At 33.4% G+C, this 72089-nt stretch overlaps 1 long non-coding RNA gene, 1 other non-coding gene and 1 pseudogene across 3 annotated transcripts; 1 reads left to right on the top strand and 2 right to left on the bottom strand.

Moving 5' to 3' along the window:
* Nucleotides 1-35950: 35950 nt before the first annotated feature.
* LOC149541858 (uncharacterized) lies at nucleotides 35951-48196 on the bottom strand. 2 transcript variants are annotated; one of them, XR_016355386.1, is made up of 2 exons: nucleotides 47839-48196; nucleotides 35951-47708 (listed from the first exon to the last, which is right to left on the bottom strand). It is a non-coding gene; the product is annotated as an uncharacterized LOC149541858 (long non-coding RNA). The 2 variants fall into 2 exon arrangements; XR_016355387.1 differs by having other exon boundaries at nucleotides 35951-47505.
* Nucleotides 48197-54578: 6382 nt separating this feature from the next.
* LOC149541857 (U6atac minor spliceosomal RNA) lies at nucleotides 54579-54702 on the bottom strand. The gene has a single exon (XR_016355827.1). It is a non-coding gene; the product is annotated as a U6atac minor spliceosomal RNA (small nuclear RNA).
* Nucleotides 54703-61627: 6925 nt separating this feature from the next.
* On the top strand, nucleotides 61628-62798 carry LOC149541856 (purine permease 1 pseudogene; annotated as a pseudogene).
* The last annotated feature ends 9291 nt before the right edge of the window (nucleotides 62799-72089 follow it).

Raw genomic sequence — 72089 nt, 5'->3', positions numbered from 1 at the left:
GGTATCATCTCCATCTCCTCCTTGGTCTATACAAGCACTCAAGGCATGGACGAGGAAAAATCTCTAACTTATCTCAAGGAAAAGGGCTAGACAAGATATTTTAATTACTATGTTATCACTTGTTACACAACTTACAATGAGTTACCTAGCAGCCACTTTGGGTCTCAGGCCCCCACTACAAGCCACTCCCATAGACATACACCTAGACTACCTTCCCAAAAATTGCAAACCACAATAATGTCCCATACCACAAAAGGTAATATTGATCGAATTTGGTTTCTTAACAGGCAACCCAAAAAATAACATTGGGTCTCAAAACTCAAGTTCTCATAATTGCTCAATAGCATAAACTCATAAAACATAAATCTCAATTCAAATAATAAACTTCATCATGACATTCAGTCAAATAATCATAAAAAAAACTTCAAAAACCGCCTCTAGTTCACATCCTAACTTAGCCAACTAAACAACCCACAAAGAAAAACAATCATAAAAATAAACATCACAAAACTATAAATAGAATATTAGAAAACACATAGTTTTCAACCACATGATTTAATTCCACCAATTTCTCTTATTTAGTTTGGGTCATAAGGATATGTTTAGAAATAAAGTAAGAATATATATGTTAATATAAATTGTTATGCGGATATACTTATTTAAAATAATAAGTATTTAAATATCCAATCTTATTGTGCACATAAAATATCATACAATATTATCATGTTATTAATTTAAATGATCTTAAATCATAAATGATTTAATTAATAACATAAATGTATATTATTATATTTAAATATTGATATTTGTTGATAAACATATTTGTCACTGTAGAATTTGCCCAACGGAGTGTGTGGCAAACCATTCACAACAGTTGGATAGGCCATTGGTATGTGGCCTTCCTCTACGTTTAGAGGGGCAAATCCCTTGTATGATATAATTTTTAAAAGAGTTTTCAAATAAAGAATCTAAAACTTCAAAAATCAAGAGAAAGTTGTTCAGGACAAATGCACCACACGACCTCACAACTTTCTTGGGTAAACAAGAATGATAACAAAGGTGATCAAGAACTACACTTGAAAATAACAAATATTACCATACAAATTCATGATTCATAAACACTCACACAATATCATGAGAATGCTTACTACGACTGTAACAATTTTGATTTTAGAACAAGAAATCAAAAGCACATCTCATTTCATTTCCTTGCACCAAGAACATAATAGAGATTTTTTATTTCAAAGATTAAAATTGTACATACTTTCCAAAATTTATCTCTTGATCAAAATTTCAGCATAGTGTTCCCTTATTTTAAAACCAAAAAGTTCCCTTACAAAGCCAAAAGGAGTCCTTATATAGACATAGAGGTTAATAACTACCTCTTCGTGGTTAATAACTACCTCTTCGTGGTTAATAACCACCTCCAAAATACGTGATTTTGGATAGGTTAATTAACCTCAATAAAATTAACCTATACAAGGAAGACTTTCAAAAACAAAACTAGCTAGAATTCCTAAGGATGTGTACATATCCAATCACTGATCTTCTAGCTACTAACTCTATCTATTCGAACACAATTGATCTATCTCGAAAAGCCCTGTAAGCATCTAGGATGATCATCATTGATTCATAGTTCGGAATGAACACATTTTCCATCCTAAGTTTGGTTGTGAAGTATCTATGCTGAATTTCTTCTGACTCTTGTTGATAGGCTAAAATGTTACAATCTCCCAGAGTGACTGCAACGAGGCTGAGCTTCATCATAGTTTCAGCATCTGATACACGATTCTCTATTTCTAAATGAATCTGGACACTAAATGAATCAAGGAGAAACTAGCAATCAATATGTTGAAGGTCACCTATTGTCGCCCCACCTATGATAGTAGAGACTAGTTCATCTGTAACTTTTGTTTTTAGCTGCCCCCAAGAAGCTATTAGCTTTTCAAACTCAGTGATCCCTTTGCTAATGTTTATCATTTTTCAACCAACACTTTTACTCCAGATACGTGTTTGGTTTTCACTTGGATCAAAAAATAATCTTCTCAAGAAGTAGGATGCTTGTATCTAACTTGGCGATTTCTTTTAATTCATCAGCTACTTTTTGCTAGGTGGATTTCTATTCTTTGCTATTTTCCAACTCTTTAGAAATTTCATGTATCTTTTCGATGGCTTTTCCATATATCTCCTTCACTCTGGTTATAAGTTTTGAAGCATCTTCTATCATTTGGTTTATCCAAGCTTCAATCATCATACTATGTGACTTGTGTTTGTCTATTTTTTCAACAACAGTATGATCTAAAATACCATTAGGGCTTGTTAAAACTGGTGAAGTAACCACTACTTTGTCATTAGAGGAATTTTTGATTGAACTAATATAAGATACCAACATCTGAACTTGTTTCTTGAGTTGCTCCTTGCTTCTTTTCTCTTTCTTCGCCCTTTGTAACATCTGGGCAGCAGTTACTTCAAAATTTTAAAAATCTCTTTCCACAGTAGATGGACCAAGATCAACCTTATCTAGAATGAAGTTTTCCTTAGATGCTTCATCAACATTCTTTTCAATTACGGGCTTGGCTATTTCTATGCATAGGTTGCCTGAAGTTTTATCAACAGTTAACCTGAACATCACTTTGGTCATTTTCACCTTAGGAGGCTTCTGAAGTAAACTAGAGATCACATCAAATGGAGGCAGGATCATTTGGATGACTTTCTTCTTCTTCTGGAGGCTGTTCTGGAACCATGAATGTGTAGTATTTGAAACTTGCACATCATCTGTTATATTTTTAGCAATTATCGTTAAATCTTCTGAATTAGATAATTGATTGTCCAACTACATGATGTCTATTAATGGCATCTTAAGAGGAGAGAGACTCAAATGAGGAACTACCACATTGTGAGGGGATGTAACAGGGATATGTGGTTCAATAGTTTGAGAAATTCTTTTATCCTCTTCATTGGATTCCTTTCTTTCCTGATTCATTCTACCTTTCATTTTTGTTCTTCTTCTTTTGACTGTAAACTTATCCAGCTGACTTAGATTTTCATCTTGATCTTGAGCACCTGTATCCAATTGTTGTATTTTCTCACTAGAAGTTGCCTCTACCACCATCTGAGATGATTCCCCTTCATTATCTTTTCTCTCCTTACTTTGAAATTTACCAGTTACCTTTTTTGCACTGATTTTACTAATCCAGTCTCTTGTTCTTTTAAGAACAAAGGTAGTCCTTTCCTTCAAGCTTTTTAACTCTAGAATTGACAAATCAATAGGAGGGAGATCTAGCAATTTGATTTTCTCATAGTAGTAAGGATCAACCAAAGAAACCTCATCATCATCAACACCTGTTACATCGATATCTAGCTTGAAGTCTATCACCTGTCATACTGTAAGCCACATCCAATCTCTCTTCCTGACTTCAAAATCATTTTCACAATCCTCCCAAAAGTCCTCTAGACCCAAAAAGTGACCAAGACTGGGATTTAACTTTAACTCATTCATTGCATAGCCCTTACTGTCATAAGGGAAACGCATCGTATAAGGATTCAAATTGATTGTGGCAATAGATCTTTCTATCTTCCTGTCATCTGATGCAGTATCACAACTATAATATCTGATGCCGATAGGAAAAGGTATTTCATCTATCCTCTTGTTCCTGCAAAGTTTATTGATTTGACTAATTTTCCTGCACATTTCAATCAAGACCAATTTATCATCAACAAATCTAGGTAACATCAATGGATATCCATCATAGGCAACTAACCTGATATAAGTAAACTTCAGGAACTGTATTAAAATAATTCCATATTTTTGTACTTTCATTGCTACTTCTGGTGAAATTTTCAGTCCAATATTCCCTTGAATTTCTCTTATAATCAGCATGGTGAATGCATCATTCACTCTTCTAAAATGGTGCCGGCTATTATCATACTGAATCTAAGGAAGATGATTGTAAATGAGAGTCGCATCATCATAAACCCTCTGCCGATTAAGTCCTGGCCAACTTTTGGTACTTGCAATAGCATAGAAAAGGTATGAAGTCATGTAGAAGTAATCATTTTCTTGAAGTCCCATGAGCTGTCTATGCAATGAGTCGTTGATGATTTCAGCCCAATCAATATGTTGCTTTCCTTCATAGACCATGTTGACAAACAGAAACATCCAACCTTCAAACTCGTGAGAATCTCGAAGACCATCCTGCTTAATAGAGTTACCATGTTTGCCACATCTTCCTTTAACAATGATCTATAAATGGATTTGGCCAGTTGGGATTTCTCTTTCCTTGGTTGCAAGAGCCATGACCTAGCAATAGTGTTTAAACATTGAGTTTGATTTGCGATAAAATATTCCTTGGCAGTTCTTAGATTGATGCTAGTATATTGCATCCTGGTAGGCAGTTGGAAAGTAATAGCAATAGAGACAAGATCTAGATGGACAATTACTTTATTTTTTGATGAAATGACTTCTTGGGTATTTGGATGCTAGGCTTTCATACATTCCAATACCAGATCAGGACACTGTACTAAAATTGGGTGCCCTCCTGCTCAAGCCAAACCGCTTTCCAAGATCTTTCCAGCTAATGGAGTCCTGTCTTCACTCTCAAAGGATGACCAAAAATCATGAAGGTAAAAACTTTCTAAAATGGTATCACTAATGTCTAGAAGTGTATTTTTTAAAACAGGAGCTAATCCAACCTCTAATATTTATACTTCATGGTTTGATTATCAATCTTTATCTATCAAATATGTTGGATGCCTTCAACCCCACACTACACTCTTTATTTCTGGCTTCAAAGTAACAAACCAACCATTCAACCAAAAAGATCTATCAACATTACATTGGACTGAAGATTACCATGTTTTGTATTAAACATTCACAAGAATTTGATCATGCCTAGACTATAATTTACTCACAAATCTGCATAACATTAATGATGCTCCAGCCTATATGTAGATTACTGATTGTCAAAGAAAATAAGGATGCTGATCTGAATTTGAATGACTTAATGAGTGAAGCTTTCAGAGCTACAGGTCAGGAATGAGCATTTCATTTCATCTTGTATTTCGCTAACACTCTACATGCCTTGTCTATGTTCTCCACTTTTCTATTTAGGCATTATGTTAAACAAATCAAGCGTAGTCTCATGTATGCTTATATCCTCCATAACATGTCCAAGGATTTGAAAATGAACCATTTAAATTCTCTTCTATCCGGGGTTGTCACTATCTTGCATCAATCGGGTTCCTTTTCCATTTAAAATTTAATGCATTAATTCAACAACAATTATACTGGTAGTTCACGAACAAACTATAAAGATATTAACCCATGCTACATTCCAAATCTTTATCCTCATTTAAAATACTCCTTAGATGAAATGATGGCAGTGACAATGAAAACTATGCATCAACCTGTGAGCAAAAGGCATAACTCAGCTTCACCCAGTTTATTTCTACATCGTTTTGGATAGAAGAAATTTGAGAGAATGACCACCTCAACAGGTCCTATATATGTTGTTGTTTATCCATGCATATATTATAATAGATTTATATATGCATGCCACTGCCGCTGTAATAGTAATTCCAATAACTGTCGTCGTTATAGATTTATTTAGATTATTCACAGGCCTATTACCTTGGTATTTCCAAATCTTAGATAGAATGGTGCAAATGATTGGCTTCCATAATACACAGATCCATTTATGTTTGTAGATTGCCCCTGTTTGTAGTCCTGTATTTTAATTGACTAAGTGCATCTGCGAAAGTATTGCAGACGTGTCAATGCTTTATATCTTTGGCGTGAGGCTGGTAACGTGGATTAGTAATGGGTTATCTAAGGTGGCGCGGGACCATAAGCTACAGGTTTATGCATTTCTTAAGCCATTCTTTACCTTGCTCACGTGGGGGACAATGTATGTCGTGACATTAAAAACAAAACAACCAACTGCGTCTCTATTAGCATCTGATCTAGTTATCAAATAAACGGGACAAGGCTCTGGTTATTATGTTGATGACGATAGTCAAATGAAAAGTAGAAGACATTATCTTCACCCCGGATGACATACGTGGTTGGCTATTGCTGTATCCTCAAGTTGGCGTGATCATATCAATTTCCCTCGTGGAGAGAATAGCATGGTAAGGTTGGCATTCTTGTATATTGTAGCCCCCATGTGTTTAGCATTATTTTCCCCTCCCTGCGCATGGAGCTAAAAAGACTGGGGGTTTTGGAAGTTACTTTCCAAAATGTTTATTCTTTTACTCTTCCCTTCCATTCAAACCCAGGGTGCAGGTGCTTTGAGAATGTAAAATTTGAACTTGATCACACACATCTTGTTGATTCCTTAACCTTCTAAAAAGGTTAATTTTTTGAACATATCTTAACCTTTTTTTGTTTTGGCAGGTTAATGGTTACGATCGTGAGCTCATCTTAACCTTTTCGTATTTGAAGATGGGTTAATGGTTAAGATTATGAGCTCATCTTAACCTCTTTTTAGAGGTTAATCTTAGAGGCTTATATTAACCTTTTTTAAAAGGTTAACTTTTGAAGCTTATATTAACCACTTTTTAGAAAGTTAATGGTTAAGATTGTATTGCGAGTACTATTATGGGTCTCTTATTAACCTGCAGCAACTCTTGACTCAAGAATCCATTTTTGAAAATTTGAAATGCTGAGCGAAGATGAAAATCAACCAGAGATATGGAAGAAAGGATCTTTCAAAAACTCATAAATGAAAAGGCCAATTAAAAGCTTAAAAGAGACAAAAAAAAAAATTAAAATGGCCAAAAAATTAAATAGAACCAAAATTGAGAGATTTTGATAACCGGGTAACAATATTAATTTCAATTTCTAAAATATTAATGAGTTTTATTTAAGTCTAATATTAATATTTATTTTTCTTTAATTCATAATGCAACTAAAGATAAAATTATAAATTTAATTAGGCAAGAGCCTACAACACATCAGTATATTGTGAGCCTCTCATCGGAGAGGTCTTGTGTTCGAATCTTCTTGAGATTAACACATAATAATAAATACTCTAACAACAATAATAAAATAAATAATAAATAATCTAGGCTTCAATCAATTACCTATCAAAAAAAAATTATAAATTTAATTTAATTATTTATAATTTCTCTCATCAAGTCAAATAGTTATTAACTAAATGATTACAAAGTGAACTTTACCACAACTTCTCTTAAAATATAATAAAATTATAAATATGTATTTATTAACTTCCCTCTTGCATTAATCAATATTAAATTATTAAAATGCAACTAAGCGTTTAATTAGACTTTAAAAATCAATCATGATAACATCCACTTAAACTAAATGAATAATATTTATTTAATTTTTTGAAATTAACAAATTATTTATTTATTTATTTTTAAATAAATAAATCTGAACTTTAAATTATATTTTTATAAAATTAAAATAAACATGCAATTAATATTTTTGCATGTATTTGATCTCTCAAATCATGCAAGCATCCTTATTTGCATGTAACCTTATTATACTTAGTTTTCTATTTTTAGCATAGTTGTTTTCACATGCATGTAACCTTAGTATACTTAGTTTTCTATTTTTAGCTTATTTATTTTCACATGCATGCATAGATTTAGTTACAACATGTTTTCCTCTCAATTAATCTTTTTTTTTTTCCAATTAATTTTGTAATTAAATTATTTTAGATATAAGAATAATACTTATATGTATTTATAAAATTCATGATAATCACAGAGTTCTAATAACAAATTTAAAGTTGAAACGCTAACTGTTCAATTTATTATTTTCTTCCAATTTTCAATAATCAAAATTTTTGTTATGTTATAAAGAGGTTTATAAGAATACAGTCACAATAATTTTCTACAAGTTTTTCTATAATCTTCCGCAGTCAAGTTTTTTTTATTAATAAATTTTGTTTTTCAAAATCTACAATATAATTATTTATTCAACAATTAGTACAGTAAATTAATAAGCAATATGCAAACACCCATGAAGACATGAAGTAGACAGATCTTTCAATAAGATTCTACAATAGGTTTTCAAACCCTACCTCAAAACCATAACTAAAATCTAAGACACTCTATGAATGCATGCAAATCCAAACCCTTTGAAACTTTCAACAGTTCTTTTGATTCAATTCTCAATTTTTGGTCCCCAAAACCTATGTATTTAGAAATAAGCTCTAATTTTTTTAATAATGAGTTTTTTTTCTCCCAAATCAAAGCATTGATCATGCAATCATGCGAAAATCCTTTGTCTTTAATTACTATATTTTAATTTTCATGCACACACTTTATGCGATTTAATTAAAATAAACTTTATTAAATTAAAGCTTTTTTTCCCTTATTAAATCATGCGACATTTTTTTAATATAATATTTATTAATTTAACTAATAATATTATTTAGAGTTTATTAAAAATAAAACTCTTAAATAAATTATTAATAAATTAAATAAATATAAATACACTTAAATTATAACTTTAATCAAATCTTTTAAATTTAATTGTTTCATGTACATTTAAAGAACTTTTAATTAAAATATTCTTTTATATTTTATTTTTCTCTAGTTTATTAATTAGTGCAAGTAATAATTAAAGCATAATTTATTATTTAAATTAATAATAATAATCAAAGATGATTGTTTAAAATCAACTCTAATTTAAATATTATTAAATAAATAATAATTATAATAAAGCAATATTAAATCTTTATTATTTTAATATTTAATTATCTTTTTGTCCAACTTCTTAAATTATATCTTTTAAACTAAAGTACATATTTAATTAATTTATAATTAATTAAATATCATCATATTTTAATTTCATTTTAACCAATTTTCTAAATTAAGACTTCTAAGTTAAGACTCTTAAATTAAAGCACATATTTAATTAATTTTTTTATTAATTAAATATTTGTGTGCTTTAATATTTTTTTTTTAACCAAATAATATTTAATTATATGATTAACTCAAATATTATAATTAAATTATTTACCAAATAAATCACATAGCGAAATCCACATAAAAGCAACATTACCAAAATAGACTGAAACTCAAAATCAAACAACACAGACAAAGATAAACTCGTAGGTTTTAACAATGATGGAAAGTTAGTTACTGTATATGAGCAATGTTAGTATGCTAATAGAAACCAAATTTAAATAAAGCTTCTACAAACTAAACAAAATTCATAAACTTCAAGATAGACTAAGATGAGCTCTCAATTGAGAATATGAGCCATTAATGGACTCTCTCAATAAGAAGCTCTCTTGTTGAGTGGCTTTGTCTAAATAGATAGGATGTATGCTCAAGCTTATGCTTCAAAAAAGGCTTCAAATAGAGTTGGAATTTGGGTGTGAGTGTATGGTTTTGATGTAAAATGACATTATGACTTTACTTCATGGATTGTGTTATTTTGCAAAGGGGAAGGATCCAATTTATAGGCAAGAGGCTTGAGGGATTGAGGGCTAAGATGCAAGGATGGGAAAAAGCTCATGGAGGGCTCAGATTGCATGAGAGGAGAGCACATGGATTGTGCTTTCTTACAGCCAATCAGAGAGTGACACATGTCACAGGGTGAGAGGATGGAAGAAAGAGGAAGGATGAGTCAACAAAGGAGGCTCAAGGGATAAAATTTTTATAAAGACCCTCATAATGGCTTGTAAGAGCAATAAAAGGGCTTGGAAGAGTCATTTATGGCCTGGTGGGCTTCATAAAATTTTATGGTTGAGATATTTTGAGGGAGATGAGAGCAATTTCGACTTGGGCTTGATTAGGAAGGTTTTAAGCTTGCTTAGGATTGTGCAAATGATTAGAGGATGGATTAAGATGGTTTAGGATTAGCTTAGGGATAGGCAAGTGGATGGCATTTAATGAGGGTGGGTGAAGGAGGAGATATTTGTTAACTTTGGCTTGGGTTAGTAAGTTTTAACCCATGTTTAGAGAATGTGACAAGGTTAGGAGGGGATTAGGATTAGGTTTAAAGACATCTTCTAGAAGAGTCTAGACTTTGGATGAGGATAAAGACTTTCTAGAATAGTCTAGAATTTTCTAGGATGAGGATGAAGACTTTCTAGAAGAGTCTAGAACTTCTTAGGATGAGGATAAATTAGATTTTTAAGAAATAAATAAAGTTTTATTTATTTCAAGGGTTTGGATTGAGGAGATATTTATTAAAAAAAATTTAATTAACATGAGGATTAATATTTAATCTTAATTAAATATTTTGAGTTGGGATTAGGGGTAGGAAATGATGGGATTAGCCTTTAATCAAAATTAAAGAAGGATTAGAAGATTTTGGAAGAGGTTAGTGGTCTTAAGGAAATTGGTCAAGTTTTGGGCAAAAAATAATTTTTTTATTTATTTTGGGTTTTTTGGTCAATTTATTAATTAAATAATTAATAAATAAAGAAATAATGTTTAAATAAGATTTAAACATTTTTGGAAGGGATTCCTTAATTAAATATTTTTAATTAAGATAAAGGGATTTAATGGCATAAAAATAAATTAATTAATTAATAAATGATGATGTCATCAGGGACTTTTCAGAAAATAAAAATACTTTATTTTCTAAAGGTTTTTAGGTGTCTACAGTTACGAGTCCTCCTTACAAGACAATTATTTTGGCTATGGTTGGGATTGGACCTGAACATTGTCTCCTCATTCTTACCATTGAGTTATTGTGATAGGGCACGCTCATCTTGGCGATTCAGAGAAGTCGATACTCGGTACCTGCAATCCTGCATAAAATATGAACATGTGTGTGTGTGTGTGTGTGTGTGTGGGCACGCGCATACATGCATACATACATACATACATACATACATATAAACATATATATAAACTAAACAAGAAATGTCAGGGAGTGGTACATTGTGTAGATCCCAACTAGTAGATGATTATGACTCCCTCCCTTAACCACATCAACCACAACAAACAAAAGATAAAATAGACACATGCACCATACACATGCAAGTATGGGGTAAGTACCACAATAATTATAAATCAAACATCAAATGCTCACATAAAATAATGCATCATCTGACATTACTATGAAAGGAATCACATTTAATATATAAACTAAACAAGAAATGTCAAGGAGTGGTACATCGTGTAGATCCCAACTAGCAAGTGATTACGACTCCCTCCCTTAACCACATCAACCACAACAAACAAAAAGATAAAACAAACACATACACCATACACATGCAAGTATGGGGTAAGTACCACAATAATTATAAGTCGAACATCAAATGCTCAGATAAAATAATGTATCGTTACGAATATGAAGTAATCATCATTAAATCATCATCTGACATTGCTATGAAAGGAATCACATTTATTAACTACGAATCATTAAAGAATCATTAATGCACAACCAACCATAATCATTAAATAACACATGAAATATAGTCAACTAAGTAATCATCATTGATATATTTGTAATTCAAGTTATGAAATAATATCCTTGAAACTAACACATCCATGAAATAGGCATAAAAAAGTTTGGTAAATATAATGGAAAAGAAAACTATAGGTGGGCACTACACATTTGTGATTTTTTTCATAGCAATGTTAGATGATGCTTTGATGATGATTACTTCATATTCGTAACAATACATTATTTTATTTGAGCATTTGATGTTCGACTTATAATTATTGTATTACTTACCCCATACTTGCATGTGTATGGTGCATGTGTTTGTTTTATCTCTTTGTTTGTTGTGGTTGATGTGGTTAAGGGAGGGAGCCATAATCACCTACTAGTCGAGATCTACATGATGTACCACTCCCTGACATTTTTTGTTTAGTTTATATAGACATATGTGTGTGTATATATATTTACATGATGTACCACTCCCTAGCACTTCTTGTTTAGTTTATATATACGTGTGTGTGTGTGTGTGTGTGTGTGTGTGTGTGTGTGTGTGTACACATGGCATTTCTTGTTTAGTTTATATATACATGGTATTTCTTGTTTAGTTTATAAATACATATGTGTATGTATATACATATATATGTATATATACAAATATGTATATATAAACTAAACAAAAAATGTCAAGGAGTGGTACATTGTGTAAATCTACATATATGTATGTATGTATGTATGTATATATACACATATATAAAAACTAAACAAGAAATGTTAGGGAGTGGTACATCATGTAGATCCTGACTAGCAGGTGATTACAACTCCCTCCCTTAACCACATCAACCATAACAAACAAAAAGATACACATGCACCATATACATGCAAGTATGGGGTAAGTACCACAATAATTATAAGTCAAACATCAAATGCTTAGATAAAATAATGCATCGTTATGAATATGAAGTAATTGTCATTAAAGCATCATCTGACATTGCTATGAAAGGAATCACATTTATTAACTATGAATCATTAAAGAATCATTAATCCATGATCAACCATAATCATTAAATAACACATAAAATATAGTCAACTATGTAATCATAATTGATATATCTGTAGTCCAAGTTATGAAATAATCTCCTTGAAACTAACACATCCATGAAATAGGCATAAAAGAGTTTGGTAAATATAATGGAAAAGAAAATTATAGGTGGACACTACACATTTTCAACCCTAATCCAAAATCACTTTTCTTTGATATGAGATTGCTTATGTATGCAGCAAATCATGTGGAAAATTTAGTTTTTTTTATGTCATTAGTTTTTTGCTACTTTAGTAACCAATGAGTGGCGCTCATATTAATTTAGTTTCCATTGCTATTTGATTCAAGGAAAAACTTCAATGCATGATTGGATGCATCAATGTCATTGTAAATTTTGACTAATTTTTCTTTGTCATGCATTCCATCCAATATTTTCCATAGTGTCTCTATTACATTTTTTCTAATATGCATAGCATCAAACAAATGCACGATTGGAAGGTGCTCGTAGTACGAAAACCCACTAAATTGTCTAGGATAGCTTTTAAGTCATTTTATAAGTTTCTCATTGATGCCTTGACGACCTTCACGAACATCAATTATATCATTAGTAAAAAAAAGACTATCCAAATTTAAATTTCATTAAAAATTTCGCATCAAATGGAATGACATTACCTTGATGATTCATTCTATTGTATTCCAACTTTCACATGTGAGGTGTCATTCTTTGTGGCTTTGATATTGTCTCTTCTTTCCCATTGATTAAGTATTTTTCAGCAATTTGATACTTGTTCTTTTTTATGGAGAAAGTGTTTATGCTTATGAAACACCTACTTTCCTAAACTTTTTGAATGACAAGATTTCATCTTTGGACCACAAATTGGATAGGTAAATTTTTCCTTTGTCTGAAGATGTACAAGATTGTGTATAATTGGATGACATGTGTACTATAAGATTCATATTTATAAATATGACGCACAACTTAAACATACAATGAAAATGCATTAGCACTATTACATACCAAAAATATGTGTTGTCAATTTTACATACCACAAAAATGTGTTAGTCCAGGATCATCATGTATTGTCCATACAAGAATTACACATAATTAAAATTGTCTTTCACTAATTGGTCTAGAGATGTCGTACATAGTGACCCCATTCCATAACTCCAACAACTCACCAATCAAGGGCTCAATATATACAATCATATCTTGCACTTGGCACTTACCTAGTTGAATGAACATAAACAAAAAATAATTAAATTACAGTCATTTTGATACTGTGTCTATTAATTAATTTAGAGGACTATTAAATAGAAAAATCCCTGGTACAATCATTGCTAACATAATGTGCTCCCTCTTTACGGACATCCAAGTAGGAATGTTATTTTTAATAACAAAAATAGGCCAGATCAAGTAAAAAAATCTCATCTCTCCAAATGAATTGACATTGTCTGCTACCAATGAAAGCTTCAAATTACGAGGTTCTTCTTTAAATATAAGTCACCTATCTTTTATGTCCTTAAATGCAAAACCATCCGCAGGCACTCGAATAATTTTATCTTGACATCTATTGCATGCATGGTAATCAATAAATTGTGCCAAATTAGTACACTTGAATAATTGTTACAGATGTGGAATAATGAGAATGTATAGAAGAACCTTGCAATGCACCTTTTTCATTATTTGATCTCATTGATATCTACTAATGTGACAATCAGGACATTTTGTTGCAAATTCATGTTGTTTATGATATATAATATGATCATTGGGACATGCATGTATTATTTGATACTACATTCCAATATCTTTCATAATGGTTGATTATTATTGGTAAGAGTGAGGTAAAATGTTTTATGGTGGTAACAAACACTCACCTATCAACCTATGGAAAAATATTATTAATATAAATAATATTAATGGTACACTAACATAGAAGATGACAAAAATGGCACTATACCTTAGCATACATGAGATTGTTACATTGGATATACCATTCATAACCTTGAAGTTTACCAACAACAATACAACGAAAAGAAGTGTTGTTTGGGAGCCTTGGTACAGGGGCTCATATGCCTTTTCAATTATAGGTATATCAAGGTTCTCTTCATCATCATCATTAGATGCACGACTATCATCATCTTCATTAGTTGCGCTAGTAACATCTTTAATCTTGTTCTCTGGCACATTAGCAACTACACCAATACCAACATCTTCAATTGTGTTCTCTGACTCAGGATCATCTTCTTTCATGGAAGCATTACCTTCTGCTTCGATATTCACACCTCCATGTTCCACCAGTTCAAACTCCATATTCACCAAAGGATGAAAATCTTTACCCCCTTCAATGTGATCATGTTGCCTACAATGTCTCTGAGTTGTTGTAATTAGAATTCTTCAATTACTTAAGCCCTTGTGTTTTTTGTAAGGACAATAACATTTTTCATCACCATTTCTTTTGAATTGAGACCACAATCTAGCAATTTTCACCTTATTTTGTTCTGGGTTCATATTGTTAGGGTGGACTTTCTTCACAAGCAAATATTCGAGCTATAAAATTACATCAAATATGATAGAGGGCCACTCTGCAACCACTAATGAAGTATTGCTCTGATACCACTGACAAAGGGCCAACACCACCCTTAAAAAACTCACAACCAAGATCACACAAATATGGAGACCAAGAGAAAATAAAATGCTTCCCATAGAACACTTTTATTATACTTGAAAATCCAATACCAATTACATTAACATTTCTGCAAGATCTCTTAAGATCTAATCCAAACCCAAGCTAGTCCAGATCCACACTCTGGTAGAAACCTCCAAGATCTCAACTTGTGCTCGCAAGCCACCAAGCAACCTCCTTGTTTCTAAACCACAGTCACTAGCTCTTCTCCAACCTTATCCAAGATCCAAGTGTAAACTGCCTCACATTCAGCGCTCTGTCTACAATCACAACTCCATCACAATCCTGATATAAACTGCCTCACATTCGGCGCTCTGTCTACACTCACAACTCCATCACAATCCTGTTGTAAACTGCCTCACATTCGGCGCTCTGTCCACAGACTCAGGAAAACTCACTCTTCACTTCCTCCTTCTCTCTCACAACTTCCAAGCTTTCCAAGCTTCCACTACTCAAGTTTCTTCTTCTCAAGCTTCTCCTTGAGCTTCTACTCCTCAAGCTTCCCCTTGAGCTTCTACTCCTCAAGCTTCCCCTTAAGCTTGATTAGAAATGCTCATATGCTTTGCTTAAATAGGCACTTACCACCCAATACATGACTTATCCACAACCCTCTAGAATTCCTCCACAACCTTCTACAACTTCCATAACCTTCTACAATATCCACAACTTTCTACAATATTCATAACTTTCTAGAATTCTTCCCACACACCTCGATAAATGGAATGACAACTATTTATTTTTTATTTTTTTCTATTATGCCACCTATGCACCTCGAAAATAGAAATCCTCTTTTTCTTTCTTTTCTCCTTTTTTCCCCTTTTTTATTTTTTTATTATTTCACCTCTAATTTTCGTCACTTTCTCTCTCCTCCACAAAAAAATTTTATTTTTTTTCAAAAAAAAAAATTTCAATTTTTTTTTTTCCCAATAATTTTTCCATGCAAGATGCTCCTGCATCAGACTCCCCCGGTAGATAGAAAAGTGTGTCCCACACTTTGACGCCAAAAAGAAAGAAGATCTACCACCATCTTCATCTTCACCAAAGGCTTCCACCTCAATGGGGACAAGAAAACCAACATGCAAATCTTCCACATCTGCATCACTCTATCAAACATGAGAACCTCAACCATCCAATCAGCATGCTCACTCCCAAGAACAAACTGCACATAATGCTTAATCAACAAAATTTCATTCACATCAAAAACTAGTGAATCCACACCAGTAGCAACAAACCCCGCATCAACAACAAACTCCATATCAGCACCAACATGTAGATCTCCATCAATACATGCCAAACTCTCAACACCAGCAACCTCATTTCTCACAACAAGATGCTCTGCAATACATAACTCACCTCCAACAACCAGATCATCCATGACCAAGTGCTCTGCAACATTCAAGTCACCACCAACATCAACTAGATCATCCATGACCAAATGCTCTACAGTCTCCATGTCAGACTCAACCAACTGATCATGAAAACCAACCTCTTCCACCTCAACCTTGCGATGCCATCTTCTCTCACAAACCTCCTTAACTTGATCATCCAATCTATCATCCAACCGAGAAATTATCTTAGAAAAATTCCTCTCCACTATATCATGGATTTTCGCAATCATCTTAAGGTCCAATCCTCTTGGAGCCATCTTCCAAGATCTTCGTAAACCCTCTACAACAAATCCTTCCCACGCTCCTTGTGACAACCTCAAATTGTTTGCAAGTCAGATCACAACCTCCCACCTTGCACGAACAATTAGGAACCACATCACAAGTCTAGGACAACAGATCTGCAATCCACAAGCTCTGATAAACTTTGCCCAACCATTCCTGGTACAAACTGCCTCACACTTCGGCGATCTGCTTGTACACTCAGGATCTCCTGCTCTGATACCACTGATAGAGGGTCACTCTGCAACCACTAATGAAGTACTGCTCTGATACCACTGACAAAGGGCCAACACCACCCTTAAAAAACTCACAACCAAGATCACACAAATATGGAGACCAAGAGAAAATAAAATGCTTCCCAAAGAACACTATTATTATACTTAAAAATCCAATACCAATTACATTAACATTTCTGCAAGATCTCTTAAGATCTAATCCAAACCCAAGCTAGTCCAGATCCACACTCTGGTAGAAACCTCCAAGATCTCAACTTGTGCTCGCAAGCCACCAAGCAACCTCCTTGTTTCTAAACCACAGTCACTAGCTCTTCTCCAACCTTATCCAAGATCCAAGTGTAAACTGCCTCACATTCGGCGCTCTGTCTACACTCACAACTCCATCACAATCCTATTGTAAACTGCCTCACATTTGGCGCTCTATCTACACTCACAACTCCATCACAATCCTGTTGTAAACTGCCTCACATTCGGCGCTCTGTCCACAGACTCAGGAAAACTCACTCTTCACTTCCTCCTTCTCTCTCACAACTTCCAAGCTTTCCAAGCTTCCACTACTCAAATTTCTTCTTCTCAAGCTTCTCCTTGAGCTTCTACTCCTCAAGCTTCCCCTTGAGCTTCTACTCCTCAAGCTTCCCCTTGAGCTTGATTAGAAATGCTCATATGCTTTGCTTAAATAGGCACTTACCACCCAATACATGACTTATCCACAACCCTCTAGAATTCCTCCACAACCTTCTACAACTTCCATAACCTTCTACAATATCCACAACTTTCTACAATATTCATAACTTTCTAGAATTCTTCCCACACACATCGATAAATGGAATGACAACTATTTATTTTTTATTTTTTTCTATTATGCCACCTATGCACCTCGAAAATAGAAATCCTCTTTTTCTTTCTTTTCTCCTTTTTTCCCCTTTTTTATTTTTTTATTATTTCACCTCTAATTTTCGTCACTTTCTCTCTCCTCCACAAATTTTTTTTTTTTTTTTTTTCAAAATTTTTTTTTTCAATTTTTTTTTTTTCCCAATAATTTTTCCATGCAAGATGCTCCTGCATCAAAATATAAACATACAAGCATTAGTAGTATCTTGTATATAATCAATAATAATTAAATATTATTATCTCTTTAGTAAAGATGGCATCTGAACAAATCAAATGAATTATACAATATAAATATTGGCATTGATTTTGAACAATATTATATATTGAAATTGATTTTCAACAAAAACTATTCATTTATGTATGTTGCCACTCAAAATATGTTGCTAGAACAAATGTGAATGACTACAACCCTCCAAAAACCATGCAAATTATACACAAGCCTCTATCACATTTCTTGAGTGTTGATCCCTTGTATTCTTCATGCAGTAGCAGTTGTCTTATAGATTCTCGGCCAACTCCATTATAAGGACTAGGGGTATGGTGTCAACCTACAAGATGGAAATCTAAAACAACCAAGAAAACCTCTAAATCTTCCCTAACTCCAAAAATGAGAACATGCAACCAGTGTTATACTTCACCCCAAAAATACATTCAGTTCATTGTCCAACTAGTGGGTAAAGAGAACTTAGACAAATAATCACTGAAGTTAGGCACAAATGTGGCATTATCATTGATTCTAGACTTCATTTAACTTATATAAAGCTTTTGAACTATTACATCCACGAGGTAAGGGAGAAAGTACCAAGACTACATTCAAATACCAAATATGTCAACAGATTTGAAGAAAAAAACTGATTATATTACCACACCATATTGTTCCTCTTTCATCTCTACATTTCATCCCCATCTACATGAGATTGCCTTCTTTATGTAGTAGAATGATATTTTAACTCCCCAAAGAGTTCATACATGATGGTTGACCTTCCATCTTCAAAAAACTATCATTTTGCAAAAATATGTTGACAGCAACATTTTTTGACAACTTTACATTTTTTTACACATTTTTGAAAATATGCCTCTTTTGCTAACTCATGCCTATTTAGCACCATGTATAGGTCCAAAAGGCTTACAAATTATATGTTTATTTCATTTGTGACCTTGGATGACATTTTAATACCCCTCAAGGTCTTTGACTAGCATTGACCAACTTTGATTGATTTTTGACCTTGGTCTACATGACCTTGATTGAACACCTAATTACGTAAATTGAAATAACTATTGCACTAACCTATCATAACTAAGAACATAAATACAATACTTTAACTGTTCAACAAACCAATTGCCAAAAATGATGGCCTCATCCAATTCAACAACTTTAACCTTATTGTTTTCACTTTATTTTTCTACACTTCAATTGTGTTTATTGTCCAGGGATAACTCATTGCCTCTCCATTAAGAGACTCCAATTCTATATTGTTTGTGGTCTTGGATTGACCCATCACCATCTTCTTGTCATCTTGAACCTCTTCTTGCATGGGGTTAACTCTGCAACTTCATTCCTTTGATTGCATTCTGTCTAATTCCAATATTTTTTTCCAATAATAGAAAAATATTTAGCATCACATTTTGCATACATAGTTACAAGAGTACTTTCTAAAAGAATATTTGATTCATAGTCCATTTTAATGATGTAAGAGTGGACTTACTTTGCTTATCAGATTCAACCCCTTCCAATTGCATTTGTGAGAAGAGATTTTGTGCTTCAGTTCCATGCCCATTCTAACCATACCCTACAATCAATGCTAACCACAAAACTTTATCTGATTTAGACATTTCATCAAAAAAGTTGAGGGCATTCTCCATATTTCCACATTTTGAATACATGGCGACAAGTGCATATTGCATTATGACGATCCATGAAAAACCAAGATTAATGGCATCAATATGGACCTTCTTCCCATGTTTTGATGCCAAATTTGCACAAGCATCCTATAAAGTTCAATGGTTTCCTCCCCATACAAATTTTGAGCATATCCTAAAGTTATTGCTGTCCACGAGACAACATTTCATTCATATATCGGTGAAACACCTAATATGTGTAATCAACAAACCCACATTTCACATAGATGTCTGTTTGTGTGTTTTCTATAGATATGTCCATTGGAAAACTAGTTTTGATGCTAGGAAGGTGCGTCTAGAAAGCATCTTTATAATGCTTGATTAAAGTGCAATTGGTTTTCCGTCAATAGAAAGAATTAGTTTGTCAAGTGATCTCACTGTTAAGTAGAGAATAGTTACATACATACATACATAAATGTGTTGGAAATATAGATGGAGTAAATGAGAGGGGGGGTGAATCAATTACCATAAAAACAAATCCACATATCCCTTAGATGTCTTATAAACTAGTTACTGCTATCACTTGGTAAACATACAGAAAAATGATGGAACTTTGTAGATGCAGTGTATGTTAACTTATTACTGATCTTTAAACATTCACAAAGATTAGCATGCAACCATAAAAGAAATAACATGAACACAAGAGACACCATATTTAACATGGAAACCTAATATGGAAAAAACCACCAAGTAACTAGCTACTGATTTTCACTCTTCTGAAGTGAGCCCTATTAGGAGCCAACCATGTTAAAGGTTACAAAACACACTATTAGGTGTAACCTTGTTAAAGGATTTAATCACCATGTTAGAAGTGGCCTTACTAGAGGACTTTAGAACAATTCAATAGAACTATCACCTTGTTAGAGGGTTTAAAAAATCACTGTCAAACCTATGTTAAGAGATTTAGAAATCATTGCTAGAATGGTGAGAAAGTAACAATGACTTGACCTGAATGAGATGCAACTAAATTGCTGATACAAATCTCTATTCTACTTCACTAGATCCTCTCTGATCGAATACAACTTTGCTGCTCCTCAAGGATATCGGATCCTTATTCAAAATTTGCTCACACTTTCCTCTTCACATAATCAACACACTTGCATGCTCGCTCATTACACTTTAGAATTCACGACTTGACCTTTTATTTATACCTTACAAATTGTCAAGTCGGCTCATTTACAAGTTACATTTATCAGTAATCATTACCTCAGTCGGCTACAATTATTACATAAAATAATTAAACTTTATTTCCCAAAACAATGGAATCCTTTATTGGTCGACCCTGCTCAGTAAACATTGTTCCAAAATTGATTTCTAGTGTTAACCAACTGAAGCTCAGTGAACACTACGAACTCTATAAAATCTTTTGGAGACCGAGTGAACTCGATAAACATTGTCTTTCCTTTGCTAACCTTTTGAGCTCAGTCACCACTGACTTCTCCCACAGAATCCTTTGACACCTGAGTGAGCTCGGTAGACATTGTTTCCAGAGAGTATTTTTAGGAACGCTCGATTGACTCTAGAATTTTCTTTGCTAACCAACTGAGCTCCGTAGACTTTGTCTACTGACTAATATGACATTTATGTAACATCAAAGACATCACAGAATTGAACAATTGTATCTAACAATCTCCCTCTTTGGCATTGACAACAACACGTCATAACACAATGAAATTTGAAAACAAGTCTTTTTCTGACAAAACATTTCTCCCTCTTAGATTTGATGCCACAAACTTTTCTAATGTAGTATTCTCCCTCTATGAAGGAATTACATAGCTTCTTTTTCAAATAGCAAACTCTCCACAAACAAATTCAAATTTCAAAAAGATATGAGAGTTCACTCTCCCTCTTTGACAACATATGTCAAAGACAACACATACCGAATGAGTAACAATATACCTTGAGTATTAATTCATATGCAATGTTTCCATGACTATGATGCATCAACTGATAGATCTTCAAATTGGTTCTTGTTGATGCATTACTAAAACTTTATTTTAGTGAGTTTCAAATAGGGGAATGACCCCTAACTTACCTCTTAGATACAAGAATGCATCTTTAGGTAATGGTTTGGTGAATATGTTAGCAATTTATTTTTTTGTATGGACATATTCCAATCTGGTCTCCTTGTCCTGCACTAATTCTCTGACAAAGTGATATTTTATTACAATATATTTGGTTTTGGAATACATCACTAGATTCTTTGATATGTTAATTGCACTTGTATTGTCACAAAACATAACAAGTGGTTCTTTGATCTCAACCTTCATGCCTTCCAATAATTATTTAAACCAAACGATATTAGAACAATTTACTGCTATTGCAACATACTCTATATTTGTTGTAGATTGGGATGTACAATTTTTCTTTTTACTTGTCCAAGAAACCAACCTCTTTCCAAAAAAATGCTCCACCACTTGTACTTTTTCTGTCATCAATGTTTCCTACCCAATTAACATCGGCAAACACTTTCAAATCCAGATTTTCTCCAAATTTATACCACAATCCATAATCTTCAGTGCCTTTCAAGTATCTCAAGATCCTCTTGATTGTCATCATGTGATTTTCTTTGGGTTTTGTTGAAAATCTTGCTACTATACTAACTGCAAGAGCAATATTAAGTCTTGTATGAACTACATATTGCAACTTTCCAATCATTGATCTATATAAGGTCTGATCTACCTCTTTTGATTCATCATCCTTGGTAAGCTTTAGTCCAGTACACATGGGAGTTTCAACTGGTTTACAATCTTCAATATCAATTTTTTTGGATATCTCCTTGGTTTATTTAGACTAAGTAATGTAAATATCATTCTTGCTCTACTAAATTTGAAGACCAACAAAGAATTTAATCTTACCAAAAATAAACATCTCAAATTTTGTGTTAATTTGTTTTGAAAAGTCTTTGCATAGATCATCATTTCCTGTAAACAAAGTATCATCCACAAATATTACTACCAAAACAATCTTATTATTTGGTCCTTCCTTGATATACAAGCTATTGTTATCATTAGTTCTCTAAAAACCAATATGAATAAGATAGTTATGCAATCTTTCATACCATGCTCTAGGGGCTTGTTTTAGACCATACAATGCTTTGTGTAATTTGCAGACCATGTTCTTTCTGTCTAGATCAGAAAAACCTTCAAGTTGCTCAATGTAGACTACTTCATCCAAAATACCATTGAGAAATGTTGATTTGACATCCATCTGATATATCTTAAAACATTTGTATGTAGCATATACAAGTAGGGTCCTGACACCTTCCAGTCTTGCAACAGGAGCAAAAATCTCTCCATAATCAATCCCTTCTTCTTGAGAGTAGCCTTTACATATGAGTCTAACTTTGTTCCTTGATACCTTACCATCTTCATTCAACTTATTCCTGAATGCCCACTTTGTTCCAATCACATTTTTGTCTTTAGGCCTAGGTACAAGAGTCTATGTTTTGTTCTTCTCTATTTGCTATATCTCTTCATTCATAGTCTCAATCCAACTTTCATTTTCCAATGCGTCTTTAACATTTCAAGATTCAAAATCAGCAAGTAAACAAGTATCTTTTAGCTTACTTCTTGTCATAGTGCCTTCAAATTTGTCTCCAATAATCTGGTCTGGTGTATGGTGTCTCCTAACATACTTGACCAATACAAGTTCCTTGCCTTTTGAATGAATTGCATTTTCATCCTCTTGAACTTCAACTTTAGGTTCTAGCTATTCTAGCTCGATAGGCATTAGCTCAGTAGCGTTTGAATGTGACTCAGGTTCTTACAACTTGGTTTGAACTTCTTGCAACTCGATGACTGAAGACTCTAAAGTAAAAGTTTCCTAATTGACAAATGTATTTGGCACTGTATTAGGTTCAATGAAAACAAATCTCTTGTAATCTTCTAATTCCTTTTTGCTTTCTTCTTCAGTCCTTTTTGCAAACTCGTCAACTTTCACATGTGCACTTTCTATGATTTTGTGAATAGACAAATTCAAACATCTATATGCCTTACTCTTACAAGAGTATCTCAAAAATATGCCTTCATCACCCTTCACATCAAATTTGTCTTTTTTAGATTCTTTCAAAATATAACATTTACTTCCAAATACTTTTAGGTAATTTACATTGGGTTTATAGTCATACCATAACTCATAGGGAGTTTTGAATGAGTCCTCCTTCAACTGTACTTGGTTCAAGGTATGAACTGCAGTGATGATAGCTTCCTTCCAATATTTGATAGCAATGTTATTTTCAATTATTAGAGTTCTTGCACAATCCATGATAGATCTATTCCTCCTTTTAGCTATTCCATTCTTCTTAGGAGTTCCAGGGGCTGATACCTATCTTTTGATTCCTCTTTCAATGCAAAAGTTATTGAATTCATGGGAGATGAATTCACCACCTGTTTTTGACCTCAAGCATTTTAGTTTTTTCCCTGTTTCCTTTTCTACCCTGGCCAAATACCATTTGAACTTCTCAAATTCTTCTGATTTCTCTCTCAGATACATGATAGTCATCATTCTAGACTAATCATCAACAAAAAGAATGAAGAATTTTACTTACAAATTTCTATTATGTTTGACTAGATCCTCTCTGATCGAATACAACTTTGCTGCTCCTCAAGGATATCTGATCCTTCTTCAAAATTTGATCACATTTTCCTCTTCACATAATCAACACACTTGCATGCTCGCTTATTACACTTTAGAATTCACAACTTGACCTTTTATTTATACCTTACAAATTGTCAAGTCCGCTCATTTACACGTTACATTTATCAATAATCATTACCTCAATCGGCTATAATTATTACATAAAACAATTAAACTTTATATTCTAAAACAATGAAATCCTTCATTGGTCGACCATTCTCGGTAAACACTGTTACAGAACTGATTTCCAATGTTAACCAACTAAAGCTTGGTGAACACTACAAACTCTATAAAATCTTTTGGAGATCGAGTGAACTCAGTAAACACTGCATTTCCTTTGCTAACCTTGTGAGCTCAGTCACCACTGACTTCTGCCACAGAATCCTTCGACGCCCGAGTGAGCTCGGTAGACATTGTTTCCACAAAGTATTTTTCAGGAACACTCATTTGACTCTAAAATTTTCTTTGCTAACCAAGTTTGGTAGACTTTGTTTGCTTACTGATATGACATTTGTGTAACATCAAAGACAACACACAATTGAACAATTGTATCTAACAAAATGGTTAAGTGCTACGTAACTATGTCCAAGGCTACCTAACTGTGTCCAAGGCGTCTGCACACTGGAGGCATACTCCGCCTACTAGGCTACCTACATACCCATATACACAGGATCAAGACCCTTGAACTACTCACTCTAACGAATATGTGGTTCTGGTTTCTAATTGATTTGATATAGTTGTATTCCTATAACCACTAGTGAGCTTTACTCACCTAATACAACTCTTCGTCATCATACACCCACTAGGGTGAATCAGGTTGTTTTCTATAATTACAATAATGTAATACCCTAGTGCAACTTTTGTGTTGTAATTTACAGTTAATGTAAGGTTAACCTATATACGTCCTAACTCGCTCTTTATATAGTTATGTCTAAAAGCTTGTGACAATAAACAATGGGTCTAAATAGACCAGTCAAGTTAATGCTAGTTGAGAACAACTGATTTTTCATTTTATTGTACCTAATTCAATGACAATTCTACAAGAATTTGTAATCAACCCAACTAATCAATAACTAAACCAATTGAACTAGGTTCTGGCTTGTCACTTAGCATGGGTTGAGTGAGTTCTATCATTTTATTATTTGGATTAGAGGTAATGTCATTGTTTTAGCATGGGTTGAGTGAGTTTTATTGTTTTATTATTTGGATTAGAGGTAATGCAAGGGAATGAGCCTCGTTAGTTAACATATAATATCTTAAAATAGTTAAGTGCTACCTAACTATGTCCAAGGCATCTACACACTGGAGGCGTGTAATACCCAAGTGAAACCTTTATGTTATAGTTTACAGTAAATGTAAGATTAACCTATATACGTCTTAACTCACTCCTTATGTTTAAAAGCTTGTGACAATACTCATGGCCATGCTACCTATTGAGTGAGTTTTATTATTTTTATGTTGTGCCAAGATATCTCTGTTTACACACACACACACACACACACACACACACACACACACACATATATGTATATACATACATACATATACAAAGATCACAAGGGAACGGCAATGAAATCTTAGATCTTCACTTATCTCCACAATCCACAAGAGCTCTCTACACACACACATACATACATTTGCATATGCAATTTTATCACCTTGGAAGGCATTGGAAAGCATCAAAAGGCATTGGATTAAAAATATGGAAAAGTTGTGAAAATTGACAAAAAGTTGGCATGCAATGTTTTTGGTTAAGGAAAACATGTTTTGAAGGGTGCTTGAAACCCTTTTCACAACAAAAAAATTTCAATGGAGCCCGAACAAAAGATACAACAGACCAAAGGTGAAATAGGTCACCAACCAAAATGAGGTGACCACGACGGCCTCACAATTAACCCAACCAAAGAACCAGGCAAGATCACACCCAAAACTTTGTCCACTAGAACCCGACCCATAGAGGGAGGGGCAACCATATCCAACAATGAATCAATATTTGGTTTAGACAGTGTAGAGCTAATGGCACCATTAGCAACCACACATAGGGGGAATCATTAAAAGTAGTGTCTTTAAGGATAAAGTAATGCTAAACCAAATCTCCAAACCACCGAGGTGGTCTTTTCTTTGATTTTTGTACTTTCGTAAGACAGTGCACAAAATTATGTCCAATCCCAAAGCAGACCCTACAACAGAAAGGAATTCCTTCATAATCTAGTCTGAATCCAAGAACTATTAGGGACCTCAATTTTGATCTTCCCAGGTACGCCCTTCAACGTATCAACCACCACAAGGATGCGAACGTAAGTAGTATGAAAGATATCAAATGATTTAGAATCCACCATTTGGAAGTTACCAATGGCATCTCCCACAGCTTCAAGGACTGAATCTAGCCACAGGTGAAGGGGCAGATTCGGGAGCCTAACCCAATTGAACTAGGTTATGGCTTGTCACTTTGCATGGGTTGAGTGAGTTTTATCGTTTTATTATTTGGATTAGAGGTAATGTCATTGTTTTAGCATGGGTTGAGTGAGTTTTATTGTTTTATTATTTGGATTAGAGGTAATGCAAGGGAATGAGCCTTGTTAGTTAACATATAATGTCTTAAAATAGTTGAGTGCTACCTAACTATGTCCAAAGCATCTACACACTAGAGGCATGTAATACCCAAGTGAAACCTTTATGTTATAGTTTACAGTAAATGTAAGATTAACCTATATACATTTTAACTCACTCCTTATATAATTATGTTTAAAAGCTTGTGACAATACTCATGGCCATGCTACCTATTGAGTGAGTTTTATTATTTTTATGTTGTGCCAAGATATCTCTGTTTATATACATATATACATACATACATAAACACACACACACACATATGTATATACATACATACATATACAACGATCACAAGGGAACGACAATGAAATCTTAGATCTTCACTGATCTCCACAATCCACAAGAGCTCTCTACACACACACATACATCTGCATATGCAATTTTATCACCTTGGAAGGCATTGGAAAGCATTAGAATGCATTGGATTAGAAATATGAAAAAGTTGTGAAAATTGACAAAAAGTCGTCATGCAACAAATATTGTTTTTGGCTAAGGAAAACATGTTTTGAAAGGTGCCTGAAACCCTTTTCACAACAAAAAAATTTCAATGGAGCCCGAACAAAAGATACAACAGACCAAAGGTGAAATAGGTCACCAACCAAAATGAGGTGACCACGACGGCCTCACAAATAACACAGTACACTTCTGCCACCAAATAAAACTCAAAAACTCCATTTAAGACCCCCTACTCCCAAAAGAGTGAGATCTAAGAAGACGATCAAGGGATTGTTGAAAATGTTTCTATTTTTTATCTTTGACCTTTGTCCAACCTTCCTCCACCCGAGAAGCCTCCTTCTCCCAAACCGAAGCTTCACCAACCTAACCAAAGAACCAGGCAAGATCGCACCCAAAACTTTGTCCACTAGAACCCGACCCATAAAGGGAGGGGCAACTGTAGCAACCATATCCAACAATGAATCAATATCTGGTTCAGACGGTGCAGAGCTATTGGCACCATTAGCAACCACACATAGGGGAAATCATTAAAAGTAGCATCTTTAAGGATAAAGTAATGCTAAACCAAATCTCCAGACCACAAAGGTGGTCTTTTCTTTGATTTTTGTACTTCCGCAGGACAATGCACAGCAATATGTCCAATCCCAGAGTGGACCCTACAATAGAAAGGAATTCCTTCATAATCTAGTCTAAATCCAAGAACTATTAGGGACCTCAATTTTGATCTTCTCAGGTACGCCCTTCAACATATCAACCACCACAAGGATGAGAACGTAAGTAGTATGAAAGATATCAAATGATTTAGAATCCACCATTTGGAAGTTACCAATGGCATCTCCCATAGCTTCAAGGACTAAATCTAGCCACAGTTGAAGAGGCAGATTCGGGAACCTAACCCAAAGAGGCAAATGAGAAAAAGATTCTGATGCAGGATCAAAACCCTCGTGCTAGGATTTGGCCAACAAAGGGTAATGATCCTCCCAGTTAAGTGGCTACACAAAATAGCCCTCCTGTCATTAGCAGCATTAAATTTTACTATGAAAAAACCCCTAGCCACAAGGTAAATCTAGACAAATTCGTAAATCAACAGGTCCTAGTGCTTAAATATCCAAGCATGAAGAGCCTGTAAAGAAGGCCAGAAGCCTCGAAATTTGAAATTAGTTGCCCTCTCAGGGAAGTCCTCAATCATATGAGCAATTTCTTCGGCTATAATGTCTTCCAAAACCAACCAGATAGGACTACTAACTGAGAGAAGAGTCCAATCCATAGATGAAACCCCCAATCCATTGACATCAACTTCAAAAGTTGCCACATCCACAAAAGAGGTAGCATTGTCGCTAGTAGCAGAAGCAAAAAACCTAAACCCTAAACTACTACTAAAAGAAACAGGTCAAGCAGACGTGGTCCCAACAACCACAAGGTCCATTGAGGAAGCATTGTGGGGTGGAGCCATCTAAAATATTGTTGCTAAGCAACTTGTTTTGCAAATTTGGAAGGTCAATAGTCAAAGTTTTGTTTTGATTGAACAAGTAGGAATGAATATGAAAGATCAAGAGATATAGCCTATAAATGAATGTTCTTCAACCTAGGAAAGGGTTGGAGTTGATATGTCAGGAGTCGAATCAATAAGAAAGCAATTTTGGTGGTAAATTATGTGCAAATAGAAAGTACAATTTTAAGATCTCCTTGCAGTTTTATAGTAGGTGCATGCTTATATTATGAAAAGTCGTGTTTTTGCTTCCTAGAAAAGGTGCTAAAATTTGTGTGAATGAAAGCATGTCTTATATCTTGTAAGGGAGTGATACTTATCATAACTAGCCACAAAGAATACATTTAAATCTTCCCTAACTCCATACATTGAGAACATGCAACCATTGTGATACTGCACCCCGAAAATACATATAGTTTATTGTCCAACCAGTGGGTAAAGAGAACTTGGACAAATAACCAATTAAGTTAGGCACACATGTAGCATTAGCATTGATTCTAAACTTCATTCAACTTGGTAGAAAGCTTTTGAACTATTACATCCACGAGGAAAGGGAGAAAGTACCAAGATTGCATTCAAATATCAAATACACTAGCATATTTGACAAAAGAAACTGAATATATTACCACACCATACTCTTCATATCTCCTCTCTACATTCCATCCCCATCTACATGAGATTGTCTTCTTTATGTAGTAGAATGACCTTTTAACTCCCCAAAGAGTTCATACAAGATGGTTGACCTTCAATCTTCAAAAAACTGTCATTTTGCAAAAAAATGTTGATAGCAACATTTTTTGACAGCTTTACATTTTTTACACACTTTTCACAATTTGCCTCTTTTGCTAACGCATGCCTATTTGGCACCACATATAGGTCCAAAAGGCTTATAAATTACATGTTTAATTCATTTGTGACCTTGCATGACATTTTAATACCCCTTAGGACCTTTGATCTCCACAATCCACTGATCTCCATAATCCACAAGATCTCTATATATATTCATACATACATACATAGATGCATACATCTGCATATGCAATTTGATCACCTTGGAAAGCATTTGATTAGAAATATGAAAAAGTTGCAAAATTTGACAAAATGTTGTCATGCAACAAATATTGTTGCTAAGCAACTTTTTATGCAAATTTGGAAGGTCAACAATCAGAGTTTTGTTTTGACCGAACAAGTAGGAATGAATATGTAAGGTCAAGAAATATAGCCTATAAATGAATGTTCTCCGACCTAAGAAAGGGTTGGAGTTTATATGTACAGATTTGAATAAATAGGAAAATATGTGTAGATAGCAAGTACAATTTTAAGATCTCCTTGCAATTTTACAGTAGGTACATGCTTATAATATGAAAAGTTGTATTTTTTGCTTCCTAGAAAAGGTGCTAATAATCGTGTGAACGAAAGCATGTCTCGTATCTTGTGAGGAAAGGAGTGATACTTATCATAACCAACCACAATTTCTTCATTTGTTAGTAAGGCTACGAGAATTAGCTATTTTTGTAGATGGAGATGAAGTATTAGTGTGACTAATTTTCCTTTTAGGGTTTTACTGTCTATTATCTTATATTTACTAGAAGATATAACATTATAAACCATTTTAAATTTTTGGCTCATAACATCAAATTATCATGCTTCGGTACTATTTTGTGGTTGAATTTGTTTATTCAGTGCATACTATGATTAATTTTGTTTACATGGCTAGAATCTTTATAAATATTTGTACAATCATGACCAAGTCCTATGGAACATGGGACAAAACCATTAGCGATCCACCATACAAGTAAGATGGAGCTATGGCATGTTAAGCCCCAGAGAAATAGCTAAAGAGCTTCATGGCCTTAACAATGTTCTAAGCTTGCTATTGCACTTCCAATGGCTAGGGCTTTAGCAATATATTCAATTTTATTGTTTAAAATTTTGAGGATGGAAAGGTTTACTTAATATTAATTTAATAGTGTGTGTTACTTGTTACTAACCATTAAACAATTGCGGTTAAAAGCTTTTATTAGCTTAATAGATAGTTGTGAAAGGGGATTAATCGACTTGTCGATTCATTGAGGGTGTGCAATTATATCAAGTTACTAAATTTATCACCAAAACATAACAAGTAAGAGCCATGCAAATAAGTCAAGAATGCCAACAAAGCATGCAATCAACACATGTTGTCAACTATGCAAAGAGCAGGTGGAATGCATGCATTTTCAAGTTAAATTTTATGACAACATAATGAAAAGACTACAAGAAAAATCATGGCAACCAATAAAAATGGACTAAAAATTAGAGGTATGGAGTAAGTGGACTTTTGTGGGCTTGCTTTAACATTTTTCCTTAGTCCCAAGGCAACCACTAATAGAGGAATGTAGTGAAAACATTAGTCCCAACTCCTCGCCTATAGGTGGTAGGGACTAACAAATGGGTGCTCTGAGAGAATTGACATATCAAGAGGTTGTTCTATTGAAGGATGTAGCTAAAGGATATAACTAAAATGGCTCATGTTTGATAAATATTTAGCAACACATATTTTAAAGTCCTACTCATAAGCTCATTTTATTTTTTATTTTTATTTTTTAATATTTTATATTTGTAACTGTATTTTAAATCTTAGTCAATTAAAAGTTAATTGCTATATCTATTTAGCGACTGTTAATTAATGGTTTTGATTTTTTTTGGTATACCACATAGGTTTCAGAAGAAAATTGGGGACTACAACTTTAGATTCATTGAGGGTTTTTAACGCCCATTAAAAATCTATCCGGCTCTATGACAAAATTTGACGAATAATGAACACCCACATCATCTCTTGCCTATCCAAAATACTTGCCGAGAAAATCAAAGAGGTTTTTTTTCAATATGGACTGAGGCAAGGCTAAGAAAGCATGTGTAACAATAGACAAATTATAGCAAAGAGGCAAACCGACATAGAGCTTTGGGTCAAAACCAGAGAACCCTAATGTTTGCAATGCAGATTGGTGCAATTGTTGTAAAAAAGACAACAAAGCAAAGGAATTTACCACTAGGCCATTTTTAGTCGGACAACTGCACCTTTCCTCCTGTTAGACTGAAAGCAAGTACCAAAACAATGACCATGGAAATGTATCTAATGAAAATGAAAGCTAATCCATGAACCCTTACCTTGAATGTAAGTTCCAAACTTAAGAGGATGAGAATGAAAGTTAATCCATGAACCCTTACCTTAAAAGCAAGTTCCAAATAGAAGAGAACGAGAATAAAAACTAATCCATCAATCCTACCTTAATGATGTTGAAAAGATCTTAGTCACGCCTGAAGCCTCCCACCCACTTTACTGCATGAATAAATGAAGTTTCACTTTTACTTTTTTTGTTTAAATCCCTGACAACATCAAAATTTTGACAATAAACTTAACTGTCATCAAAATTTCTTCGATAAACTTAACTGTCATCGAAAATTTGAAATTATTGGGATCATTTTTTTTTTTTTGTGAATTTGACAAGCCAAATTGGTTTGCCATTAAAAAATTAGGTTAAAAATGACCCCCAAATGTTTAGTGACTTCTCTAAATGGCATCTCTTATAAGCTAGTCTCATCTCAAGCCCTTCCTCATATTGTTCGTTGTCCAATGACCAATTGTAGTGTATTTTCTACATCTTTTCAATATGCCCACCCATTTCTCTACATGTTGAATCAACCTCTTCATGTGCTTCCTTTTACAATCTTCCTCACACACTCGATAAGGGTGGTGCATTTTCTTCTTTCTTTGTGTCCTCCCTCTCTTTGGGATCTTTTGCTTGTGTACTCATTAACCAACCCATTAAGTGTGTACAATTGAGAGTGCAAATTGGTGGTTAACTTATATGAGCCAACCTTGTCCCCACTCTTTTTAACCTTTTGAAATAGGGTCTCAATTTTGTGATGGCACCTCATGCTATTTTGAAAGTTAATTTTTTTTATTGAGGTCAAGAATTGGCATTGGCTCTCTTCCTAATGGAGTTGTTGATAAAGTTGCATAAGATCGCACTATTGCCCTTGGTTGGGTCAAACTGCCCTTATTGAGGTCAAGAATGGCATTGGCTCTCTTCCTAGTGGAGTTGTTGATAAAGTTACATAAGATTACACTATTGCCCTTGGTTGGGTCAAACCACCCTTATTGAGGTCAAGAATGGCATTGGCACTCTTCCTAGTGGAGTTGTTGATAAAGTTACATAAGATTGCACTATTGCCCTTGGTAGGGTCAAACGGCCCAAACGCAACATCCCTAAGGTGCATATTTTAGCACTCAATAACTAATTGTAGCATAATGACGAGATTATCACCAAAGATGACAAAGACAACACTACTAATTTTATGAACAAGAAAGATTGTTTCTAAGATATTAGACCTTCTCTCCAATTCTAACAGCTACAAAATCTTGTCATACAACCTTTGCACCAAGATTTTCAAGAAACAGTTTCAACATCATCATTTGATGATGAAACCAAGAAGAGGTTGTTCCCCTCTAAAGAAGTAACCCCCATATCTATAGTATCCCAAAAATAGACAAAAGAGGCATTCCTCTTAGGCCCATTGTGGACACCATAGGCTCATTTGCTTACCCCCTAACCTCTTATCTTGCCAAGCTTATCTCTCCCCTAGTGGACAAATCTTACTATATTGTCAAGGACTTGGCCCACTTTTTTCATTTCATTAATGATATCATTTGAAAGACAATGACATTTTAGTGAGCTTTGATGTTGTTCCTCTATTTACAAAGGTGGTTGTTCTTGATTCAACTGAAATCATAAAGAGTTAAGTTGAAGTAGTCATAAGCTCCCCTCTCCCTTATCACCGCCAACCTTTATATGGAGCATTTTGAAGAGATGGCCCTCTAACTGTTTACCCTGAAACTAAAATGATGAAAATATTGTGTAGTTAACACTAATGTGTGTTGGCCCTATAGATGACACTAATGTGTTGTGTTGGCCCCATAGATCTGCAAAATTAGGAGGGATTTCACCAACATATCAAATATCAAACCTGCATTTCACTCACCGAGGAGGTAAAGTTTGATGGTTGTTTGTCTTTCCTTGATATTTTTCTCATTAAGAAACCTCACAACTCCATCAATTGTCGTGTATTTTGAAAGGCTAATCATACAAACCTGTACATTCACTCTTCCTACCACCAACCATCTTAGCCAACTTTATTAAGACCCTTGCACTGAGAGCCTTTAAAGTTTGTGACTATGGAGCACTTAAGACCTTGAGCTACATGGTTACCAAGTTGAAAAGTTCCATCTTTTCAACTCTAATCCCAAATCTTCACCTCCACATATTTTAAATGTCCCCCTCCCTTTTGTAGCAAAAATTTCTGTAAAAAAACTCTAAGATCCTCTCTAAAAAGGTCTACATGTCACTTTCAAACCCCTTTTCAAGTAAAGAAATGCATGCTCAATTAGAAGATCCTCTCAAAATATCTTCTCTAATTTGTAAAGAAATGCTTTCAAAAAAGTAATTACAATAGTTGAGGGTTGAGTTGTTTAAGGATGCTTTAAGGGTCTAACATCTCCACATTTTTACTTCACCTCATTTCCTAATTTTTTAGATGTGGAAGTTTATGTCAAAATGTTTTAAATCAAATTGTATTTAATTTGGCACTCATTTAATTTGGAACTCCTAATTTTTTCGAAGATTTCATGTTATTTATTGGACTCAAAGACTTCATCAATGAAAAGTGATGGATTCGTAACAAATATTTTAACTTTTAGAATTAGTTATTTGCACATGTCGACTTTTATTTGGTGCACATTTAATTTGGAACTCCTAATTTTTTCAAAGATCTCATGTAAAATAGGATAATATTAATGTCCAACAAAAGACCACAAGGGTCTATGGGACTAGAAACTTACATAGGGAAATAGCAAACAAATAGAGCACCAAACTCTGACCACAAAAGAACAAGTACAACAAACAAAGAAGAAGAAAACAAGACATCACAAAAAAGATTAAAAATTCGTACTCACAAGGAAAAAGTCTGACGACGACTAATCAATGTAGCTACCAAAGGCCTTGTGATGAAGCTAAGTGCTACAAGAGGAGTGTTGTTGGCAAATAAGCCCCCTGCAAGGTCTTACAGATCTGGAATGGCCTGTATTAGGTAGACTGTGTATGAACACTTCACACCCCAAACTGAAGTTTAGGGAGAGAAGATCATAATACATTGTCTCAATCCGACTCTTGGAAAATGAAATCTACAAAGTATAATCACGAAGCTACAAGGACTCACACAGACAAAGCACAATGCAATGTTGATCGATGTACCTAAAAAGATTCGAGAAGGATCTGCAATCTCTAAACAAACAACATAAGGAGCATCTAAAGAGAAAATGAGTATCAAAAGTCTACCTCAGCTAAATTACAAAATGTACACACCTAATCCTCTCTAGAATTATAACAAAGATTATAACTTAAGAATTAGTTATTTGCGCATGTTCACAACTACTTTTTTTATTAAATTTATGTTAAATAATGTGTTAAATGAATTTTAATTAGTTGTTTTAACTTTTTTTCTATTGAAATTATGTTAAATGATGTGTTGAATGAATTTAAATTAGTTGTTTGCTCATGTCAACTTAAAAAGAAATTATTGAATTTATGTTGAACAAATTTAGATCAATATTTTAATATTGAATTTGTGTGTTAATGAAATTCAAATCAATCATTTTAATTTGGTTTTTAAGCTCTAATATGTTTAATTTGGTTTTTTAACTCTAATATGTTTAATTTGGTTTTTAAGCTCTAATATGGTTCGAGTGGTTTTAAATTATCTAAACGACAGGCCAATAAACACAATTATTCTTTATATATCACATCCATCTATTGCTTTCTATACCATATCCCTCTAATATAAAGTATTAAGAGAATTATTATATTTATTTTCAAATTTCAAAACTTTTTAAGATTTCCCCAATGTAACTCAATATGTAATCACCACATAATATAAAAAGGTTTATTACGTATTAAGAAAAATATAGAATTCTAGTAATTTAATCATCAAAACTTCTTTGGAGTTGGGCTCAATACAAACAGTGTTGTCCTGATTTGATCATTAAAACTTCTTTGGAGTTGCGTTCAACTTTAAACTTTGATATCAGGACTTTGAAATCAACTTCAATCAATTTCGCAAACTTCTTTGGAATTACGCTGAATTTTGAAATCAACTGCAGTCAATTGCAAAAACCTTTACAACCCAGTTAAATCGAGAATGATCAGCCAGAGTAATAGAAGATGGAACAAGTGCTGACGCCTGAAACTCACAATCCTGCCAAAATCAACCTATGTCAAAGAACAATTCACTTTACGTGGCAAACCCAAAGGTGGCTTGCTAGTAGAGAGAAGCAGGCCACACCAAAAACTTAATTATGCTAGCACTGAAAAACGTTGGATAATAAGAACCTCCTATATGTAAAAACGACTGTCGAAGCCTGGCCACTTACAACAGCTACATTTTTTTCAGTTCTCACTTCTCCAGCAAGAAACCCAGAATTATTAGCGCTGATGCCTAATCAAATACTCCGATCAAATTACACCTACATAACTGCATGTCGTTGTCTCGACAAAACTAACAAACGCTTTAGAACCCAAGTAAAAATAAAGCTGAGTTATGAACAAACACATTCGATTCCCAAATCCACTTACAACAATCAACAACAGCTTCCTCACTTCCCTGCTCTCAACGAAGCAGCAGCAGTCCAGAATCATTAGAGCTAATCTGGATATATCGATAATTTTAATCACCTGCTACAATAATTTGTAAAGTTTCCACCCAAACTACAAAAATACCTAACGAACAAATTAAGGAGTGAAACATAATCCAGAACACAATGGAATGAACATTAGAAACATTATAAAAGTGATAACAAATAAGAACAGCTTCAATCCTCACTGCCACGCTTCATTCTTTTCTTTCGCTGCAATAAGGCATTCAAATCCCCCATTTATTCCATGTTTTCAAGCCCCTATCTGCCTCCACAATATTAAACATCAACCATACGAATAGACGCAAGCCTCCACCATAAAGCTTGACCAACAAAGTTATTTCATATTCTGTCACATCGTAACGTTTGTATTTTTCCCATAAAACAAACCAATAGTCCTTTTCCCATAAAAAACAAATTGTAGTAGCTAATTAAGTCATTCAAAAACTAAAGCAAGATAAGCGTTACTTACAGATGTATCAACAATTATTCACTCCACCACAGCCATCTATGTTTTCACACCCTACCAGTGAGATAAAACTCCATGAAACCCTAACATATCATTGAATATTCAACTCGTACGTTAAAATAAATTCTACTTCACAGCAAATCCACGTCCGTCTAACCCTCTTAATAAAAAGAGACGAAAAGATTTACCTTCTCAGTTATCTACAAATTAGGGTTTCAAAACCCCCTACCTCCAAATATTAGACATCCATCATTATACAGATACACGATCCAACAAAGTCGCTTCATCGCTCCGATAGCGGCTAATTAATATATCAAAATCTGGTGCCAATAAAAAGTTGCTTGCAAATTTTTCAGCAGTGTAAAATATTCAAAATATTGTGCCAAAAAAAAAGTTACTTACGAAGAACCTCAACTATACCATTTGACAACCGGACTTCAGTGGTCTTCCAGCACCTCACCTATCGTTTAAGATAGATCAAGCTTTTGCAGCAGTTCAGACTCATCCCTCCGTGGCATAGGCAACAAGAGCTTTGTTAGGGAAAGATACACCAAGAGACTAAAATCTCTCCGGAAACTATAAACATGCCGTGACTGTAATTTTAATTCCATTCAATACCCATGAAGATGCTCAACTGATTCAATCGAGGCAGGCCTTCATAATACCTTGCAATAAATACTTTCTGCCCATCGGCTAAAAATTTATAGTAAAGAAAGAGAAAAACTGGGGAGAGATGATACTCAGATTGGAAGCGTCTGAAACATGCTGATTCTGGTTGGCATTTCTTTTGGACGAACATAACCCCATCAAGCTTTTGCAGCAGTTCAGACTCATCCCTCCGTGGCATAGGCAACAAGAGCTTTGTTAGGGAAAGATACACCAAGAGACTAAAATCTCTCTGGAAACTATAAACATGCCGTGACTGTAATTTTAATTCCATTCAATACCCATGAAGATGCTCAACTGATTCAATCGAGGCAGGCCTTCATAATACCTTGCAATAAATACTTTCTGCCCATCGGCTAAAAATTTATAGTAAAGAAAGAGAAAAACTGGGGAGAGATGATACTCAGATTGGAAGCGTCTGAAACCTGCTGATTCTGGTTGGCATTTCTTTTGGACGAACATAACCCCAATGCCCTTTAACAAATCCTCGATGAGGGATAAAGATAAATCAAGCATCTCGTCAGGTTCATCCCTCCATGGCTTAAAGACCACGAGCTCTTTGTTGTTTGATGGGGCTAAAGGCTGAAAGAGATTAGAAGAGAGGAGGAACTTCAATGATCCTCATCGATGATCAAAATAATTCAATCATCTGCAGCTCGTCAGGCACATCCCTCCATAGCATGAAGACCACAAGCCCTTTGTTAGGGGAGGCCTACAAATGACTAGAGGCTGAAATTTTTCTTAAAGAGAGATGAAATTTTTCTTTAAGAGAAATTAAATGAAAGGAAAAACTTCACTGATCCTTATCGATGGTCAAGATGATTCAAGCATCTGCAGCTCGTCAGGCAAATCCCTCCATAGCATAAAGACCACAAGCCCTCTGTTAGGGAAGGGCAATTAGTAACTGAAATCTTTCTTATAGATAGATTAAAAGAGAGAGGAAACATTTAATTTTTTACATCACAGCAAAAAACAATGCTCCAACGTTCCTCATAAAGTAAGTTCAGCTCCCCCCTTCCTTTGATAATAATCTAAATCAGTCAAATCTCATCAAATTAATAATAAAAATTTGCTATAATTGATTGAATAAATAACAGAGGTGTAAAATTGAATGGACTGCCTGACCTCCCGCAAGAAGCTTTGTTGTCAAGACCAGAGAAAAGTATATGACTAGAAAAATATACCTGTTTAACAGACCAAACTGCAGAATTCAGTCCTAGGAGAAAGACAAATCATACCTGTGAAGGCCCTTCGTTAAGGAAGGGCTACTACTAACTGAAATCTTTCTTCAATATAGATTAAAAGAGAGAGGAAACATTTAATTTTTTACATCACAGCAAAAGACAATGCTCCATCGTTCCTCACAAAGTAAAGTTACCTACACCCTTCCTTCGATAATAATCTAAATCAGTCAAATATCATTAAATTAAAAATAAAATTCGCTATAATTGATTGAATAAAAAACAGAGTTGTAAAATTGAATGTACTGCCTGACTTCCCGCAAGAAGCTTTCTTGTCAAGACCAGAGAAAAGTTTACAACTAGAATATATATCTTTTTCAACTAGAATATATATCTGTTGAACAGACCAAGCTACAGAGTTCAGGCCTAGGAGAGAGGCAAATCATAACTGTGAAATTGGGGAGAGATGGTACTCAGATTGGAAGCATCTAACCTGCTGATTCTGGTTGACATTTCTTTTGGACGAACATAACCCCAATGCCCATATACTGCTGACCTCTTCCAATGGAGCTTTTAACGATTCCTCAACAACGATAAAGACAAAAATCTCAAGCATCTCGTCAGGCTCATCCCTCCATGGCTTAAAGCCCACGAGCCCTTTGCTGTTTGCGGAGGCTAAAGGCTGAAATTTTTCTTAAAAAAGAGATTAAAAGAAAGGAACAACTTCAATGATCTCCGTCGATGATCAGGATAAATTGAGCATCTGCAGCTCGTCAGGCAAATCCCCACCACAGCATAAAGACCACAAGCCCTTTGTTATTTGTTAGGGAAGGCGTACTAATGACAAATCTCTCTTAACATAAATTAAAAGAGAGGAAATTTTTAGTTTCTTACATTACATCACAGCAAAAGACAACAATCCAACTTCCTCACAAAGTAAACCTACCTCGCCCCTTCCTTTGATTATCATCTAAATCAGTGAATTTCATCAAATTACAACTATAAAATTAGCTATAATGATTGAATAAAAAACAGAGGCGTAAAATTGAATGGACTGCCTAACCTCCCACAAGAAGTATTGTTGTCAAGACCAGCGAAAAGCCTATAGCTAGAATACATATCCGTTAAACAGACCAAACTACAGAGTTCAGGCCTAAGAGAAAAACAAATCATACCCTAAAAGCTAATTTGAAAACATAAGTTTTGACAAACTGATAACAATAGAGCAGGAAAATTGAATTTTCAACTTGAACTTATCCTCCAAGCAAGCACTGCCGAATAAGTTCCCGAAAACATCTGTACATCCAACACACCGATCTATACAAACAGTAAATCCATCGTGATATATTCGCTCTATGATAATATATTCAAATATTACGCTGCCTCTTTCAAATTGCTTGAAAAACTGAATTACACTGACCCTTCAGTATCTTTACCTCTTCCTATAATATCTGTTGAAGAGACCACACTCCAGAGTTACGGCCTAGGAGAAAAACATATCATACCCTAAAAGCTAAATCGAAAACAAACTTTCAACAAATTAATAATAATAAAGAAAATAAATTTAATTTTCAACCGAACCATTTATCCTCCGAATAAGCACTGCAGAATAAGTTTTTAGAAACATCTGTACATCCAACACACATGTTCAACGAGTCATAAATCCATTATGATTTATTCGCACTAAGATAATATAATCAAACATTATCCTACCTCTTCCAAATTGCAGATGTGTTCTATCACATGGAAGAATCATTGTTTGAAAAGCTGAATTTCACTAACACCCTTCGGTACTCCCATAGAGGATGCTGATAATGATCCAGCATATAGCCATGTTGAAGTTTCCAACACAACAATTTAGTGCATAAACCAAACTTTTGCTAACACGCCAGATCAAAATATTTCTCTCAACTAATTATAGAGGCAGTTGACATCAATTTTTGGAGTAGAAAGTGACACCCTACTGTCATAATTGAACAGTGCTTCCTTTTGAAACCTGAAGCTGACATAAAATCCAGGTCCACTGTGATGCAGAATCAAAGTCCACTATAACGCCGCACTTTCTTCCGAACCATTTAATCTATTCCTGTCAGCCTAAAGACCAAAAAGAATGGAAACGAAATTTTTCTTGTTATTTGTATTTCTCCCATTTGTCTAATGAGAATGATAATTTAAGAACATAGTTATAACTGCACAAAGAGAATATAAAGCTATACAAAAAATTCAAAACCTTAGGAATTTAACTAATATTTACTTCGCAGGTAAGTGACAAACTCTACCGCGCTGATCATTACCTCAACCTTACCCTAAAAACCTGGACAAATCGAGTTATCCAACAAAATCCTAGAACAATTTAGTATAATATTATGTAGACATTTACTTGTGTAATTCAGTGTAGTAACTACGAAGAGTACAAGAAATACAAAATAACTTACAGACATTGTAATAGTCAAAGCATTGCACCACATCGTAATTTCTGGCGAAGGAATAAGAAATTGTACTACTTAACCCTGTTACATTATTGTAATAACATAGGTCATTGTCATAACAATGTCCACTCAACGCCATGCTCAAGTTTGAACTCTCACCGTCTGTAGAAACATTACATTGTTTAACACAATGGAAGACACAGTTGTAACAAAACTAATAGAAAATCACGTAGCATAGAAGAAAGACTTATCCTCCTTCCCACTTAAACCAGAAATACAAGAGTAGTTCCTGCTTTAACAAATTAAGATGTTAAATTGCTGAATACAAGAGACTAAATTATATTAAATAAATCTCGCTACTCATGACAGTAAACAGCTTATTATAAAATTCCACCACCTCTAAATGAAAAAGTGCAAAATTATAAAAACTGCATCTTTACCAGTGGAAAGCTTCAACAACCCAATACAACAATATCCCTAAAATAACCCACAATAAAAAGATCAGATTAATGTAGAGTTTACAATACCAACCACCAAAAGGTGTATTGCGCCACTTTTATCAACAATCATCGTTAGGTTGTGAGAGCTACTAACACTATACAGCTTCCCGTCACTGTGAAAAAACTTGTCATTGTCATATATACTAAAGATCATATCAGCTTTTTTAGCTTTTTTAACTACTTAAAAACGCAGCGTTCAATTCAAACCAAGGCAATAGAAATTAGCAGCCTGCTGTCAATATTTGACAGTTCGTTTCCAAAGCTGACACCAAATTCAAGTCCACTTGAACCCTCTTACCTAAAAGAAACAGATTCACCTTCTCAAATTGCCAACCATCAAGTTAAGATCTCAAACTAAACAAATTAGGGTTTTCAAGCCCCTGCCTCCACAATATTATGCATCGACCATACAGAGAGACACAAACCTCCACCATAAAGCACAAACCACGATAGATACTTCACATTCTTTAGCATAGTAACGTTCTGTCCCTTTCCATAAAAGCTAAATCGAAAACATAACTTTTAACAAATTAATACTAAGAGCAAATAAATTTAATTTTCAACTGAACCACTTATCCTCCAAGCAAGCACTGCCGAATAAGTCGCTGTAAACATCTGTACATCCAACAAACAGATCTGTACAACAGTAAATCCATCGGGACTTAATTCGCACTATGATAATATAATCAAACATTACCATACCTCTTTCAAATTGCCGTTGAAACACAACAGAAGAATCATTGTATGAAAAAATAAATTTCACTGATCCTTAGGCATCTTATCTCTTCCTATAATATATATCTGTTGAGGAGACCAAACTGCAGAGTTATGGCCTAAGAGAAATCCAAATCATACCCTAAAAGCTAAATCAAAAAGAAACTTTTAACACAAAAAATTCAAGACCTTACGGAATTTAACTAATATTTACTTGGCAGGTAAGTGACAATCTCTAATGTACTGATCATTGCCTAAACCTTACTCTAGAAACCTGGACAAATCAAGTTATCCAACAAAATCCTAGAACAATTTCGTATAATATTGTGTAAACTATTACTTTTGTCTACTTCAGTGTAGTGACTACAAAGAGTACAAGAAATACAAAATAACTTACAGATGTTCTAATAGTCAAGGCATTGCACCACATTGCAATTTCTGGCAAAGGAATAAGCATTGTACTACTTAACCCTGTTACATTACTGTAATAACATAGGTCATAGTCATAACAGCCACTCAAGGCCGTGTTCAAAGTTTGCCCTCTCACCATCATATAAGTTGCACAGTAGACGGCGCCCTAACCATCTGTAGAAACAGCACATTGTCTAACACAATAGAAGACACGGTTGTAACAAAACTAATATAAAATCAAGTAAGTACAGAAGAAAGACTTATATCCTCCTACCAACTTAAAACCAGAAATACCGAGAGTAGTTCCTTCTTTAACAAATTAAAGCGTTAAATTGCTCAATACAAGAGACTACATTATATTAAATAAGTCTCGCTACTCACAACATGCCACCACCTCTAAATGAAATAGCGCTGAATTATAAAAACTGAAAAATTACCAGTGGAAAGCTTCAACAACCCAATATAACAATATCCCTAAAATAACCCACAATATTAAAGATCGGATAAATGTAGAGATTACAATACCAACTACAAAATAGTGCATTGCGCAGGCATTCAACGTTAGGCTGTGAGAGCTACTAACACTCTAAAGCTTCCCGTCACTGTGAAATAACTTGTCATTGTCATATATACTAAAGACCATATCAGCTTCTCTAACTAATTAAAAATGTAACGTTCGATTCAAACCAAGGCAATAGAAATTGGCAGCCTGCTGTCAAAATCTGACGATTCGTTTCTGAAGCTGACCAAAACCAAGTCCACTCAAACCCTTAAAAAAACAGATTAACCTTCTCAATTACCGACCATAAAGTTAGGATGTCAGACTAATCAAATTAGGATTTCCAAGCCCCTGCCTCCACAATACTATATATCGACCATACAGATAGACACAAACCTCCACCATAAAGCACAAACCACGAAAGTTACTTGACATTCTTTAGCACAGTAACGTTTTGTAACTTACCCATATGACTAATAATCCTCTCTTACCCCAAATTGTAGAAATGCCAATTAAATATTACTTACAGGTTTATCAACAATTATTCACTCCACCAGAGCCATCAATGTCACCATGTGATGGGAAGAAAAAACTCCATGAAACCCTATCATATCATTGAAAAGATATGTTACAAATTACGTTAAAATATCATCTACTATAGACATCTACTATTATACAGATAATACACATCTATCATACAGATAAGACACAAACCTCCTCCACACAGACAAACCAATAAAGTCACTTCACATCCTGTAGCAAAGTCCTGTATCTTTCCCCTGAGAGGGTGCAAATTGAAATGTTAAAAATCTTGTGCCAATTAAACAGTTGCTTACGGATTTATCAACAATGTAAAATGTTCAAAATGTTGTGCCAATAAACAGTTAGTTGGAGACTTATCAACAATAATTCACTCTTCCACAACCATCAAATGTTTTCGCTCGATGCCCTCTGATGGCATAAAACCCTTGCCAATATACCAGCCATTAGGAAATAAACCTATTTCCCATAAAACCCTATCATACCATTAAAAATATAAATCTTGTGTTCTAAAAGGTTATAAATAACACCGAAAACTTACAACCCATAACGCTTAAAAAAATCGTGGTCATACCCTTCAACACCAGAAAATAACCTAACTCACATCCCAGCTTGTATCATAACATAACAATTTATAACTAATTTTGATTCCATTAAACCTACCAGAATACCATGCAATAAATGATAACTCGAATCGACCATTTGATAGTGCAGAAACAATAGTGGTTGAGTGATGATACTTAGATTCAAAACATCTAGAACCTGCTGACTCTGAACGGCTTCTCCTTCAGGCAAAGATAACCTCATCTACCATCCGCCTCTCTCAACCGGACTTTGATGGTCTTCCACTACATCGCCTGCAATAAAGATAGATCAAGCATCTGGCAACTGGTCAGGGTCATCCGCCCGTGGCATAACCAGCAAGAGATTTGTTAGGGATGATCAATAAAGAATCTTTCTCAGGAACTATGAATATGCTACGATTTTCTATGAAAATCCTACACATCGTTAAACATAGATATTTAACTAATTTTATTTCCATTCAATCTGCCACAATGCCCTGCAAGAAATGTTTACCGCCCATCGGCTAATATATAGTAGAGAAAAAGATAAGTTAAGGGAGAGATGGTACTCAGATAGCGTCTAAATCTTCCCAACTCTGGTTGGCTTCTCTTTTGGACGAAGATAACTTCAATCTACTCTGGCTGGCTTCTCTTTTGGACGAAGATAACTTCAATCTACTCTGGTTGGCTTCTCTTTTGGACGAAGATAACTTCAATCTACTCTGGTTGGCTTCTATTTTGGACGAAGATAACTTCAATCTACTATAACGACCTGCAAGAAATGCTTTCTGCCCATAGACTAATATATAGTAGAGATAAAAGAAATGTTTACCGCCCATCTGCTAATATATAGTAGAGAAAAAGAGAAGTTAAGGGAGAGATGGGACTCAGATAGCGTCTATAAAACTTGCTAAAACTTGCTAACTCTGGTTGAGAAGCAGATAACCTCAATCTACCATACCATAATGACCTGCAAGAAATGCTATTTTGTAGAGGAAAAAGAAATGTTTACCGCCCACCGGCTATAAATGGTACAGAAAAAGATAAGTCAAGGGAGAGATGGTACTCAGATAGCGTCTGAAACTAATAAAACTAATATATAGTAGAGAAAAACCGCCCATCGGCTAATATATAGTAGAGAAATGATAAGTTAAGGGAGAGAGAGTACTCAGATAGCGTCTAAAACTTGCGAACTCTGGTTGGCTTTTCTTTTGGACGAAGATAAGCTCAATCTACCATAATGACCTGCAAGAAAGAATGCGCTGCCCATAGACTAGTATATATTAGGAAAAAAAGAAAAGCCATAGATGATATTCCAACGTTCCTGACAAAGGAGGATTACCTCCCAACGTTCAAATCAGTTATTTGTACTGGATAAAGACACAGCGCTAAATTCAAATAGAAATAGAAATAGGCATAATGTCGTAATTTAGAGGTTTGTTTCCATGGCTGACACCAAAATCATGTTCAGTCTAGCGCCTGTCGATAATCCGCTGATATGGCTTGAGGACATTAGATGAAATATCAATTATCCGCAAAGTTAAGACCTCAGGCCTAACGTTCCTGACAAAGGAGGATTACCTCCCAACGTTCAAATCAGTTATGTGTACTGCATAAAGACACGGCGCTGAATTCAAATAGAAGTAGAAATAGGCATAATGTCGTAATTTAGAGGTTTGTTTCCATGGCTGACACTAAAACCATGTTCACTCTAGCGCCTGGCGATAATCCGCTGATATGGCTTGAGGACACTAGATGAAATATCAATTATCCGCAAAGTTAAAGACCTCAGGCCTCAATTAGGTTCAAGTTTAACTGAAACTTCAAACTAGAAAAGATAATCGGTGTACCATATTAATTCTTTCTGAACCATATTATAGGAGCTATTTTAAACGTCAAATCTTACAGATTTACCAAGAGTAATTCACTCCAGAGCCATCGATAAACAATGCTTTCGATCAAGACCAACCATGAACCAAGATATAAAAAAAATAAAAATCATATTTTCCGTCAAAACCCTTTCAACTATTGGATAAAATAAAGCAGATAAAAACTTATGTTAAAATAGGACATAAATTACGCCGAAAACTTACAACCCATCATGCTTCAACAATCGTGGTTCAACACTCTAAAGCCAGAAAATAAAATCAGTCCCTCCGCTAAACGCACAATCCACCTTGCATCACATCAATAATTGTAATGAAACCCCTAAATGCATTAAAAATAACTTAAAAAGTTTCCATTCAATCTATCATAATGCCCTGCAATAAGAGGGTTCCCCAAATCTGCCAATATATAGTGCAGAAAGGTACGATTGAAAAAGGGATACTTCTCAAATTCTAAATTACCGCGAAAACTTGCAACCCATCATGCTTCAACGATAGGTGTTTAACGCTCCAACGTAAGAAAATTACATCTCGATGCATCCACCTTGCACCACAACTATAATTGTAATGGAACCCTAAATGCCATAACACATAACTATAGATAATTAGATTCAATCTACCGTAAAACCCTACAACAAGAGGCATCTGCAAAACTACCGTTACGTACTGCAGAAAGGTGAGGTTGAGGAAATGATAGTACCAGGATTCTAAGCACCTAAAACCTGCTAAATTCTGGTTGGCTTCTCCTTGGAATGTACCTCACCTCCATCAGCCGTTAATCTCTCCAGAGTGGACTTCAATAGTCTTACATCGCCTCGTCGATGAAAAAGATAATTTACACACCATTTCCGCTTCATCTGGTCAGGCTAACCCCTCAGAGGCAAAAATCGCACAAGCCCCTTGTTAGAGCAGGTTTACGAAAGACTAAAATCGCCCTGTAAAATAGATTAAGAGAAATGAGAAGCTAAAAACGCTAGATTCATAACAAACTTCAGTTGCACAAAAAGCCGAGGCCAAGGAAGAAATTAGGGTCACAGCTTAATTCCATTAAACTTTCTCTAAACCCCTCTTAAGCACATCTAGTTTATCTCTCCGTCGGCCTGGACATGGAGAAACCATTAAATACAGAAGAAGATATCTGTAACAAAAACCATTAATCACAGAATCAGATATCTGAATCAAAGAGGTCGAGATCTGTATATATGTCATCAAATTGCAAGTTAAAAAATCGCTAAAGCCATGGAACTAAAATAAACGGTCTGCCTAACCTCGCCGAAAAGCTTACAAGACACTTCTGCTGTCAAATCCAGAGTAATGCCTACGTCTAGAACATATTTGGGCAGAAAAAAAGAAAATCGAAGCCGAAATCGTAAACAAACATGAACGAATCAGCAAAAGTGATCCAATCGTCCTTCAGACAACGGTGCCCGGCCGCCCCAAACTGTTACATTAGATGGGCAGATATAAAAGCTATTTATAGATGAGATTTTGAGGCGGCCATGTGATGGTATCTTCAATGTGAAGCCATCCTTCCCACCGACTCTGCGGATTGATCGAGTATCGGACGAATTCATTCGGTGCTCTATGATTACATAGATGTTCTAAGATTTTAAATAGTTAGGTTTGACAGCACATCCAAACGACTTTTTATTATCGAACATATTTCAATTAATAACTGGCTGTCGTCCGCTTTTGTGGGTGCAATGTTTCTAATAAAAAGTAAATTAGTTTGAGCACGTGGCAAATTTTGAATAATTAAATACTAGCAGTTGCATGTTTATGTAGGAAAGGAAAGGAAAGGAATAGTCCAAGACACTATGCCATAGTTTTTGGGTTTTACATATGGTGACAGTGATTTGGGACTATTTCGTACTTTTTTTTGAGAGGCGCTTGGCGCTACAAACGAAGCTTACATACCCTACCCTCCAATAGGATTTGAACTCGTGACCTCTCTTTCAAGAGTACAAGTTCTCCACCACTAGGCCAAATCAGGTTGTACATGCAACAACAAAACGCTGATAGGAGTGTATTCTTTTATTCTTATTGATTTTGAGTGGCTTGTATATGTGGAGAGCAACATTTTTTGTAACACCTTTGATGACAATGACAATGTTATTGAAGCTTTTTATTAATTTAGTGTACAATATTGAAATTTTTTATTAAATCTATTTATGGTAAAATTTTGTTTTCCCCTCATATCCACCCAAATAGGCTTGTAAATATTTATAATTACCTTTTACTAGAATCTATTGTTCTTAGAGAACTCTCGCTACTAAAATTCAATTATCTATATTTTTATGATTAGAGAAAATCGATCCATGCAAAAATGCTATATTTTTATGATTAGAGAAAATCGATCCATTGCAAAAATGCTTAATAAATTTAAGTGGAAAACTATGACTTGGATAACATGTTAAAGTTTCAACTACGCTTTAAAAGAACCACATGACTAAAATTGTAATAAAAAAAACTATCAACACTAATAAATTAATAATGAAGCTAATTGGATGATTTAATTAAGATATACCTTGCTAAAGAGTTAAAGAAATTGTAATTGTTTGTATTCACAATGAATAAGAAATCTATAAAAAAAATTGTAATTCATTATATTACAATAATATTTCACTAGATAACCATACCTAAATTCAAGGATATAAAAGCATAAGTATAGAGAAGAGTAGAAATTTACTTCAATATGTATAACTGGTACCAAAAAAATATGTATTAAATATAATACACCAACATTAAGAATAGAAAAGTTCTTTGAAATTTAGATAAGAAATATCTTATCTATTTAAATTGTTAATATCTACATCTATTTAGGGAAGTACACTTGGAAGGATAAAATAAAGGCGTAATAAAATAGATGTTTTTGTCATTTTTTCCATTTAAAATGGTTCTTTCCTTATTTACTTGCCCTAGGCAATATACTATTGCATTTTTCAATTAATTTGCACCAATCACGAATGAAAATTTTTATGTAACTGACATGTTTCTAAAGTTTTTTAATTTATTGATGAATTTTATACATTTTAAAAATTAATCTTCACCACTATGATTGGTTGTTTTGATTTTGTCTTATAAGACCTCTTTCTTCTGAGATAGCTCCATTACTCATTTTCATTAGCAAGATTTTAAGAATAAACTAATAAACTATATTATATTGACAAAAATATTAAGTATTTAATTTTTATTTAGTTTTTACAAATGCAATCATAATCTTTTAAATTTAATTTTCATTTAAGACACATTTGATTTTTTTGTTTAACATTTATCCACCTGAATTTGAAACCTACTTAAATATTTTTATATTGAATTTATATATTTACCTATAATATTTTTGCTATCCAAATATTATTTAGAAATTTTATAATTACAAATTATTAAATGATAACTAATTTTTTTTAAATAAATCTTTAGATATTGATATCTTTAAGAGAGAGAAAAAGCTAATTTTTTAAGTAAAAGTGGAATTAATCATATATTTCATCTAAAACTGAGATTTTGGATCTAGTTCTTTCTTAAGTTGTTTGATTGGAAAATATATGTAAAGTTAATTTACATATAAATTTACAATTCTATATTGAAATAGATTTATTTTAGACTTTTGAAATTCTAAAACTAAAATAGAATAATATATATTGAAGGAAACAAATAAACTTATAGGTTGTTTCCCTATTTAGTTTGAATAAAAAAATTAGAGAAGAGTGGAAGTCAAATGAAATAGTGGAAAATTAAGAGTGACTATTTTGTATTTAAAAATTAATAGAATCTTCTAACAATTCAAATTTATTAGCAATTCCATAGTCCACTTTCTTTATCAAATGAGATTAGCTTTCTACTAGCATTGATTAGAATGTAGATATAATTCAATGGTGCTAGGAGTTTGCTCGGAAATGTACTACCACTTCATTAATTTCATTGACTTTCAAGGTAATTTTGAATTTATTACTAGATTATTGTTTCGTTTTAATTTCCACAAATAAAAGTGAGGATTTTGATGAGATTATTTATAAAATTATTATTTATTTAACTAAATTTTAATATTGAAATTAGATTAGTTGATTTGAAATATTCATTTCAATAATAATTTTATCATACATCTATCTTTTTATAATACATTTACTCTATTGATTAATTATTATAATATTTAATTAGTATTTCTATTACAATACATTCTCCGACAAGTACATGCCACTACGTGGCACTTGTTCATATCACATATCAAAACTCAACAATGATATTTATGTGGATTTATTTTTATTTAACTTGACATTTATTATTTTATTATTTTTTATTCTTTTTAAGAAATAAGAAAAAATTATTATTAAAAATCTAAGTAGCAATTAGCAGCGAAATAACTATGAAATAAACAACTGAGTAGAATATGAACCTTTAAATAAACAACATATCCTTGACATATCCTGACATAATCACCAACAAACAAACAAACAAATCAATTTACCTCTTCATCAATGTATAGAATAGAAGAACACATTTTTACAATATATCCAATTTCAATGAAACAAACAAATCAATTTACCTCTTCATCAATGTATATATATGATAAATAAACCATAGAATTTTAGGGAGGGCATACCTTCCCTCTTTTCTCCATATACATACATTGTGCATGCAAATGCAAAGTGCCCTTTAAACTATTGCGCTCTTGTGATGCTTCATGTGCATGCATTCACATGCATACCCCCTAGGGAGGAACTATCTCTCACGAACGTTATAGTATAGTGGGTAGGCTGGTGCAGAGTTAGTTGTTCTGGTGCATGCAGAATTCCCCTACCCCCAGTGCATCGGGCCCCCTTTCAAATTATTGGCCCCTCCTTCTTTTGTATTTCATCGATTGCATTAGTTTTTAATAGTGTGCAAAAAAGAACCCCTCATTTGGCTTGGAGATCTTGATGGGCATTGGAGATAGTTGGAAATGTATATAATTATAAATTTCGTCAACCATGAACTTCTCATTAATGTGAAAATAACTAATTAAAATATTTAATGTTAGAAGAGCAATCTAATTAATATAGAAATTCAAAATGATTCAACTCATTAATTCATAAATCGATCTATATTGAGAAAACTTCATATGATTTACATACAAAATAAAATTGAGAAAATATTACATAAAAAATCTGCCAATAAAAAGACTTGTTGAATCTAATATGGTTTGGGATGATCATATTAGAGCAAATGCATACATATAATAATAAACCATAAGAGGAAAGATTACATAAAAAAATCTATCGATAAAAAGACTTACTTAATCTAATATGGTTTTGGATGATCACAGTAGAGCAAATGCATACATATAATAATAAACCATAGGCTGAACAGTAAGTAAGACAAATTAAAAACTGAACAAATCTAATTGAAATAGAAAGGGTAGGAAAACAGAATCAATTTATTTCTCTAATCTATAATTTATGTGGTGCAAGAATTAGAAAGAAATCGAAATAAATAAATGAAAAAACAAGAAACAACTGAAATACTTGGAAAACAATTCTAAGTAGTCAGAAATTAACCTTAACGACAGGGCTAACAACTTTTGATAAAAATTTGTAAAATCAGGGAGCAAAGCTCTCACATATAAGCCTATCGGCTTAATAATTGTAACGTAATTATTATAATAATAATAATAATAATAATCAATATAATTGTAACGCAATTATAATATAATTATATGGTAATATTTAATATATTTAAAATTTAAAAAATTAAGAATTATATGTAATTTTAAAATATGGTTTAAAATGATTATTAATTATTTCAAAATTTTATAGAATGAAATAAAAAATGTATCAATTTTTTATTTATTTTTAGTTTTTGTCGTAGGCTATAAAACTATAGGAAATGACAAAATCTAAGTAGTGATGAAATGTTTGATTTTTAACCAATCAAACTTGATACAATTTTTTAACAATATTATATTTGATATATATAAAGGCGAATTTTCTAGAAATGTCCACCATATTAAATTTACTAGTAAAGTTTAACTATAATATTTAAATCAAGGAAATATTATTGTGGTGGCCAATGATATGTTTTATTGCTCTTAGATTTGAAAAAAATTGTTTGACAAAATTTAAAGATTTTTTAAAAATAGATGTAAAAATTGTAATTATTTTTTTAAAATTATAAGATTATTAAAGTCAAAGAATTTACATAGTGAGTTTATTCAAATTATAAATTACAATTATAAATTTAACTTAAGAATACATTAATATTTATTAGTTTCAAATATTTGACCACCTAAACACAGTCTTTACTATTTGATGTTTATTGTATAAAACATTGTTGTCTTTTTTAAATCAAAACAAATCAAACATCAAAACAAGTCAAACATGTTTTAAATAAGTGTGCCACATAGGGGTGTGTACTTGTCATTTTAGCTTGTTTGGCTGAAGGAATAGGAATACATATTCTGGATTTGTTAACCTGGGAATAGAAAATGAGCATACGTATTCCTATTCTCTGTTTGGGTCACCAGATTTTGATGGGAATATGTTTATTTCATGTTTGGTTTTGTAAAAGTGAAATAAGAATAAGATTATTTCGAAGCAGAGCTCTCAAATCCTTGTAATCTCGCAGCCATCTTTTCCTTGTTGATGAGATTTTCAGTAATGCCTCCAAAACTTGAGTGGCTCTTCTCCACAATGTTTTTTATGAAGTTTGAAAGCTGTGCGAAGCAGTGAACTATTGGACAACTATGTTTTGAATTTAGGGAATTGCTTCTTCTAAAATTGAAGGGTTTTTTAATAAACTGGGATTTGAAACTTTAAGTCATGAGACAATTTTGATACATATCTAGAAATTAGTTAGTGCAGGAGTAAGGTTGTTGGATATAATGCAACTCCACAAAAACTGCAGACATAGTCAAAAAGGCAAACTAGTTTCTTCTTCAACAACCTTGCTTAATCCATGAGAGTGATTTCCTAAACTACATCACCCTTTTTGCCTTTGTGTTCATTGTAGGCATGCTTAAATTGTATCTCTGGGTTCTTGTTTATGGCTAAGTTAGGCACAAACAAGAACAACCCATGACCAATTATCACCTGATACAGAACAAAATCCTCTACCTAATGGTTGAGCCTACTCTACAAACGGCGAATCAAATAACAAAACCCCTCGAGCTAATGAATTTTATCACCTGAGACAGACCAAAAATCGTTCGCATGAATGAATGAAACGAGCACCAAAACTTGAGACTTGAGTAATGATTTCTCACAGACCCACCAAATTATCTTTTGTGAAAAATAAATTTTGGAATAGGAATATGTATTCCAATTCCACCTATTTAGGTGGAATGGCCAAGTGCTTGTTTTTTACCAAAATTGGAATACGTATCCCTATTCTTAATTCCTATGTGACACACCCAAAGAGAGGATATGAAATTTTAGGAATTGGTTGTCGCCTATTCCACTCCAATTCCACCAACCAAATAATTAGGCCCCATTTGGTTGCAAGAATTGCTCAATGCGGAATTCAACTATGCTGGAATAAGCTCTCTTCTAGAATTTATGCATTCTGGGAAAAAAAAAATTGGAATATCATTTGGAGTTGTTTGGTTGTCCTGGAAGAGGAATCGGTAGATGAATATTCTGTGTTTGGTTACATCAATAAAAATAAGAATTAGAATAAGTTTGTTTTTAAAATCTTAATATGAATTTATAAAAAATATTTTTTTGTTAATTTTTTTAAAGTCAAATTAATTTACTATCCTATTCACTATAAATTGACTTTATCAGTAAGAAAGGTATATCAGAATCTTTTAAATTATTGGATTTAAATCTAGTTATTTTAAGTTATATTCAATATTGCCTATAATTGCTTCCATTGTAAGCTTGATTTTTAAATATATATGTTTATTGTTAAAGAAGTCAAAAGTTAAAAATTTTAATTATGAATATTTGACAACATTTTTTAAAATTTTAATTACATATCAAGAATTTGATTATAAATACTATTGTATGCATAAAGAATATAAAAACTTTATGTTAAATATAACTATAAATTTGAATATAATATCAAAACTAAAATCATTTTATTTTTGGGTAAGATCTGAAGACTATTCCTATCCTTATCAAGGGAGATGCCAACCGTCTCTCCTTTTCTACGAACACAATCATTTTATTTTTAAATAAAATATACGATATTTGAACATAGTCTTATTTAAAGGGCTAAAAATAAGATTTATTTGTAAAGATAATTTTAACAGAAGTTTATAATAGATATCAAGTCCGATATTAGTCATTTTGTCATCGATAAAAATCCTTATACAAATTATAGTATGCATTTTTTCGCATATGTTCCCAATAAATAAATACAATTGAAAGACAAAGAAGACATCGTAAAAAGTAAATTTTAGCCTTTTGACTATTGCAACACTTGCACTGTACTCCATCATCACGCACTATAGTCGTTGTTTATGCATCACTAGCCCAATCAAAGAATCCACATCCATCATGTCCCTACAATAGAAAATCTTCATTAGCTCCTAGTATAATAATTAATTATTCATTATGCTAATGTCTAACAAAATTAATTGTATTAACAACCTTTTTCTTATTCAGGCAACACCAAAGTTTACACCCAGGATTTTTTGGTGTGTTAGAGATTTTTAACAAACAAGGGCCAGCACCACATTGACAAATTGGCACATTAATTAAAGCCATCAACCCTACAATATCAAAAATACATTACTTATATGAAAATACACATGCTTTGGCGCCGAACCTTATAAATCACTATACAAAATCTTTATAATCATTATTAAGGCCTATTTAAATATTGATTTATGTAGCCAAGGAGTTGTTCACAACAAAATCAATCGCTGCATCTATTTCAATGGTGCAAAATTGATCGATGCATGCCTAATTGAAAGTGAAGAAATTGAGGAATATTTATGTATGTCTTATTAGAATATAGAAATTGCTCTCTAGATGGAAGTATTCAAGGATTTTACAAAAAAAAAAAAAAAAAGCAAGCAGCCTAGTATTAGATATTCTTGGTGCATTAGTCCCTATCTAATGCAAAATATGCTTGTTAGAAATGAAATGGCTTGCATTTATCGTTCAAAATTTGCATTAGTATTAACAATTCCAAAATCGAGAAAAAATATTACAAGAATTAGCTATTAGACATGTTAACATCTCCTTTTTATATGAAAAAGGAGATGGTGTTATTGACTGTCAAACAAATTTGAGGGCTACAAATAAGTATTTGATCCACAGGGATAAAGCATGCCTTTAATTGAAGAAATCTTAGTTTCATGCATCTTAGTTTCATGCCTAAAAGTGAATAAATTGAGGAATATTTATGTCTGTCTTATTAGAATATAGAAATTGCTCTCTAGATGGAAGTATTCAAGGATTTTACAAATATAAAAAAAAGCAAGCAGCCTAGTATCTCATATCTTTGGTGCATTAGTTCCTAGCTAATGTAAAATATGCTTGTTAAAAATTAAATGGCTTGCATTTATTATTCAAAATTTTCATTAGTATTAACAATTCAAAAGTTGAGCAAAAATATTGTAAGAATTAGCTATTAGACATGTTAACATCCCCTTTTATACAAAAAAGTAGATGGTGTTATTGATTGCAGGATAAATTTGAGGGCTACAAATAAGTATTTGACACATAGGGATAAAGCATGCCTTTGATTGAAGAAATCTTAGTTTTTGTTGAGAAAATTCTAGCAATTTAAAACCAAAGCAATCTAATTTCTTATGTTTCCTAGGGAGGCATGCCCACTCCTCCATAATGTTTTCGCTTTTACATTCAACATTCTTACTAGGATCATGGAGCATTTCTTCCCCTCCACTTTTGGCATTTCAACATTTATTCTTTGCTACCACTTTCATTCTCACTCTCCCTCTTCTTTTTTGCATCCAACAAAACAAGGACTTATCATAATAGAAAAATGAACAAGGTGATGCGTTTTTGTGTGTTTCTCAAGGCTTTTCCCAAAGATGGAAGCTTATTTTGGAAGGTGATATAAATTGGGGAGTTTGTGGCACATTAATTTTTAAACAAGGCACTTGAGTTCCCTTTTTGAGACTTTTCAAGGCCATTGTTGGATACAAAGACTTCAACCAAAGTTTGGCAAATCCTATTAATGTTTGATAATCCAAACTCAAACAAATCCTATTAAGATATTTCATATTACTAAATAACAAGGTCGCAATAGCTAGTGATCCTCCGAGTGACTTTTTGTGAGAATTAGTATAGAGGTTACAATAACATAGTGACATCATATTGGTTGGAAAAATAGGAGGCTATCAATGGTTGGGAACTAATGACCATTGCCATGAAAATTGGGAAGTGTGGATTACTACAAATGAGGATGATCAATTTCTCTTGGTTGATCACCAAATTAAGACATTATCCATAGGACTCAAACAACACAAAAGTTAAAGTGAAATGTTGATGCATATATTAGTAATGTTGATCCAAATATTAGTGTGGTAATAAACTCTGAATATAATGCTAAAAATTCAATTAGTCTCATAGACAGAAATTGGAACTTAAACAATATATTACAAGAAGTTGAGGGATGACAAGAACTTGCTCTAATCTACCATGGAGCAACAAGATGCATGGGTCAAAATCATATCCAAAGAAATGACAATTATACATCAGGTCAAATAAGAAGAACATCACAAAATATTTTGATTATAAATAGGTCACATATTTGAGTAAAACAAGTTACATTATAGTGATGTTGGTTAAAAACTTTAATTATACGATGGAAGCAAGGGAATGACTGCTTGTAATCATACACAAACCACCTAAGATAACTACATGTGGTCTAACTCAAGCTGACCACGTAAATAGGCAGGTGCATTAACATTATCATTCATACAAACATCTTTAATATAAACATGAAATCAAGTCGAGGAGAAAAGTATACAATCACACATTGAGAAATGAAAATATGTTTGCAAATGATAAAAATCATAAGGCATGCTATCAAGCAGTCAAATATAAAGGTCACTATAAATCAAAATAGTTTTAAGAAAGACTCTAGAGTCCTCCATACTTAAGTTGTATGTATTTGACTCTCTCCCCCTTGACCATTCTCAAGAAGCCTTTTTCTCTTTTGGTTTCAACCAAAAAATTATCATAGGCCTTTATCATTAAATCTTCACTAATCCTAGGAATGCCTTTGAGGGCATCATATATTTTCTCTCCAACAGATTCAAAATCCTCTTCATCCACTTTGACAACATAAGCCTTTAACATGCCCTCATGGATCCTATTCATGGCTTCACAAATGGTATCCATCGAACCAGTCGTGCTTGCCTTCTTTCTCTTTCCCTTCCTTGATGAAGATGGTGATATTCTTTGATAATATCACACAAAGTATACTTTGCTCAATCCATTTGAAATACCACACAAGTGTCTATATATATATATATATATATATATATATATATATATATATATATATATATATATATATATATATATATATATATATATGTGTGTGCCAATATATATTCTACAACAAAATGTAATGTTCCAACTACAACTATGCTCGTGCTCTATAATCTTCCCAAATCCTCTAAGCTATTTCATCTCGAAAGTTTCCCTAATCATCTCTATCTCGTTGAGTCATCCCATATGTCTCAAGTGTGGGTACATTTATCCCATCACGCTCATCCTCTTCACTTTCAACTTCACAAGGAATGTCGTCCTCTCTCGTAATGAAGTTGTGCAAGATGCAACATGCTAAGACAATCTTAGTTTGTGTCATGATTTGATACAATGTTGCATGCCTCAAGATAGGAAAATATTGCTTCAGAATGCCAAATGTATGCTCTATTGTATTTTGAAGTGAGGATTGTCGATGATTAAATAACTCTCGTGGAGAGTTAATCAGATTTGCTCTTCAAAACTCCTTTAGATGGTAGCGTGTACACTGATAAGGGGAGAGAAATCTAGGTACATTTGGATATCCCACATCAACCAAATAAAATTTACCTACACAAATGTACCAAAAGTATATTGATATAACCTTGATGCGTCTCTCATAAAATCAAAGGAACTAAACATTAACAGGTTGATTGCACATACTAGGGGGAACTACTAGTGGATCTGATATGGACAAAGTAGAAGCAAGAACATGATTATCTGCTGCAAACCCTTCCCAACCAACAAGAATGTATTGAAACGTATAATCAAAGGAACACACACCCATAACATTCTGTGATAGGTTGTCTTTTCTATCACAATACGTAGCTTGGTTGTTGACACCAATAGTAATCAGTATATGGGTCCCATCTATTGCTCCAATACAATCCTACAAATTGTGAATTTACATTTAAAAACATATTATTATGAGTAATAATCAACATAACAAATATGTGGCAATAGGAGAGGTACCTTGAAGTAGGGATCAAAATGATACTTCCCAAGAATTTGAGGAGGAGTGTTTGGCTCAGTGAGCAGCATATAGTCAACATGGAGCGCTAAGATAGCCCTCAAGACCTTGTGGAAGTATCTACTAATTGTCTCTCTTGAGTGACCAAAATTATAAGCAATCTTATGTTTCCTCAAATTGTGCCCAAGTGTATGGAGGAACATCACTAGTTGTTCTTCTAAAGTGATGTTGCAAGAATCTCTAATGATTCCTTTCTGCCTAAGAATAGTGGATAGATGAAAGAAGGTTGTTCTAGTCATACGAAGTTGGGCATGGCAATCAGTCTCATTTGAATGAATAATACTCTTATAAAATGGGATTTCATCTCTTCTGCGCTTACGCCTCTCTCTTCTTGCTTCTTGTACAAATACCGCAATGGATATTACAAGGGTGACAACAAAAGCAATTAGAGAAAGCATGATTATATTCCTCCTACCAATGAGACCATGAATCCTTGGATCATTAGCAAGATTCATCAATGACCTAGATAAAAATCAGTACCAAAGATGAGGAGAGCGAAATTGAAACAAAAATTAGTTTTCTAACATGAATATTAACCTTTAAATTATAAGTTTTCCCTATTCATTTTAATGAGTTATATAAGCTATTATTATATTTAGAAGGCAACTTTGTATACACCCAACTTTCTGTTATATTAATGAAAGTAAAGGTCATCAGTGAATGTGTAGCAATATAGTGACATAGAACTCAAACAACACCATAACACAACTAAAGACATACTTTACATTAAGATTCACATTGCATAACTATCAGTTAGTTCACCTCTAGACCTAATCATATAGCAAGTGAAGTCTAGTCCAGTGGTGGAAGGATTTGAGTTCTTATGGCTGAAGTATTGGGTTGTCTAATTAAGTAATAATGCTAACAGTTATCATTGGAAGGGCATTATCATCCATCCAAATAACTAGCCATGCATTCTTAGTTCACAAATGAGGCCTCAAGATTCCAAAGAAAATGATATCTCCCTCAGCTTGCATGATGAATTGTTTAAAATACAATTGATAGAAAAATACTTAAGTGGTCAAGCATGATCCTATGACCATGCCAACAATGATGTGAATGATAGGATGGGAGTTGGTGCATAGAATGGAATTAATAACAATTTGCAAGAAATGCTCAACATAAAGTCCATCTACCAACTAAAAAGAATTAATGGAGATTTGAAAGTCACATGTACATTGCCAATGTATGGCATCTCTAACAATTCTTCATGGAAAGGAGAAATGTGACACTTAGCCCCTCACTTTTCAATCTGACATTGAGATTATTGAATCAAAATATAACAAGATGAGGCAGAGGAGAGGAGAGGAGAGGAGAGGATAGGTTGTGAGAATGACACAATGACAAACATGGGAGTAGCCTCTAGGCCCAAACATCATAATACCAAGACCAATAATTGAATTAATTAAGCTTGATTAGCTTAGCTTAATGGAGTGGTATAACTTGTCCATCATACCCACATTGAGAATAATGAAAGTTGTGTAATGGAATGTTTGCATTTACTATCTCATTGAATGTAGGTTCTGTGTCTCTCAAGCAAGGTTGCATAGCATTTGGGCATCTGCAATGGATGACCAGTACAAATGTTCTTTCATTCTTGTTGTATTTAATGCTACTAGGGGTGATTGATACTTCAACATCCCTGTCTTTGAAGGGAGTCAACTATGAAGGTATTCAAATCTATGTTTCTGTGAGAATTTGAACTGGGTTTTTAATTTAACCCCTTCTACATTTTTTATCTCCTCTATTCACAGTTTATTTGCATTGCATTTGTTAAAAACCTGGTTCATATGTTGGGTATTTATTTAAATACCCTTTTCATTCGAGTTGTATCACAGATGACACCTATTTGATTTTCTCAAAACACCCATTTCACTTGCATTGCATTCCACATGATAACCATTTCATTTGCATTATACACCCTTTGATAGCCATTTCATGTGCATTGCAATGGTAGCTCTAATTTACATTAGAGATGCACTTAAACACGAACAATGTGTTGAGAGAGTGAAACATAAACTCTATGGACCCTTGTAGTTAGAGCACAATCAGTTGTGCAACTAATGGATCTATCATGGCAATGTGAGTGTAATATAACATGTTCTTTATGATTTAGTTTTGGGGTTATTGAAATCATTGTTTTGAGAAAAAGAGCAGATGTTTCATCACAACAATGCGAGTTGTTATATAAGTTTTTAAGCTGCTTCATTTTTGAAACCTAGGTGTCTATAATTAGAGTCTCCACTATTTTTCATTTAAGTGAAGAAAACATAGAGTGACAGATATGATTGTGTCACTATCGTGGGCCTGAATGTTTTATGATAGATATAATAAATTAAGTGTGGAAATATAGGCATCTTAGAGATCAACTGAAGGAAAAGCATGGATCTTTGCTAGGGTTCGGCATGCTATATAGCTAGGGGACTACTGGGATTTTAGTGTTGACAAGAACTAAGGAAATTCTCTATTTATAGTAATCCCTAAATCATATTAATCGAATCCATTAGTGTTGTAGGCTATAGAGGGTATTAGGACCACCCTCCATACTTGATTAGGCTTAACCCACAAAGTATATAAACCTATCTTCCTTTAGATACATAAATAATGGATCTAAAGGAGAGTCTGGGAGAGAAAAAGAAGAGCTTGATGGAGTGGATGGTGGTGTTGTTGAACTACTTGGCATTGTGCATTGGGACTACAGTAGTGCCATTGTCACTCAAGTTTTACTTCATCCATGGTGGTTCTAGTAGATGGTTGTGTTATTGGCTAGAAACAATAGGGTTTCCCATTCTCATTCTTCCTATCCTTATACAATATAAAAGGCACCCACATCTTCAACATGTTACTTTCCTTCAATTCCTTGCTTGCAATGTGATTGGAGTGATAATAGGGGTGGATGATTACATGGATGCATGATGAGTCTTTTACCTTCCTTTCTCCACATACTCCTTGTTGAATGCCACTTAGCTTGCTTTTAATGTCCTCTAAGCTTTTCTCTTGGTGTGTCAAAAATTCACCCCTTATTCAATCAATGTTGTTATTTTTCTCATTGTTGGCTTTTTTTTGCTTGCCTTTCAAGCAAAGAGTGACAAACCCAAAGAGATCACAAGCGCAAAGTACAATTTTGGTTTTCTTTTGACAATTGGTGCAACTGGGCTCTATGGGTTAGTTCTCCCCATGATTGAGCTTGTTTACAAGAGAAGCAAGTGCAAAGTGACATATACACTGGATATGAAGATGCAATTCATCATGTCATTCTCTACAACTATTTTTTGCACAATTGGAATGGTAGCGAACAAGGATTTTGAGACTATTGCAAGTGAGGCGAGGGCATCTGATATTAGGGATGTTAAGTTCTACATTGGTTTAGTTTGGAATGCAATCATGTTAGCTCTTCTTCATTGGGGTGTTTGGTTTCATCTTTCTAACTTCTTCTCTATTAAGTGGTATCCTCAAAACTATGTTTATTCTAGTGACACAAGTGCTAGAAGTTAATATATACCATGAAAATTTTAGTGGGGAGAAGGGCCTTGCTCTGGTGATGGCTTTGTGGGGTTTTGCCTCATATTTATATGGGGAGTACTTGAAATCCAAACAACAAGCTGATGTCAAAGAGTTGAAGGACAAATGGATTCATGGCTATGACTGTGAATTCTCAGGAATCAAGGAAGAGAAATCTTTGGAGGTGAGATCTTTGGAATTCTTAGGAAATAAGGAAGAAAAATCTTTGGAGGTGGTTTTTAAAGAGAAGTCCTCTAATATCGACGTTCCATAATCAAGTAATGTTGCTTTTAAAATTGATCTTTGTTCTATTAATTTCAATTATCATTGGACCTATAAAGTTCGATGTTATCATTGTCTATAAAGTTTGATTAACATTGCATACTTCACAATCTGATTTACCAATTATTAATAACTAGTTTCACATTTGATTTTATAATATTTATCATTAATTTTGAAGAATGTGTTTATCAGTTTGCCAAAATTGTAGAGAAAATCAATTCAGTGGGAGCAAATGAAAGATTGTGACATTTTAGATAAATAATTGAGCAAAGAATAAGACCAAAAGAAATACACAATCCGTATTGTGGTCATCAACACAATCGTTAGAAACTAAAAGTTATGCGATAAATTGATCTCTTATATTGGTGCTTAAAAAGAGTACTACACCTGCAACAGCTACCAAGAAGAAGAAGAAAACCCTAAAAATGGTAGGTTGGAACTCTTTCTCCATACATTGGAAACTTGACAAATCTTCAGTCCTTGTAAGTTAAACAATCTTCTTAATCAATGGCTTATGTTTAACTTTAAATTGCATGAAGATTGACTGTCTATAGAAAAATGCATTGACTGAAACACAATAGCTTCTTCATATAAATTGAAGCACATAATATTTCATTTATTGCACCAGCAAGTGAGCTCACAACTGTAGAAAATACATATATTCATGAGGTCTTATCAACCTGAGATAAATAGCAGCAATTACAGTCACCACTGTTGGAGCATACAGTAGCAAGTAAACTTCATATCAGTCTACGTACAGAGAAATTACACTCATGCTTCCCACGACCCTTACAGTGCTTTGAAAAAGTGTCCTTTGGTCAGAGTAAAAATCACCAAAGAGAGCCAAATCTGAATTTGAATAATTAGCTATGTACAAACTAATGAGTAGCAGTAGACCTCATCGTTGGAGTGAAAAACTTGGTCATAAATCAATTGAGAGGGTCCTTGGCTTGTCTTCTCAAAGAGTATAATTAATTGTGACTGCACTCAGTCACTTGGGAAAATTTAGTCTTTATTTCTCGGGATCATTATGCTATTGATTGCAACTAGTCCATTTTACAAATCCGAGTAAGAGTTTTGTGACTAAAATTAGGTTCTGAGCCATTGTTGCAGATGACAATTGTGCTACATAGCTTTTTAACAATTGTATTAGACAGTCATTGGTGAATCTTTTCTTTAAAAAAACAAGGGCTTTACAGAAAACTATATAGGAAACATTTCACCTCAAAATGCTTCTGTCTACATCACCAAAATGAAAATAGAGAGGATATAAACTATCACCTACTCCAAGAAAGGAACTCCTAAGAATGGAGAAAAAAAGAAAGATAGGATATAAAGTATCCCAAGAAAGGTGGAATGGTATGATTTCCATTTTTAACTTTTGAAGAGGAAGAGTTAAAAAGATAATAAAAAATGAAATAGTGCATTTAATTTTGGAATCCATCAACAATGAACTGATTATAAAAGATATCATCAAAATTTCTAACCTGTATGAACATCTTGCAGACTAAAAGATATATGAATTTTTTAAATAATAAATGTTTGAGAAACTAATACAAACCCTAGTCATCTCTCCCAACGTATAATATTTTCCTGTATAACACAAATCATAGCTTAGCTATATTATAGTACTTGGAGCCTGGAGAGTATAGGGAACCCTAGCTGCAGATGAATACTTTCTCTGTGCAAAGAGATCTCCTAGAAATCAATAATCCTGCTCAGAAAAAAAACCCATCATTAGCTGTTGTTAATAAAAACTAAAAAAATACAAACTTGGCAAAACCCCATCATTAGTTGCAAGCAAACCAACACCTTTGCTTCTATTCCTCAGCAAAAACCACGTCGACTCCAGTTGGCAACAAAAGCAAATATCTCTACGAGAAGAAACCTGTGCAAATGTTTGATGACGATGAATGTCAAAAACTCCAAAAGCATCAAGCGACAAAAGAAGGAAAAATCCTGCTCTGCATTTCTTTTCATGGACCTGACAAGACATGCAATTAAGTTTTTAAAAATATGGAATCAGCATAGCTTATTCTTATTCCATGTTTTTTAGGAATCCTACTCTTCTCAATTTGAGGTAAAATGAGGAGAGTCGAATTCTAATTTTGATTTGGTGGATTGCAAACAAACATGATATTGGTGAATGCATGAATTAGGAATTTCTTATTCCACCTGAATTCTTGCAATCAAACAATGCCTTAGTGAATTGCATGGATATTTGCAATGTATAAGTGTGGTTATTAGCCAATTGGCTTCCCCTATGAGGTTGCTTGCAACCAAAATTTATCTCACACTAGAAAATCGTTGTCGAAATTTGTCTCATTGTCAAAAAAAAAATTAATGATCATTTTTGTCCCCACAGTTTCATGGCCATTTCACTTTGTGACAACACATTGCACCCTCCTTTCTTTGGTCGAAGGGCGGTGTAAGAGCTCAAACATATGCACTATCTCTCATCACTACTTTCTTCACTTTCTTGCATGCCCATTCACTAGGCAACATACTCAACACACTCATCCTACATTACACCATGTGCACTTTGACAACCCACTAAGGCAGGGGTTCCATGGGGGGGTGGGGGGAGGTGGCTTGAGCTCTATATTTAAGGAGTTGGAGGTCCCATGGTTTTTTTTTTGGGTGTGGGGGAGGGCGGGCTAAAGCTTAACTTGGAATCTTTTCCTATTAACTAGGATCCCCTACTTTTTAGTTGAGCGGATGAAAATGGGGTGGGACTAGAAATAAACCCACCAACATAGAGAAGAATTTTGCCACTTGGCAAAAACCTACCCTTCATTTTCCCTCCAAAGTGAATTCATCCCACCAAAAACTCTAAAAAGAACAATTTATATTTTGAATATTTCATTTGTTGCCTATGTGTGACTGTGATTGCACACTATAGAGAGGAAAATAACACATGAAGGAGAAGAAAGGTACCATTGTTCCCCATTACATTTTTTAATTTGTCTTCATTGATTTACTGCTAGTACCAGTGAATGTAAATTATTTCTACTTTCTCTTTTTAGTGTCGTCTCTCTAAATATTTTAGTTTTTATACTTCTGCATGTGCATTTTAATTTTTTTGTTGAGGGACATTGTATCATGTGTGAGTTTTTTATGTGGGTCTATTTTTAGCAAGAGTTGCCCGCCATAGATCATGAAACCTACAACTGAACTCCCGATGCCAATGCCCAGTTCAGATTTGTTTGAGTTCAATCATTAATTCCGTCAATATATCCTCTACCCTATGCCACACGCCATAAAAAAAGATTTTTCAATGCCCTAACATATACCAATATGCATGTTATCTTTACTCTCGTAAGTTTCAATTATTCTCTATGTCCCTTTGTAATGGAAGCCATTACCCAATATTTTAAGAACATCTTAATTTCTCTGGTTTTCACATCTACTAATTGCTTGGGTTTTCACTTCTCATAAACATTTTCCATACAAGTATAGACATGTGTAACACAATTTTGAACTGGGCATGCTTCATAATATATTGTTCTAGAGTAATGGTTATGTTTATGTGATCAATGATTCAATATGACAATTTTTTTCTTCTCTCTAAGACAACGCTAGAGCTTCTCTTTTACCTTTTTTTTTTTCTGAGTCTTAGATGCAAGCATTTTTAAATATATTATTAAAGATCCAAAATAATGCTCCATTTTATGATTCAAATTTCCCATTTTTATCATTAAATCATGCATTATTTTGCATCCCTAAGTTCTCATGTTTCAAATTGCTTAGTTTTATGGTTAAATGTTCTGGAAATATAATCTGCCATAGTTTGAATTTTCTTATACAATCTGCTTAGTTTTCTCTCATTCTACTTTAGACTACAATTTTCAACCCATCTTTTAATCTTGCCTTGATATGTTTGATGTGAGTCACAATTGATTTCACCATGTATATCATAGTTAATGGGCTCTTAAATAGATGCATTTCCTATTTAAAATGTTTAACAGTTGGTTTACAAAATCGAATACGATAAATTAATTTTAAAGAACTATCTATATTACCTTCATTCATGGTATATAATTGATACCAAACATATATTACTTTAGACTAATCACGAATGCAGTAGATATTATGTTTTTGATTCAAAATATACGAAAAGCTTTGGTAAACCCAATTTGGGTCTGCTCCATAGTCTTCTTTTTAGTAGAAGACCGCATACTACTTTTTAGCTTGGATGGTTAGAACTTTAGATGTCTGAACTCAAGATCCTTCTCTTAAGAACAAAAAATCGAAAGATAGCTAAGCCATATGTGCCAATGATAGAAAGTTCAAGATGTCTAAAAATAGGTTGAGAAAAGTTGCAAATGAAACATTACAATGTGTAGATAGCATTAATTCAAAAAGGATAGAAAACTTGTAATAAAGAAAAATTGGAGTCTCATCTTTGTCCAAGTGCAACTACAATCTTTTTATTTACTACCTAAAGCAAAGGCATAAAGGCTCAAACATCTGTGTGCATGTATGATATAGTCATACATTTTTCGATTGGAATAAGGCAAGGTATCCTTGTGCTGCACTATTGTATCTAAATTTCTTGACTAGAGAATCAAAAGTGACAAAGTTAAGGTAGTGCTTTGTTTTTCAATATCCTCTTCCATTGAATGGTCCTTTTACTAATATCATCTTTGACTGAATGCTCTATTTTTCTAACATTATCAGCCTCTGAATGCTCTATTTTAACTAGAGACACTTCAATCTATCTCCATCATTGGTCTTGAATGTTTGTTTGTTAACATCTTTTTAAAGGGGTCTATATACTTCGTCCATGGGACTCCTAGTATGAACCCAATACTTTCCAATTTGAGGATGTGCAATTGAGTTGAACAGGTGTAATCTTCCATTTACAAGATGAGAGGAGTTATGGTGTTATTATAAGTGGATGTTGTATTGGCTAATTTTATTTTGAAACCATTGTGCTTGATTTTTGGTATGTTGTGTTCTTCAATCTATTTTTTCCTAATGAAATGTTGGCTAGAGCAAGTTTGTAGAAGCTTTAAAAGTGCTATAGTAATTTCAACATTCCAATTTCCAACCATGTTATGGCACCAAGGATCTTGGTTTAGGAGCACAAACAAAAAATGGTCACTTCTTCTATTTGATCTTATTTGTCTTATTTTATCTTCACAAGTTTTAGATGCATAGCTTATCTTATCATGTAATGTTCCCTATCCAATCTTCAAATAGTTAGGACTAGTTTCTTGAATTCAAAAGAATTGTCTATATGAACCCAAATATTGGATTTGAAGTAAATAATAAAATGTATTATTTTATCAATATTTAAGTATATTTATAATCTCTCATCTTCTAGTGTCCCTTCTTTTTTTATGGAACAAATTAATGGTGTTCTTCAACCTATCTTTTTGAACTCATAAAAATGGTACTATCTCTAATTTCTCTCTTTTGATATATGCATTCATTTCTTGTATAATTTTCATATGCCCTATGTTGAGAGCTTGAGAGCTCTAATCTTCCAATCATTAATAGAGAATTGTGAGTTTTCTTAAAGACAAACCCATTGCTTTATATTCGTGTCTCTTGGGTATAATTGATAGCCTTGTATTATTATAACAATTTGCACATCTTTGCTTGAACATATTAATCCTTTTATGAAATGTATAGTCACTACTCTATTTCCTGTGTATTATCATTCCTTTCCACCACTTAGTGGTAATATTCACTTTGATTTATCCCACTTATCTCTATTGTTTGAAGATTCCTTATTAATTTTCTCTCCTCATATTCCTGGGGACTGCTAGTTGGAAGTAATCTGATATGATTAAATGTGACTTCTTGTTGATTGGATACTTGGGCGAGGAATCTCCCACATAGTGGTTGTTGACAATTGTTTTAATATACTCCCTACACTCTTATTTGGATACGTATCCCTCCAACATACTCTATGCTTAAGTCATTGACTCCTCTTATGTCACGTGAAGAACTAATCCTTAATATTGACTACATTGCATTGATGGTCTTATTTAAATATGATCATATTTATAGTTTCTCTTCCTAGTATGAACATTAATTGATTTAACGATGATTGAGCATTTGCAATATGAAGTGGGGATCAATGAGGATCAGAGTTGAAGTAGAGTCAAAAGGCCCTTTGGCTTCTTGTAGTTGTAGCATCTTTTATGCATTTTTATTTTTGTCCTCTTTATCTTTAGCATTTTTGAAGCATTTAAACCTACTAGGATATTCAATGAAAGTTTCACTTTCAGCTCTTTTCTTTTATATATAAATTCCGATGACAACCTTGTTAGTTATACAAAACTCAAAGTTTTTAATGGTACTAGTTTTTCCTTATGTAACTTATGTGTATCACTCCAATCTTCTTACTATAGAATTATGAATTTTCATCATTTATTTGCAGTGTGAAGCAATATATTTTGTTGGAAATGGACAGAAATATACATCATCCAATACCAACAAAGAGTTGTTTTAGGAGGTTTACAATAATGTTATCCCAAAATGACATAGAAGATGATGATATATATTCTATTAATGAAGAGTTCATTGGTTTTGTCCCAAGTTCTTAGACAATGAATGGAATATTCAGCTCTGATATTTCTCATAATATAGAGAGGGAAAATGAGGAAACAATAACATGTACTCCATTTGAACAACAATCAAAAGTTCAAGAAAAAACACCTATGGCTTCTTCTACACAGGAAGGAAGGATACGATGGACCATTTTGAACACCATAGTCCTCATAGAAGCAAAGCACAATGAGAAAAACACACTTTCAAATGGTGGGCCAATGAAGAAGGCTACAACATCTACTAGAAAGTGGAAAATTGTGGAGGAATATTTTTCTCATCATGGAGTCTTTCAGGAAGCAAATCAATGTTGAGATCGTTGGGAGCATGTTTTACTAGACTACAAGAGAGTAAGAGATTATGAGTTGCCTATTCCCTCTGGCCATGATAATTATTGGACTATTACAACTAGAGAAAGAGCACAAAAAAGACTTCCATCAAACTTCCCAAAGGAGCTTATGGATGCGATGGAGACAAATTTTGGGACTGATAGAGTTATTGATCTTAGAAATATTACCATTGACACTTCTTACTACACTAATACATCCAGTGATAAAAACACTATTCCAAATGAAAATTATCTAATGAATGAATTTGATACAATGAATGAAGCATGTCAAGGGTCAATACATATAGACAATGAAAGTGAAAAGGGATACACGAGGAAAAAATTAAAGGAAACTCTAAAAACAACTGGTATGAAAGATACAATTCTTGAAAACAATAAACTAGTTATTTCTACATTACAACTTGCTAAAGATGGCTGCATGAAACATCATGAAAAAGACTACACTTTGATGGAGAGTTATCATGAAAGAGACTATGTTTTGATGGAAAGGTAGTTGAGTAAGGAAGAAAAAATGATGAAAAATTAATCAAATTGGAAGAACAAAAACTCAATGTGTAGATGAGCCTAGTTGCTACGCTTAGTTCTATAGGCCAAGCAATGGTTAAGATATCTGAATCATTTTCAAATGAAAAATGATTTAGCTTAATTTTAGTACTTATATATAGGTTATAGTTTTGTATGACATTCAAATAATATTTTGTTTGACATTTGAAATCATTGCACTTGCTTGTCTTGTGCACTACTTTCATGGAAAAATTGTGCTTGATTTTCATTTAAATATAAAGTTCAAAATTTTATATTCTATTACATGGCTCTTCTATGATATGCAATCTATTGGCAGCTCTTCCACATTGGGATCTTTGGTGTCATCTTTTTGAAAGCTTCTCTATTGAATGGTGTGCTTATATTGTTTTTATACCTATAAATGAAATTTTGGGATGGTTCATATATGGGGAGAAGTTTAATTTGTGGATGAAATTTTGAGAGTGTTCATATCTGGGGAGAAGTTTAATGCTGAGCAAATAAAGTAGTTTTCTTTTTAATTGCAAAGGCATTTGCTTTGATCTACTAAAGTAGAATCAAAGAGTTTTATTGTTAGTTAAATTCTTTATTGAATAGAGTTGGGAATTGTGTGAGTTGTAAAATAGTCATATCTCTAAAAAAATTAAATCTGAAACCAACACTGTCATAGCTCTAAAAGATTTAAATATGAAACTAGTACAGTCGTAGCTCTAAAAGCATTAAATTTCAAACCAATAAAGCCATAGCTCTAAAAGGATAAATTCTTAAACCTGTACAGTAATAGCTCTAAAAACATTAAATCTAATTTTGCAAATTGGAACTGCTGTGATAAATCATAAGTTTCTTCCTAGGTACGTAGATTCCAATTACTTATTATTAATTTGGAGCCAATCGCCATGTGCATTTTTATTAAGCATCTTAGGAAGTAGAGTTAGATGCCTTATTTATGTAGTTGTCTGTAGTGGTTATTAGACTTAGATCAGACTTGCTCATACATAGATATTTCATAAAGTATTAGTAGCATGGAAAATCTGACAAGAAGTCATAACCTTAAATGGCATGGAAAGTAAAAATACTTGCTTTTGTTTTGGCTATGTTTTTGGTTAATTACGATTTATGATTCCATGTCGATATATAATATTTGGAGCTATTATTTTTTATATGTTTTTTCTTTTATGTGTTCATATGAAAATTGTATTTCTTACCATTTTTAATGTAATTTTCGAAGTGTTAATAATTTTTTTTGTATTTTTTTTTTGGTAGGGTGGACTTAACTAATGCATAATAAATTCCAATTCAACCAAAACATTGAAATTTCTTGTTGTTATTGTATCAAATGTTATCCAGTTGGCATTACAAATTTGGAATGAAACTCAGAGCTCAAAAATTATACAGGACAATTGTAAGAAACATAGAGCAGATTTCTCTAAAATGATAAAATTGACAAAATTGGAATCAGATGACATGGAAATAGTCCTTCATGCAATCAATTTTGAGCTATAAGATGACATTATTGGAAATGATTTATCTATTTTTCAGTGGGACAAAAGAATTCAAGGTGAGTGGTATGTCAAGCCGCACTCTTTACATTGGTGGAAACACTACATTTTCCAAGTTAGATGTGATGATGAACATTTTTGCAGCATTTTTAGGTTGCCTTATGCATTATTTTAAAATATTTGTGAAATTTTGAATGATGACTTGAAGCAAGGTGTAATACCATATTCATTTGCTACTAGCATAAAAAGTAGGGTATTGTCAGTCGAGAAATAGGTTGTTGTTGCAGTTTTATGATTGGGGGGGGGGGGTTGGTGGGCTTGGGCTCTATATTTAAGGAGTTGGAGGTCCCAT

This window comes from Cupressus sempervirens, chromosome 8 (assembly GCF_028749045.1).
Source record: "Cupressus sempervirens isolate cs-2001-9-10 chromosome 8, ASM2874904v1, whole genome shotgun sequence".
NCBI lineage: Eukaryota > Viridiplantae > Streptophyta > Pinopsida > Cupressales > Cupressaceae > Cupressus > Cupressus sempervirens.
Note: the sequence above shows the minus strand (reverse complement) of the source record. Positions and strands in the feature narration are given on the sequence as shown.